Genomic DNA, 72,089 nt, shown 5'->3' with positions numbered 1-72,089 from the left:
GCTCGTATATAGACATATAGACAGTCATTTTGTAGACATTGAAGCATTTGCAGGCAAAGCTGTCTTTGCTTTTACTGTAGAGAGTGAACAGCTTTCAGACTGACGATTATATGAAAATGTAAATTCTGGTGTACTTACAGATCTAATGCTATCAGTTTTCATAGTAAGTCGGTTGACACTACCAGCTAGTTTAGCACACTGAACACACTTCTGTTTTTTGTCTTTTCCTGCATTGGCTACCAGAGTCCATAAGAACATTGTGAATGAGATAAATTCTGAAAAAATACTAAATAATTGTAGAAAATCCATATAAACGGCTAATAAGTAAAGTCAACTTCTAATAACTAGTGTAGAAACTTTTTAGTCAACATAATGGCAGTACGTATGTACAAATCAGGACAAGAACAGCAAACAGGACAGGATGTGCATAATAAGTCCTTTGGCTAGCCAGAAATCATGCCCCCTCCCCCCACGAACCATGAACCTTGCCATTGGTGGGAAGGCTAGCACGCCTCAATGATACAGATAGCCGTACCATAGGTGCAACCACAATGGAGGGGTATCTGTTGAGAGGCCAGACAAACATGTGGTTCCTGAAGAGGGGCAGCACCCTTTTCAGTAGTTGCAGGGGCAACAGTTTAGATGATTGGCTGATCTGGCCTTGTAATGCTAACCAAAACGGCCTTGCTGTTGTGATATTCCAAACGGCTGAAAGCAAGGGGAAACTACAGCCGTAATTTTTCCCAAGGGCATGCAGCTTTACTGTATGATTAAATGATGATGGCATCCTCTTGGGTAAAATATTTTGGAGGTAAAATAGTCCCCCATTCGGATCTCAGGGCGGGGACTACTCAGGAGGACATCATTATCAGGAGAAAGAAAACTGGTGTTCTACGGATCGGAGCATGGAATGTCAGATCACATAATCGGGCAGGTAGGTTGTTGTTGTTGTTGTTGTGGTCTTCAGTCCTGAGACTGGTTTGATGCATCTCTCCATGCTACTCTACCCTGTGCAAGCTTCTTCAGCTCCCAGTACCTACTGCAGACTACATCCTTCTGAATCTGCTTAGTGTATTCATCTCTTGGTCTCCCTCTACGATTTTTACCCTCCACACTGCCCTCCTATACTAAATTGGTGATCCCTCGATGTCTCAGAACATGTCCTACCAACCAATCCCTTCTTCTAGTCAAGTAGTGCAACAAGTTCCTCTTCTCCCCAATTCTATTCAATACCTCCTCATTAGTTATGTGATCTACCCATCTAATCTTCAGCATTCATCTGTAGCAGCAGGTAGGTTAGAAAATTTAAAAAGGGAAATGGATAGGTTGAAGTTAGATATAGTAGGAATTAGTGAAGTTCGGTGGCAGGAGGAACAAGACTTTTGATCAGGTGAATACAGGGTTATAAATGCAAAATCAAAAAGGGTAATGCAGGAGTAGGTTTAATAATGAATAAAAAAGTAGGAGTGCAGGTAAGCTACTACAAACACCATACTGAACACATTATTGTGGCCAAGATAGACACGAGGCCCACACCTACTACAGTAGTACAAGTTTATATGCCAACTAGCTCGGTAGATGATGAAGAAAGTGATGAAATGTATGATGAGATAAAAGAAATAATTCAGGTAGTGAAGGGAGACGAAAATTTCTTTTCACGGGTGGCTGGAATTCAACAGTAGGAAAAGGAAGAGAAGGAAATGTAGTAGGTGAATATGGATTAGGCCTAAGAAATGAAAGAGGAAGCTGCCTGGTAGAATTTTGCACAGAGCATTACTATATCGTAGCTAACACTTGGTTCAAGAATCATGAAAGAAGGTTGTATACATGGAAGAACCCTGGAGATACTAGAAGGTTTCAGATAGATTACATAATGGTAAGACAGAGATTTAGGAACCAGGCTTTAAATTGTAAGACATTTCCAGGGGCCGATGTGGACTCAGACCACAATCTATTGGTTATGAACTGTACATTAAAACTGAAGAAACTGCAAAAAGATGGAAATTTAAGGAGATGGGACCTGGATAAACTGAAAGAACCAGAGGTTGTACAGAGTTTCAGGGAGAGCATAAGGGAACAATTGACAGGAATGGGGAAAAGAAATACGGTAGAAGAAGAGTGGGTAGCTTTGAGCGATGAAATAGTGAAAGCAGCAGAGGATCAAGTAGGTAAAAAGACAAGGGCTAGTAGAAATCCTTGGGTAACAGAAGAGATACTGCATTTAATTGATGAAAGGAGAAAAAACAAAAATTCAGTAAATGAAGCAGGCAAAAAGAAATACAAACGTCTCAAAAATGAGATCGACAGGAAGTGCAAAATGGCTAAGCAGGGATGGCTAGAGGACAAATGTAAGGATGTAGAGGCTTATCTCGTGAGGAGTAAGGTAGATACTGCCTACAGGAAAATTAAAGAGACCTTTGGAGAAAAAAGAACCACTTGCATGAATATCAAGAGCTCAGGTGGAAACCCAGTTCTAAGCAAAACAGGGAAAGCAGAAAGATGGAAGGAGTGATGTTCTTGAGGACAATATTTGGAAAAGGAAGTGGATGTAGGTGAAGATGAAATGGGAGATATGATACTGCATGAAGTGTTTGAAAAAGCATTGAAAGACCTAAGTCGTAACAAGGCCCCAGGAGTAGACAACATTCCATTAGAACTATTGACAGCCTTGGGAGAGCCAGTCCTGACAAAAATCTACCATCTGGTGAGCAAGATGTATGAGACAGGCGAAATACCCTCAGACTTCAAGAAGAATATAATAATTCCAATCCCAAAGAAAGCAGTTGTTGGCAGATGTGAAAATTACTGAACTATCAGTGTAAAAAGTCACAGCTGCAGAATACTAATGCGAATTCTTTACAGACGATTGGAAAAACTGGTAGAAACCGACCTCAGGTAAGATCAGTTTGGATTCCGTAGAAATGTTGGAACATTTGAGGCAATACTGACCCTACAACTTGTCTTAGAAGAAAGATTAAGGAAAGGCAAACCTACGTTTCTAGCATTTGTAGGCTTAGAGAAAGCTTTTGACAGTTGACTGGAATACTCTCTTTCAAATTCTGAAGGTGGCAGGGGTAAAATACAGGGAGCAAAAGGCTATTTACAACTTGTACAGAAAGCGGATGGCAGTTATAAGGGTCGAGGGACATAAAAGAGAAGCAATGGTTGGGAAGGGAGTGGGATAGGGTTGTAGTCTCTCCCTGATGCTATTCAATCTTTATATTGAGCAAGCAGTAAAGGAAACAAAGGAAAAGTTCGGAGTAGGCATTAAAATCCATGGGGAAGAAATAAAAACTTTGAGGTTCACCGATGACATTGTAATTCTGTCAGAGACAGCAAAGGACTTGGATGAGCAGTTGAACGGAATGGACAGTGTCTTGAAAGGAGTGTATAAGATGAACATCAACAAAAGCAAAACAAGGATAATGGAATGTAGTCAAATTAAGTCGGGTGATGCTGAGGGAATTAGATTAGGAAATGAGACACTTAAAGTAGTAAAGGAGTTTTGCTATTTGGGCAGCAAAATAACTGATGATGGTCGAAGTAGAGAGGATATAAAATGTAGACTGGCAATGGGAAGGAAAGCGTTTCTGAAGAAGAGAAATTTGTTAACATCGAGTATTGGTTTAAGTGACAGGAAGCCGTTTCTGAAAGTATTTGTATGGAGTGTAGCCATGTATGGAAGTGAAACATGGACTATAAATAGTTTAGACAAGAAGAGAATAGAAGCTTTCAAAATGTGGTGCTACAGAAGAATGCTGAAGATTAGATGGGTAGATCACATAACTAATGAGGAGGTATTGAATAGAATTGGGGAGAAGAGGAGTTTGGCACAACTTGACTAGAAGAAATGGGATCGGTTGGTAGGACATGTTCTGAGGCATCAAGGGATCACCAATTTAGTAATGGAGGGCAGTGTGGAGGCTAAAAATCGTAGAGGGAGACCAAGATATGAGTACACTAAGCAGATTCAGAAGGATGTAGGCTGCAGTAGGTACTGTGAGATGAAGAAGCTTGAACAGGATAGAGTAGCATGGAGAGCTGCATCAAACCAGTCTCAGGACTGAAGACCACAACAACAAACAACAACAACAACATTGATTTTTCCAGTCTGCATTAAATAGTATCATTATTATTATTTTAAAGAAATCATTCATAGAGCAGCAAATTAGTCTAAAGATGAGGTGCAAAGACTTTTGAATGAATTTTGGGGTGGTGACTGAAATGATCGTAGAAGGGCCACCATTAAAGGTTCTTACCAGAACTGGATTAATAAACTTATGTGACTAGATAAGGAACCGGGCAGTGGATACATAATAAAGGGTTTAGAAAACAAATTTCTGCATAGGGTAGGGGAACTGCTTTTGTCTGCTCCCAGGAGTAATATTGGTGACTTTTTAAAGTAACTGGGAAAATTGGAAATGGATAAATCCGTAACAGAAGACAATGTGAGGAATTTTGAGACTAGAAACCAATGAATGATAGATTACATAGTAAACAGAGTAAGTAGGATAGTTCTCAAGATATAATGAAAATCCCAGCAATAATTGGGTGGTAAATGGTCCATATGGAAGTATAGATGATAGGAGGAATTTCCGTGATAGAAATATGGGGCGCAACAGCTATAGACCCAACCAGGGAAACTGAGGTTTGCGCCAGTTGGACAATATGTAGAAAAGGGTCACTGATAAATGAAAGTAAACAAACTTCAAACAACTCTAATGTAGCTATAGAAGTTGAAGTTAGTGAAAAACTTAAATCATGTCTAATGCTAAGCAAAACAAAGGATCCTATAGAATTAAAGAAAGTAATAAGCAAACACATTGATGAGACAAAAAATGTTTCAACTGTGCAGTGTAAGAAATATTTTGTAAGCAATTTCAGAAAACAATTTATGGTCAAATAGTGAAATCAAGAATAGCTGATCAGCTGGAGATTTGAAAGTTATAACAGTAACCTAGTAGTAGTTCAAATAGTGGTGAAGATAGTTGAATATTAAGTAGTAATGAAGGAGATGAGGTATTTGAATTATTTATTTATGATGATGAAGGGAATATGTTGAGCAGAGGAAGAATAAATGATATAAGTAAACAAAATAATAATAAAACAACAAAAACAATCAATTATTGACAAAATCATTTAATAGGATGATAAAAGATCTACTCACCAAGCTGTGACAAAACACACACGTAAAAGACTACATAAGAAATAGATATGTACTTACATTAATACTTGTTCAATAGATCATGAATACAAAATTTCTTAATGATGTGGAACGTGTCACTTTAACACAAGTTTTCTTTACACAAAATAATATTTTTTTTCAGTTACTTTTTCATATCTAAAACTTCATCTATTGAGTAGAAGGAGTTCTCATTCAAAAATTCTTTTAATTTGTTTTTAAATGGTGGATGGCTATCTGTCAGACTTTTAATGCTATTTTACAAATGACCACAGATTTTCGTGGAAGCTTAATTCACCCCTGTCTGTGTTGAAGTCAGATTTAATCCAGAATAGTGAAGATCATCCTTTCTTCTAGTGTTGCAGCTATGCACTTTGCTGTTTTTTGGGTTATTAATAATAAATTTCATAAGTGAATATATGTATTGTGAAGGTACTGTGAATATCCCGAGTGCCTTAAGTAAATGTCAGCAAGGTGATCTTGGAGGGGCTCCAGCTATTACTCTGATTACATACTTTTGTGCAATGAATATTTTTTCTCTTAGTTATGAATTACCCCAAAATATAATACCTTATGAAAGCAGTGAGTAAAAACAGGCATAATAGACTAATTTACTGATATGTTTATCACCAAAATTTTCAATAACCCTAATAGCTTAAGTAGTTGAACCTAACTGTTTCAGCAGACCATCAATGTGTTCCTTACAATCCAATTTCTCATCAGTGCACACACCCAAAAATTTTGAATATTCTGCCTTAGCAACAGATTTACATAGTGGGTTCCCTGACATTTTGTGTACACACTACATGGCGATTAGTGCCTCCCTGGTTAAGTGTTCTGTTCTTCCTTCCATACATCACTCTTCTCCTCTAACTATTCTATCCATAGATTATAAAGAAATGTAATCATCTTCAACTTTTGCTTATTTCTTATGTAAGTAAAAGTTTACTATTTCAATAATTGGTTTTTTGTCTATCAACAACTGCTGATAGAATAACAAAGGAGGGGTGCAAAAACATTTCAATGCTATTTCAGGTAAATTTCATTAGAAAAATATCCCTGTAGCTGGATTTGGTAAAGTTAAATAAAATTTATGTGAATGATAGCAAAATCTTTTCAGCTTAATGTATGAATCTGAGAATGCAATCAGCCAATAATATAGAGTAGTAAAATAAATTTCTAGTCATTTTGTTTGGTTCAAAATAAAAACAAAATGAGTTTGCAGCAATCAATTGCCAATTTCACACAAAATCATGTCAATGTATTACCCTGCAGGGTAAAGTAAATAATTTTGAGATGATATAAGCAATGGGTCCTACAGTAATGGTTATGAAAAAGGAATTTTTGTCATGAGGAAACCCTTCAGGCAGGAAAAGAACAAGGTATGTGGATGATACTTTCATAGTGTGACCCCACAGAGAAGATAAGTTAATGGAGTTTTTACATCATAAGTCCATTCAGGTGAACATTCAATTTACTATGGAATTAGAGGAAGACGATTGTCTCCCATTGCTGGATGTTTTGGTTAGATAGAAGAGTGACAGGTCACTAGGATATTCTGTTTATCGTATGCGTACTCACACTAATTTGTACTTAACACTCTTCAAACTGCCATCACCCATCCCATACAACGAGTGTGCTTAAAACCCTTCCACACAGAGCTCATACAGTGTCGGAACCAGATACTTTGCCGAAAGAGCTTGCACATTTAAAGACAGTTTTCAGAGGCAATGGATACTCTACATGGCAAGTTGACAGGGCATTCTCATCTAAAACCATGAATTGGGAAGTAGATAAAGAGGAGAATGTGTGATCAAAGTCCCAACCTTTTCTTTCCTTCGTTGGAAATATTTATTTCAAATAGCAATAATCCTAAGTGATTTTCAGGTGATAGTGACTTTCTGCCCATCATCTAAGATTTTGGACTTGCTGGAATAGTGAAGGATAATTTGTTATTGCAGGGGGTGGGAATTTGCAAAATACCTTGCCAGTGTGTGAAGCCTATATAGGACAAACAATATGCACAATGGAAGAACATTCTGTTGCTAACTGAAATGTAATGGAGTTTGACAAAACATTAATTTGGGCCACACCAACATATTTTTGGGACTGCATTACGAAAGAATCCATTGAAATATGCATCCAGAAAAATCTAATGAACCGGACAGTGGCTACCAGTTGGATAATGTGTGGGATTCCATCATTTCTGAGATTTGCTCCAGACGAAGACACCGATGACTGCAGCGAGTGGTAACGCTGAAGACTGCTGATCTTCGCAATTCCACCTGCGAGGGTGCTGCCACTAGGCAGTTTGGTCCACCTGTCACCACGGCTCTGACCCATGCGCTGCAAATACTTTCATATAATGTGGAGTGGAGAACGTCTTCATCAGTCTTTGGCGGCTCACCTGAAGAGGACTGGAAGGTGTCCAGTTAAAATATCATAGAGTGAAGTTTACGATGTCTGGTTGCAATCCTGAAATCTCTTCAGACATATAATTTGCCAGGAAAATTTTAGTTTGCACATCTCAAACACATTTAACATGAGGGCCCAGAGACCCAAGACTATCCACATCAGGTATTGCTGATATATTGCTGTGTGTGCTCTGCAGAAATGCTGAGGGTGGTCAGTGATTGGGCTGCCACTGGCAGCCATCCCAGGTAGATGCAGCTGTGCCATTTGATGTCAGCATAAAGAGGCAGGAAGAGTAAGTCTTAGTGGGCAACCTGCTCTCCAGTGATGCCAGTGAAGGGTGGAGGGCCTCCAGCTGCATCAACATAGAGGTATCCATCTTCAAGGGGGATGGTAACTTTTCCCTCTATCAGTTTACCAATTTATTAAGTTGGTCGTACCTAGCCACCAGCAAGGTTGAACCACCTGAAGATGTGAGACAGTTGCTCCAAGGAAATATTGTGGAATTTGCACAACACGATCCAGCAGCAAACCCATGAAGACTCTTTACAACTCATTAAGTTGTTCACAACTTTGAATAGAGGGCACACTAAATGTAATTTATGCATAATTGCTGATAATATCCACTGAATGAAGTTGTTAATACTTTTTTCGAGCTTCAAAGTATGACAGGCAACTAGACATCTCATATTCTTGTATCTTCTTTTGATTTTTGAAAATTGAACAATCTTAGGACAGGGGATGCTATGGTCCAGGTAGTTTGTGCACAGAAGAGGCTGTTGTTCACATTCGCAATCAGTGTGAGGAGTTCTGCCAGTTTCCACCCATAGATTTTGAAATACAAAGGGGTGATATGTGAGCAAAGCAGAAGTATTGTAAGCGCCTCATGCATAGCTCTGCAGGTAATGAAGAGGTTGAAAGTATGTATGATGAGATAATGAAAATTATTGAATTCAATAGTGGGAAAAGACAGGGAATGAAAAAAATAGGAAAACATGGACTGGGGGAAAGAGATGAAAGTTGCTTAATAGAATTTTGTACAGAATACTATTTCATAATTGTTATCATTAGGTATAAAAATCATGAAAGAAGGTTGTCCACTTGGAAGAGACCTGGAGACATTAGGTTTCAGATAGATTTGTTAATGGTATGACAGCCACCCCCATGAACCATGGACCTTGCCGTTGGTGGGGAGGCTTGCGTGCCCCAGCGATACAGATGGCCGTACTGTAGGTGCACCCACAACGAAGGGGTATCTGTTGAGAGGCCAGACAAACGAGTGGTTCCTGAAGAGGGGCAGCAGCCTTTTCAGTAGTTGCAGGGGCAACAGTATGGATGATTGACTGATCTGGCCTTGTAACACTAACCAAAATTGCCTTGCTGCGCTGGTACTATGAATGGCTGAAAGCAAGGGGAAACTACAGCCATAATTTTTCCCGAGGGCATGCACCTTTACTGTATGGTTGAATGATGATGGCGTCCTCTTGAGTAAAATATTCCAGAGATAACATAGTCCCCCATTCAGATCTCCGGGCGGGGACTACTCAAGAGGATGTCATTATCAGGAGAAAGAAAACTGGAGTTCTACAGATAAGAGTGTGGAATGTCAGATCCCTTAATCGGGCAGGTAGGTTAAAAATTTAAAAAGGGAAATGGATAGGTTAAAGTTAGATATAGTGGGAATTAGTGAAGTTTGGTGGCAGGAGGAACAAGATTTTTGGTCAGGTGAATACAGGTTTATAAATACAAAATCAAAAAGGGGTGATGCAGGAGTAGGTTTAATAATGAATAAAAAAAGTAGGAGTGCAGGTAAGCTACTACAAACAGCATAGTGAATGCATTATTGTGGCCAAGATAGACACGAAGCCCGCACCTACTACAGTAGTACAAGTTTAAATGCCAACTACCTCGGCAGATGATGAAGAAATTGATGAAATGTATGATGAGATAAAAGAAATTATTCAGGTAGTGAAGGGAGACGAAAATTTCTTTTCACGGGTGGCTGGAATTCAACAGTAGGAAAAGGAAGAGAAGGAAATGTAGTAGGTGAATATGGATTAGGGCTAAGAAATGAAAGAGGAAGCCGTGGTTCAAGAATGATAAAAGAAGGTTGTATACATGGAAGAATCCTGGAGATACTAGAAGGTATCAGATAGATTATATAATGGTAAGACAGAGATTTAGGAACCAGGCTTTAAATTGTAAGACATTTCCAGGGGCAGATGTGGACTCTGGCCACAATCTATTGGCTATGAACTGTAGATTAAAACTGAATAAACTGCAAAAAGGTGGGAATTTAAGGAGACGGGACCTGGATAAACTGAAAGAACCAGAGGTTGTACAGAGTTTCAGGGAGAGCATAAGGGAACAATTGACAGGAATGGGGGAAAGAAATTCAGTAGAAGAAGAATGGGTAGGTCTAAGGGATGAAATAGTGAAGGCAACAGAGGATCAAGTAGGTAAAAAGACGAGGGCTAGTAGAAATCCTTGGGTAACAGAAGAAATATTGAATTTAATTGATGAAAGGAGAAAATATAAAACTGCAGTAAATGAAGCAGGCAAACAGGAATACAAACGTCTCAAAAATGTGATCGACAGGAAGTGCAAAATGGCTAAGCAGGGATGGCTAGATGACAAATGTAAGGATGTAGAGGCTTATCTCATGAGGAGTAAGGTAGATACTGCCCACAGGAAGATTAAAGAGAACTTTGGAGAAAAGAGAACCACTTGCATGAATATCAAGAGCTCAGGTGGAAACCCAATTCTAAGCAAAGAAGGGAAAGCAGAAAGATGGAAGGAGTATATAGAGGTCTATACAGGGGCGATGTACTTGAGGACAATATTATGGAAATGGAAGAGGATGTAGATAGATCTGAAACGGGAGATACGATACTGCGTGAAGAGTTTAACAGAGCACTGAAAGACCTGAGGCAAAACATTGCATTAGAACTACTGACGGCCTTGGGGGAGCCAGTCCTGACAAAACTCTACCATCTGGTGAACAAGATGTATGAGACAGGCGAAATACCCTCAGACTTCAAGAAGAATATAATAATTCCAATCCCAAAGAAAGCAGGTGTTGACAGATGTGAAAATTACCAAACTATCAGTTTAATAAGTCACAGCTGCAAAATACTAACACGAATTCTTTACAGACGAATGGAAAAACTGGTAGAAGCCAGCCTCGGGGAAGATCAGTTTGGATTCCGTAGAAATGTTGGAACACGTGAGGCAATACTGACCTTACGACTTATCTTAGAAGAAAGATTAAGGAAAGGCAAGCCTACATTTCTAGCATATGTAGACTTAGAGAAATCTTTTGACAATGTTGACTGGAATACTCTCTTTCAAATTCTAAAGGTGGCAGGGATAAAATACAGGGAGCAAAAGGCTATTTACAATTTGTACATAAACCAAATGGCAGTTATAAGAGTCGAGGGGCATGAAAGGGAAGCAGTGGTTTGGAATGGAGTGAGACAGGGTTGTAGCCTCTCCCCAATGTTATTCAATCTGTATATTGAGCAAGCAGTAAAGGAAACAAAAGAAAAATTCAGAGTAGGTATTAAAATCCATGGAGAAGAAATAAAAACTTTGAGGTTCACTGATGACATTGTAATTCTGTCAGAGACAGCAAAGGACTTGGAAGAGCAGTTGAATGGAGTGGACAGTGTCTTGAAAGGAGGATATAAGATGAACATCAACAAAAGCAAAACGAGGATAATGGAATGTAGTCGAATTAAGTCGGCTGATGCTTAGGGAATTAGATTAGGAAATGAGAACACTTAAAGTAGTAAAGGAGTTTTGCTATTTGGGGAGCAAAATAACTGGTGGTGGTCAAAGTAGAGAAGATATATAGTGTAGACTGGCAATGGCAAGGAAAGCGTTTCTGAAGAAGAGAAATTTGTTAACATCGAGTATTGGTTTAAGTGTCAGAAAGTCGTTTCTGAAAGTATTTGTATGGAGTGTGGCCATGTATGGAAGTGAAACATGGACGATAAATAGTTTGGAAAAGAAGACAATAGAAGCTTTCGAAATGTGGTGCTACAGAAGAATGCTGAAGATTAGATGGGTAGATCACATAACTAATGATGAGGTATTGAATAGAATTGGGGAGAAGAGGAGTTTGTGGCACAACTTGACTAGAAGAAGGGACTGGTTGGTAGGACATGTTCTGAGGCATCAAGGGATCACAAATTTAGCACTGGAGGGAAGTGTGGAGGCTAAAAACCGTAGAGGGAGACCAAGAGGAATACACTAAGCGGATTCTGAAGGATAGAGGTTACAGTAAGTACTGGGAGATGAAGAAGCTTGCACAGGATAGGGTAGCATGGAGTGCTGCATCAAACCAGTCTCAGGACTGAAGACCACAAAAACGACAACAGGACAGAGATTTAGAAACCAGATTAGATACTGCAAAATCATTCCAGGAGTGGATATGGGCTCTGACCATAATTAATTTCTCATGAACTGAACATTACAACTGAACAAATTTCTGATGGAAAGTAAAGAGATAGGTCATAGATAAATTGAAAGGACCAGTGGTTGTTGGGATTTTCAAGGGTAGCAATAAGCAACAACTGACTGAAAAAGGGAAAACAAGTACAACAGAAAACAACAGTAACAGAGCACAAAATGAGTGAAAAGACAATGCCCAGTAGAAACCTTTGAACGACATATCAGATACAAAGCAAGCAAAAGGAAATACAGACATATGAAAAGTGAAGTTCATATAAACAGCAAGGCTACACAATAAATACAAAGCTGTAGAAGCATGAATGATTAAGGGAAAGGTGGATACCTCCTGTAGGAGAATTAAAGAAACCACTGAAGGAAAGACAAGCAACTCTACAAATACCAAGAGCTCAGATGACTAGCCACTACTAAGTAAAAAAGGGGAAGATAGAAGAAATCTATAGAAAGAGCATGCAAAGGAAAGAAATTTGAATTTAATATTATGGAAAGGAAGGAGGAAGTAGATGAAGATGAGATAGGAGATGTAACACAGCAGGAAGAATTTGATAGAGTATTTGAAAAACTTAATTGAAATGGGCACCTGAAGTAGTTGACAGTCTCTCAGAATTATTAAGCTCTATGGGAGGACTTACCATGACAAATCTAACTCACCTGATACGCAAGATGTGCGAGACAATATGAATATTCTAATATTTAAAAAGAATGTAATAATTCCTATTCCAAGGAAGGTAGGTGCTGACATGTATGAATACAACACAGAACCATCTGTTTAATAAACTGTGGTTCAGAATACTGACTCCATTTTTTGACATGTGAATGGAAAGACTTCGGAGAAGATTAGCTTGGCTTCTGGAGAAGTGTAGGGTCACAAAAGGCAGTATCGATAATTGAAACATCATTGCTCAGAGTCTTTATGTGCTCTCACATTGTTTGTGAGATTAGCATGTTAAGCTCAGAAATTACAACAATAATCAAAGGGTTCAAAATGAAGTTTCACTTACCTTATGTCTCGTTGATGTTCTCCGAGTTGAAATTGGTTTGTGTATTTCCCTGATCCTCAGAAATACTGTGTAGAAAATGTTTACTACTCTTTGTTGATTTTGAATAGGAATACTGACTATTAAATTTGTTGCAGATATTCATTTATTCACTGGTGGATTAACTCCCAATGTTAAAATATATTGCACAATTCATAATAATGATGCATAATAATTCTATATAAAGACTACTTGGCAATCATATCTGCTCATTAAGACACCCAAGCAGAGAGTAGCTCTCTGTGTCCAAGCATCCAAAGTTGTAGAAATACTGTTAGTACAATTTATCGACCTTCTTACACAGTTGATTAACAGAAAGCAATATTAAGACTAAAAATGAGTCAGATAGTACTGATTTTCTAGGAGGAATTGTATATCATTGTGGTGCCAGTCAGTTATGGAAATATACTTTCTTTCATTTTCTGCTGTGAATAATACAGATACAGAGGATATAAAATGTAGACTGACACCAACAAGAAAAGTATATCTGAAGAAGAGAAATTTGTTAATGTCAAATATGGATTTAAGTGTCTGAAAGTCTTTTCTGAAGGTGCTTTTCTGCAGTGAGTCATGTATGGAAGTGAAACATGGATGCTAAATAGTTTAAACAAGAAGAGAATAGAGGCTTTTGAAAGGTGGTGCTACTGGGGAACGCTGAAGATTAGATGGGTGGATTGCATAACTAATGAGGAAGTACTGAATAGAACTGGGAAGACAAGAAATTTGTGGTGCAACTTGACTAACAGAAGGGATCGGTTGATAGTAAACATTCTGAGACATCAAGGGATCACCAGTGCTTATTTTTGAACACAATAATAAAAGCAGTTGTAAGAAACCAACAACCTCTTTTTGAGTCAGTTTAATGATGACAGAATATAATCGTTTATTAACATGTACAAGAGAGACTGGCTGGAGCTAGTCTAAGACAATATAAAGGGTATTTGCCCACTAGGGGCCGCTAGCTTTGTGCTGCAAGTGACTGATGCGGTGTCCATGATCAGCAGCCTCTGCTAGAACTGCCTGGAGCTGCTGAGTGTTTACACTTGAGTGAAATGCATGGTGCAGCCTGCAGTGGAGGAGGTGCAGTAAGTTGTGGGTTACCACAGTCGTCCCTCCTTAGTGGTGGTGGGGGGGGGGGGGGGGGGGGGTGAGTGCCCTGTTGCTGACTCCCATGAGACACTCTGACAGTTGACATGTCCATGGTGTCAGATGCATTTTGTCTTGCTCATGAACAGTTTCCAATCCAAACACAAGGGCAGTAATGGTGGAAGTGTGGACATGCACATTGTCTTCTCCCTCCTGGAGAGCAGGTAGAAGACCCCAGCTCCCCATAGATGACAGACATATTAACATTGGACGTGGTGCTGTGGGGCAGGAGCTGGAGAGCCATGGCATTCAGAAGTAACGTAGGAGAGGCCAGCAGGGAGGGGGTGTAGGCACCGACAGCAGGGAAGGTCCTGTCAACATCAGTGGTGGTGTAGGAGGTGCCTGTGTGTGCACCAATGAAGCCCCAATGACTCACATTCCACTCCCCGACTCCTGCAAGACCAGCACCATTGGGCTAACAAGAGCTGAGCTGCATCATCCATTTGTGGGCAGGCCATAGGCAGAGTGGTGGGACACCTTGTCAGGAGAGTGGGTGGTCACATCACAGGCAGCGTGCTGTCCACAGAAAATAGCGATGATGGTGGAAGAGACGCCAGTGCAGCTGGCCACCCCTTCGACACCCTTTTGGTGAGGTTGCCTGCCCTCAGGTGCTAGAGTACTCAGGAGGCACCAAACAACTGAATGGGAGTTGGAGTCTGACAGGTACATATTTTATAAAGGTATGTGGGTCACATAGAGGATGTTACTGAACTGGAGGTTTTTAGAGGGATACTTTGTTGTTTTATTCATGCACATATCAATGTCGCACAGCCCCCTTCCCGCCCTTCCCTGGTGACATGTGACTGGAGGGTGTGAAACAGGAGGGTTGGAAAAATATAAACACCCATGCTGCTTTGGATCATGTTCCATTTTCATTGAATTGTGAGATATGATCCCCGGTGGTTCCACCCAGAGCAAAAATTGCAGTCACAATACACTCCTAAGGGATCAGATCATGTTCACTGGGGCTGCAGCCCCGTTATGTTCTTAGAGGAGGATTAAAACAGATGGGGTCTGTCATGTGTGACAAACATTGTCAAGAACATCATCCTCTTGTGCATCACATTACGAATAGCATTTTTCAACTGTGAAATGTAGGGGAATCAATGCCCCAAGGGAAAGGGTAATTTGCTTGATGCCCTTTATGCCACCTCCTGAGGGCTCTCTGGATCAGTTCTGAACCATGATGTGTCTGAAATGTTTTCCTTTTTCCTCAGCTGTCCATAAGAAAACCACATGATTTCAATAGTGTACATTACAGTTCTGACCTCCATCACACAGGCGTTAAAAGTAAGGATGAAATGTGAGTAAGACGGAATGTGATGACCTTCTCATCATGAGAAACATCCACGATGGCTTTGGCCAGAATTGAGGTAAAATTTGGTGCCAATGTGACATCATTAATCCACCTTATAGCTCTCATGAGCTTCTTAACTGTGCCCTTTTTTTCACATGTGTTGACACAGTGCTGTTTGAAATGGCACCAAGTCCAAGGGTGACATTTCATGGTGCCACCCTTTTGCACCACTACAGAGGAAGGCTGTAGGCACCTTCGAGCCAAATTTCAAACTTATGTAGCACAATGGGAAACAATTCCTAGGTTTCAAAAAAGTTCTACTTTTTTTGGAGAGTGTAAAATGTGATAATTTTTTTGTGTTGCTGGCATTATACCATTTTAATAGCTGAGTAAGTTTTGCATTGAGTTTGGATGGTACTTTAGGTGGCCTGAATGTACGCCCTCAATTAGTCTTGCATCTGCAATGCAGCTCATTGTATCTTGGATGTATGGGAGGTGCATCTTAACATTCAGCATAACTGGCTATGGCTAAACCATGTCTCCACAATAACCTTTCTCCCATGAATACTAGTCACACTAGGTATTTGGGAAGATAGGAGATGAGGTACTGACAAAAGTAAAGCAGTGAGATCAGATAGTGAGTTCTATTGGACAGCTCAGTCAATAGAACACTTGCCCAAAAAAGGCAAAGATTCCAGTTTCAAGTTCTGGTCTCGTTTATAATGTAATTTGAGGCGTTATTGTAGAGCAAACTGAAGCAGCTCAAATTTGGGGCAGCAACAATATATTCACCCAAAGGCAAAGCATCAAAGTAAAAGGCAAGATTTTCCTTTTTACCAGTACCTTTCTATATAGCATTTAAACATGAATTATCTAATATTTGCTAATAGCTGTCATGTAAAAAGTGAAAACATTTCAACATGAATTTGGTGCTGATGCATTTATTGCATAGTTCTAACGGCACATGCTTGCACCAGCAGAGCATTAGTTGGTATCTATTTAAATACTGTAGTGAAACATGGACTGTGGGAAAACCAGAAAAGAAGAAAATCAAAGCATTTGAGATATGGCGTTACAGAAGAATGTTGACAATTAGGTGGATTCATTAGGTAAGGAATGAGTTGGTTTGTAAGAGAATTGGTGAGGAAATGAATATATGGGAAACATTGATGAGAAGAGGGAACACCTATCACAGTGCACAACATATTTATGGTACCTTCAAATTTTTGAATCTCATGCTTGATACAGGGTGACCATGTTAGCTTATGATCAATGTAAAACCCTAAGTACTTCACTGCCATTTTGGCAGAGGATGTGACAGGTCCCAATCATATGTTTCTTACTCTATTAAGTCTGTGTCTGGTATACATGCATATAGATGATTTACGAGGCATTCAGCCGTTCATTAAACATTATCACAGCGTTATTCGTCTGTTGCTAACTGTCAGTAAAACTATCACTATGAGTATAAATACATAAATCATCATCATACTGCAGAATTTCATTTCTTTGATATGAGTCTGGTTGGACCATTTTTTTTTTTTTTAATATGTTCAATGAGTTTGTCCTTGCTGCAGCACGTATTGGAGTTTTCTGTCTTCCATATGTCCATCTTTGAATTTAGGTCTAATGTAAATAGATTGAACATCAATGGTGACAGCACCACGCCTTACAGTAATCATTTACTTGTTCTTCTTTGCCATACTGTTTCATTGTACATTGAAATGATCAGGCTGCTGTTGCTCAAGAAGCAGTGTAGCTTGTGGAGGAATAACAATTGGATGTCGTGATTTTGCAACTTATTCATCAATACAGGACACTATCATATGCATGTCTGATGTTCATATACACTTAAGCAAATACTGGTCGTCACTGAATGTGAGTTCTACATCAGTGACTACTGGTACCAGCATTTTATTTATGTCTTTACCCTTTCTAAACCCAGCTTTTCACAGGGGCAGTATTCTGCGATTCACGATCCATCATTCTAATTTGCAATACTTTGGAACAAAAGCAAACTGGTACTTTAAATTTATAATAATGTTGTTCTACTAAGAACCGATGGAAAATTCTGTTAACATTCTAATTTGTGTTTAATCACTCATTCCAACATCTTATTCACAAGTGATAGAATTCGTCCTTTCTCCAGCATGTATTCGAGCATTCTGTCTATTGTATGTTCGACTTTGTCTTGTTCTGCTGTATCTGCAGCAAAAATGCATAAAATATTCTCTAAAAGGGTTTTCGTTAGCATCTATATGTTCCCCATCATTCTTTTATTCTCTTGATCTTATTCCTTAGAACAGTCACGGAAGAGCCCGTGGACATGCTATTATGTAAACTCTTCCAGCTTTCCCTCTTTTCATTTTTGTACAGGCACTTTGTCTTTGCCTGTATGTGGTTTAAATTAAGAAAATTCCCTTCTGTGGTTTGTCGCTTGTAGGTTTTGATTGCTTCTATCCTCTGCTTAGTTGCCACCTCACATTCTTTGTATACCAGAATGGAGGTGGCCTAGCAGAGGCATAAAAGGGCGTATTTTGTGGAACTGAGGTTTCAGCTGCCTTTCAATATTATGTACTAGTTTGTCATACACTTCCTCAAGGCTTTCAGCTTCTCTGCCAGCACTTTCTCACCACTTTTCTCGGGTATTCTGACATTGTATCAGTATCAGTATGTGGTCAGACCTGAGTATTTTGTGGGACTGAGGTTGCAGCTGCCCTTTCAGTATTATGTACTAGTTTGTCGTACACTTCCTCAAGGCTTTCAGCTTTTCTGCCAGCACTTTCTCACCACTTTTCTCGGGTATTCTGACATTTTATCAGTATCAGCATGTGGTCAGACCTGAGTGGATCTTGTAGCACCTCCCGGCTAATACATAGTGCAAAATTAGCTGATGCGAAGCTGATATCTACAGCACCACTTTTTTGGTCAGGTCTGTTAATTCTAATGCATTTTACATCATTTAGCACAACTAGTCTATCCATCTGGATTGTTTCTGTGGTTTTTCTTCCAGCTTTGCCTTCAACATTTGAGTCCCAAATGAAGTAATGGCCATTCATGTCCCCAACTATTACCTTTGAACGGTCAGTAGCATTCACTATTTCTCTTATTTTGTCTTGTTGTGTACTTGTTAGGAGCACCATAAAGCAATGAGATTCACATGTCCATCCCTGGTGCAGACAGATGGCACTGCTTTTGTAGTTATCGATCCAATATTTTCTCATCATACTATATGCTTATAACACAATTTCCAATTGTATCCATGTTTCTGAAATGGCACATACATTATTAATGTATTTTGTCATTAGTATGAATGAATGCTGTAAGTGCAGTCATGATTAGATCTTTTATAATACTGTGCTGTGCTGGTACTGTATCTGCATCATTGGCTTGACTTGCCATAACACTAGTAATATTTTCAGGATGTTGTTAGGAAATTTATCATTAATTTGTTTTCTTTCAGATGTCCTTGTGTGTTTGGGGCAGTTAGGAATGGCTGCTGATTGGAGTCACATCATACTGGTTTGGTACCCACAATTTCTTATAGATGCCATACTGTGCACATCTGGAAATTCACTGTCTTATGTCTTTCTAAACACGGGTAGTGCTGAGGCTGTTGCTTCATGTAATATGAGGGAATCTGAATACCTGCTGGCAAAGCAGTGGTGAATGATAAAGAAGCATATGCTGGCTAAGACAATGGGACTTCCTGGTGAACATACATATCTGCAAGTGGTAATTTTTCAGTTGTGTAGTGTTAAGAATATTTCGGCAGGTTGTATGTGTGGTAACACTACGAAGACCTTGTGGGCATGTAGGTTTACTGCACATGCTGCTGCCACATTTGTGTAAGTTTTACCCCCATGCCTCTCAATAGAATGCCTGTTAAGTTCTGCCTTCAAATGCCATGGTTTGTTTGATATGTTCCTCCCAACGAACTCAGTGCAGCAATGTTCATTCGAGTTGTGACCAATGTATATAGATTCTGGAAATCGATTTGTCACAGTTCACACTGTCATACACCTGAACAGTGCACACATCTTTGCTGGCAATAGCATTGTTTGCTGCCACAGCCATAGTGAAAATATCTATAAGACTGCATAACCCACCTGACATACAGCTCTGCAGGGTGGGGAACTTCATGATGTACACACAATCAAGTAACCTCTAAGGCATAAAATTATTATACGTTGATGTGTCTATGATATTCTCATTCTCTTCACTCTTCTTATGGTACCTTCTGACTAACAAAATTTTAATCCCAAACAATATTACCCTTTAAATGTTTCTTCCTCACTTCTTGGTAGAACAATATACTAATAAATGAAAAGTACTATATTGCGTGTGTTCTACAGGAACATACATGATACAGTGCACCTCATTTATTAGTATGACTCTTTTAATAAATCTTGTTACAATAGGTCCATCAAGATATTTTGAATGATTCCCTGTCTTGTACTCATATATTAGAGAATGTACACCTCCAGAGTATTCATTGAAAAATTTGGACTTGGTACTAGATAGTTCATAGTTAAGACAAGCAAACTTCAATTCTGACTATATTATTCCCAGCAGGAGCTACATTGTTCACACTAGCTTCCAACCAATGCAGATGTTTGCCAGCTGACATTGGATGCAACCTTTTAGCATTCCTGTCCTTGCTTTCCATAAAGACACTGTTTGGCCCCTATCATATGGTTCTACCAATTCCACTGTTGCTGTGTGTTTACAATTGCTTCTTGTGTTGCTGTTGGAGTAGTACTGGAGGTACAGTTGATATGTTCTGCAACCTATTACTTGGGCTCACACATTCTAATTGCTTGGTCTGTCCTTCCACCTCCATCGGAGGTATTCTTGTATTTCTGTCTTCCTCAGCTGGATCAACGTTTTGGAGTGGCATGTTCTCTTCATTCACAATTACTGAAGCACCTGCAAATGTTGGCACTGGTACCTGAAGGCCCCCAGATGGCAAAACTTGTTTTTAAATAGAGTATTCTCCTGATGAAGTCAATGTGAGATAGAACAATGCAGGCATGAATACATCATGCCCACCTTCCCCATAATTGCCACAGGCCATAGTGGCTCAATTCTGAACTGCTGTCTTACTAGACCTCAAGCTTCCTTGTAACACAATCATTCACTTCATTGTCTCAGAGCAGACTGTCTTTTTAGCCTTCGTACATGTATCTGTGTGAAGTTGTTGATGATTATAAGCAATATTATCAATGTTGTTTTTGCAATTGAGATTCTTTACTGATTGGCATGACATGTATGCAGTAAGTAAGGCATATGATATTCAACTCCCTAATAACATAACAACAAGACAAATGATGCTAAATTTAAAACATCGGCCAATAAATTCATAACAGCAGCTGAAAACATGAGGACAAAAATAACAAACAAAAACAGATCTACTGGACTTTCCCCAGCATATATCGATTTTGGTAAATCAGCTGCTACATATCTCAAAAGATCATCAGGTCACTGAAAAGCAGTAAATCTTCAGTTTGTTAGTATTTCAAACCAAATTATTAAAATTTTGTGGTGGCTTGGTAGCAACCCCCTTCAGCTACCTATGGAACCAGTTGACAAAATAAGGTGTACTTACAAAAACAATGAAATGTGTAATAGTGAGACACATCTACAAACCTGGAGATAAATAAGTGACCTCTAACTATACAGCCATCTGTCTCCATCCCATGTCCTCAAATTGTTTTTGAGAGGATAGTTTGCAACAGAATATTAAATACCTTTCTGACAATAGCTTTTCTTCCATTTTGAATGCACTGTTGAATTCCAAATGCAGTTGAACAAAACAATTATCATGTTAGATGTCTCTTCTTTCCCACCAGAAAAGAACACTTTAAGAACCTGGACACTGCTGTTGACATAGATTATGTACAAAAAATGGAACATACTAGAAGAGCTTACTACAGACTTTGCATCCTGCTGATAGATTTTGGCACAAAATGGGGATGGACAACATGGTAAATACCAAGTGGAAAAATGTATGAAATACTGTTAGCAAATACTGAAGTGGAATAATTATTACTTCACTGCAATGTAATGTTAACAAATTGGAATATGTTCAGAACCAAGCTGATCACCCCCTTCCTCAGCCAATTAAAATTGTCAATCAGAGATTGGAATGTCTGAAATTGCTTTCAAAATGTACAAGAAGCTCACAACCCTATCAGACTTAAAGTATCTTCACCATTCTTCAATTTATGGCCAGATACTATGAGCACAAGAAGGTATTGTCCAAAACGTAACAGCAGAAAGAAAAAAACTACAATATAATGCAAAGTATGTAAGCTTCTGTCTCCAACCAACCCACTTTGAGCTATACCACATTGATTTATATCTAATACAATGAATTAGCAGAAATTTATCCAGTTACTCCAGTTTCTGCACCAGAAATCATTGTCCCTTGATGTCTAGGAAATGATGGATTACATGTTTACACTGATGTGTCCCAAAGACAGAAAACTGCAAGAACTGGTGCCTGAACACACTACATATTTTACACCAGGGAATGATTATACACATTTTGATGCAATAATAACTACACTGACACAGTTTACTTGCAAATTATCATCATCATTTACTGACACAGAATTCATAAGTGTCTCAAAAGCAGCCATATTAGTGATCTCAAATTATACAGCACCTCCAGTCTGTGGTGATATACTTCACTGCAAGGAATAAATGGAAAACTCCATGATGCAGACAAAAAAGTCTGGTAGCAATGAATACCATTGTGGTGTGGAAATGCAGGGAATGCATTGGCAGATGTAATGGTAAACTTAATACAATTTCATATACAAGAGCTGTTGTCATTATTCAGTAGCTCACCTGGAGCTATAAATGTAAAATAAATTTTGGAAAGACACTCAACTATCTAAAATCCCAGAATAGCCCTGAGAAGAAACAGATGTGATACATTCAAGCATAACAGGATGTGGTTGCCTCAGCAGCCATCTTCACTATTTGATACTCCTGCCAGACCAAAGTGGATGATATACTGTAACACCTATGGATGCCAACTGTCTAACTATTTGTCTATCACTCACAACTGAAAATTTCATGAACATATAATGCTAAACAAGGGAAAAAATTATAAATTTGCAATATTATTGTCTGATACTCTCACATAAATGTAAGTTTGCATCCTACTGTCAAGTTTATTTAGTACTTCCAAAGTTTATTGTTGCTTATTTGTCAATTTGAGGTTAATTATATATCAATTCTGTTGCATTAAATAAATAACCCAGATATCTGCTGAGTTTGCTCATATCACCAGCAAACACTGAAGTCTTAGAAATACATTGTCTCTGTTATACCATCTGCATAGGTTATCTGTAAATCTGCCCCTCTGTTTTGTCGTGAGAGTAAAACTCCCGTCTTACTAATTGCATTCCATTATTTCCTTCTTTCTGTACAATGACCTTTATCCAACCAACACAAGGCTGGAACTTCAATGCTATGTTTCCAGTTTTTTGGAGAAGCAACCATACTCATATATACACACTATCTATTATGATGGGGTCACTGCTCTCAAAGGCATTTTAAAGCTACAGCCAGTTCCTCTTCCCCAGGAGGAATCTACGTACCCCTTCTGTCTGCATCTAGTGTAATCACATGGTCAAAGTGACATTGTTTTTCAGTACTTTTGCATTGTGTATCTGAGGCAAGGCTTGGGAACTAGCCTCGCATTCACGTAGCTGAATGTGAAATAAAAACCACATCCAGCCTGGCCTGCACACTGGTCCCTGTCATTAATCCATGTCACAAATTTGACTGGGGGCCAGAGCATCTCCCCGTGTCCTGGAAGAGGGTGTCCAGAGCATCTCCCCATGTCCTGGAAGAGGGTGTTTTAATCCACTCAGCTACACACAAGGGTAATCGTGTTTGCTTATTTTTAATGTGAAAATGTAATACATTTCTAAATAAATAAACACATACATTCTCATGTCAAAATTTCAAAATAAATAAACAAGAAGATTCTCATGTCAAACATTTATTTGCATTACAAAGTGCAGTGCAAGAGTCATTAATTTTCTAAAAATAATGTGTAATTAATATTCATTATTACAATAAAATCAGCCTTTATCCAACAATAAAGATAGTATAATTGTTCCTACAAATATTCCTCTTAAGCCCAGTGAGACTGCAGTTTAACTGTTTTTACACACTGGAAATTTAAAACACTTGCTTAAAAACCAAATATTTTATTTAAAGCCATAAAAATATATCCAGCAACAATAACTATGGTGTCAATCAACATTAAAAACATATTAAAACAAAATAATGTTCCTGTTTGATTACAAATTTAAAATTCACTGAATTAGGTAACCTAAGTCTTGCAAGCCAACATAAGACAATGCAAGGTATTGCTACTCACAAAGTATCAGTTTCATTTCAGCACAAAATAGATACCCCATAAAAAAAAAAGACAAACAGAGATGATTTACCACACTATTTAAGCTGCAAACAGAAATGGATGTAGAAGGGGTTTTTTCGTTAAAAAAATTATATATATTTATCATTTAATCTTGTTTGTTTTGGCAGACTTTCACAAAGAACAATACTTTGACATGCAGCACATCTGAGTGTGTTTTTTTGTGCTTATTTTAATCAACAACAACAACTGCAAATGATTCTGCACTCTTTCCTGTCAGTCATTGCAATAATTAAATATTTTTGAGAATTATTTTGCTGTGTGAGAAACAGTGAAATTCAGCCTTAATACTCTTATTTTTTGTCACATACTTTATTATTTCTTATGACTAGCAAACATTTTGTGTAACTGTTGATAAGTCTGCAAATTAGCAGAACTATCATTTGACATACGAAGTTTCCAGTACACAAAGAAAATCAATTTATTTTTGCAAGTGACCTAAGAAAATGCTTATGGTGAGACTTTGTCTTCAGCTAATATCTATGAACCAACACAAGACAAGTGACAAAGTATCATCTGAAATATATATTTCACTTTACACAATAGCAAAGAGAAATTTATTTTGTTCTTTTGAGTGTAACATGTTTTCTGATGCTGATATCAGTGTTAAGTCAACAGTAACCACACAGCTGCAAAATCTGCTCTATTAATCTGAGCAAGGCCAGTTGATTTTCAGCAAAGAGTGATAAATGAAGGACATGCAACTTAAAGTGAACTATGCTGCAAATGTGGATGAACTCATGATACAATGTTAAGGCACAAGTTGACTTAAAAATTGTCAAACAACAATGCAGAGCTCAGCTCAATTTAATCTGCAGCAGATAAACCTTAATACTAAATAACAAACTGTTTCTACACAGTGAATAAAATATAAATTTATTAATCCATTGTAAATGACAATTAAATACAACAGTTCTCCTATGTCAGAAATTATAATGCTGTAATAGTACTAAAAGTTTTTTCTCTGTTTTTCTAAAGAACACATTTGTTCTCCAGAAATTATCTCAGTTTTTCTGCTGAGGTGATTATTGTGAAGACAGTAATAATAAATACTGAAATGTTTGATTGGTAAAATATAAATTAGTTATAATGAAAAACACAGTTACACCAAGAGGCAGGTAGTGGTAACATGGTCTTATTTTTCTAATAAATTATGAATTTCAATGCACTTGCAAACTCTTTACTGCAATTTTGTTGGGTGTAAACCGAAAAAAATATAAAACTTTATACTTCATGCAGGATAGACTGAATATTAAACAGATTATTCTGAGCTGAGTCTCCCACTAATATTATTATCTTGCAGCCCATCACAATGCTCACATTTTGAATCTCAGTCATGATTCTAATTTTCCTATTGTTTAAGCTGTTTTTCACATCTGGTACACACCCAAAAATACACATCACATAGACTGCATTTCCAATTGTGTTGGTATCCATCTTCACAGGAAGAAGCACCCTAATTTTTTACAACTTTAGAAAAAGAATGAAAAACATTCACTCAAATCATTCTTTTCAGAATTTCAACAGACAGAAACTCTGTAATTTCAATATAATTGTCATAAATAACCTTTCAAGACTGATGTTATGGGCAACAAACTGCAATTAATTTCAAGTGTAAAATGTGTTCAGAAACACATTAATTTGATAATAGAAGTAGCTCCCAGTATTTACACACTCTATTGTGCAGCACACGAATTTACAAATAGTGTCCTCATCAATCACATCATGCAACATTTTTATGTTTTCTTTTTCCTATATAGTGTCATAATTAAAATTGTTTGTGTATATTATAAAATAGTTTCCATGAAATCTGTCATCATTATGTACAAAATATCATTGATTTCAGCAGATAGCACTTTTCACAATAGCTTATGGTATTGTTTTATGAGGTAGACATTGAAGACCACTGAATAATTTGGTCATTTATTTCTGAATTTGAGATGTGCAGATAACAAAACAATAACCAACATACTTTTATGTTGGGTAACTGCTACAATAAGTAATATACCTCAAACTCTATAGTCACTATAACACTCATCTATAAACTCAGTCTTTTAACATAAAATTGTGATACATAATCAATCACCCTTATTTTTGATCAATTGTAATCTTAAAATCAGGTATTAAAGCAAAAGAAATGTATAGACCACTTTAAGTAAGAAATTCGATCCAAATGTAAAGAGAAATTACAGTTCAAAAACTTCAATAGTAACAGTGTGATGTGATGCAAATGTACTTTGGTCTTTTTTCCTTAGCTCAACCATTATATTGATACTGATTCATTATTTAATATCAATTCTGCATACTTGTCATTACACCAAAAGAACTATGAAAACAAAACAAACATCTGTTAACACTTTTCTTGTAGTGGCCATTTCCGCAGCAGCTGTATATAAATTGCAGTTGTTTCAAAGAAAATGCCTTTTGCATGCTGCACATCAAAATTTTTATTTTTATTTATGTCCCCGTATGTGTTTTGCCTTGTTTACAAGGCATCTCCTGTGGGTGTCAGGTAACTTCTAATTCACTGCATCTAAGCAAACTGCCAGATGAGAAAAAGTGTCTGGGTGTATAAATAAAAATAAAAATTTTGATGTGCAGCATGCAAAAGGCATTTTCTTTGAAACAACTGCAATTTATAAACATCTGTTAGCACACAACATATCACATAATGCTGCCCTTTTTCTTTGACTGATCTAATTTGTTTTAAATTTCCTGTGTATTGACAAAGAAGGTGTCGATTTATGGAAGAAATGAAGCACTTTGTCTTTCATTGAAATATAATCCCACAGCATCAATAAGGGCCAAAATTAAAAACAAATGACACTTTAAATTTAAAGTCAGATTCTTATTGGTCCACTGTTATCCAAAACAGGGATAAATAAAAAATTCTTTGTAATATTATAGTAAGACAACATGACTTTTCCATTGTAAAAATTACCAGTAAGCTAACAGAGGGTGAAGTGTATGCCTGGTCACAAAAAAACCATCAAATGCAATTTGATGGCAAGAAAAATACCACGGGAAAATATTTTAGTGTGTCTACTTGTGATAAGTAAATAATTAAAAGTGAAAGATCTCCAAGCATAAGCATGAAACTTTCACAATCAATCTGTAAAGAAATTTTATAATGAGTGACTAATAATATTCTCCACTCATAAGGGAAATTTCTCTCAAGTGGATACATTTTCTGCTAAGGCCAGCTCTTGCTTACAAATAATAAATATTCTTCCTTGCCTGGAACTGTACCATGCATATGAAAAGAGTAATTACTTATTTTTTAAACAAATATTGTGTCTTCATTATCATTTATTTGTAACTTGGGATTTGTACTTATCCAGTAACTTTGCAAGTTTCTATTGTATGCAGCGAAGGAATGTTTGAACTGTTTACCAGAAATAGTATTATTGGTTAACATTTGAAGGCACATTAAACTTTTGCAGGTATAACTCATCACGTGTAAACTCTCTTAGCTTTAACATTCTAATTCCATTTAATTTTTGTATGACAGTTGTAACTGCTTAAGTCCAACAGAGTGCAAGTCAATTGTGAATAGTATAGCCTTTGTCAGTAAGTTTCAGCTGCCAGATATAAGCAATTAATGGTGAATGATTTTTCTATAAAATGCAAGTAATGACAGAAAAATAAAATTCAGTGTGCACATGAGAGGACCTATTAGCATACAGTGAATAAACTACCTTTTCTCGCTATTCATAGGTGACTTCTAACAAGGAATAATAAATTCTTATTGACTGAGTGCAGCAAAATCTCCGCAAACACAACAAAGCCTCTTTCTACAACTTCTGGTGCTGAATTCCCCTTTCCTTTTTGGAAGAAACGAAATGAAGAGCAGGTGAAGGTTTGTATAATTATGTGCTCAAAAGAAAGGGGCTCTTGTTTCAAGATTACTTTTTCTTTTACTTGTATCCACAAACCTCATCTTGCATTTCAAGTTGGTAAATTGTCCTTTATCTAGCTGTATGTAGTCTTAAGTATCAGTCTGACTCAGACCTCAGTATCAACTGCCTTCAATCATGAAGTAATGAGTCACAAGTGACAACACATAATAATGTGAATAGTATTTGGTTCACGCATTCATTCATAGCAGTTTTACGCTTTTCTGCAAGCACTATGAAGCAACAGTTGTATAGTACATCTGTCAGATCAATAAATAGAAAAGACATGTGATAAAGCATGAGACTGACCTCTACAATGTGATTTATCTCTCTTTCAAATCAAATACTTTCTAACCTGTTGAAGACAATTGCTTTTCACACAGAAGGGCCCATAAAAAGGCAACACATTTATACGAACAGAAAATATAATAAAGCTGTCACAATCATATTTTCAAATAAAATTGCACTGTTTATCCTGAAAGTATGCTACCTTCCTATGGATGAAATTCAGTCTAATCAGTTAGGTGCTAAATGAGCACACAATTTATAAAAATTCTTAGTTGTAAAGAATGAGCAAAACTATATAGATCTTTGTAATACACATGTATGATTTCTCATCTTTCACACTGCCAAAAAACTGTTGTTGTATCTCATATACATTTCCAGATGATGGAAGGAATAAAGATAAAAACTCATCATATATTTGATGCACTGAGCAGTCAATCTGTATATAAACAAGACTAAAACAATGATATGATGTTTTACTCTGTTTTCTCTCTTATCGGCCTATGTGCACCTTTCCCCATTTTCCTTCTTACTTTTCTTGTACACAAATATTACCACCTCTCACTAACGCACTCCAGACATTTGTAGCACCCTGTATCAGAAGCTCAGCAACTTTTTCAGTCTTGTTTCTGTGCATGTTAGTTGTTCAACATCTCGCCTACATCATGAGTTGTTGCCATTACATGTCCCATTATTTATATTCCAACTAGAACTTTCCATTATCTTATTATTACGATCTTATTTAGAAAATTGGCAAGTTTTGCAACAGAAACTTGCTACCTTTATAATTTATTCCATGAAAATTTGCCTAATTTGTAAATGTGTACTTGAATTACTATCTGAAAAATATACATAGAAATAGAATAGAAAACATCTGAGATGCAGTGTACAGTGAACAGCCCAACTACTAGGTTCCAGCAAGTTAAGGTAATGATTTTCTTGATGGGAAACAAATAATCTGAAGGGGCATTAGGATCACCAAGCTGTTCCCCATGACAGTTCTATAGAACAAAAGCTAAGTGATATACACTGTTGATTCTAATGTGGCAAGGAACTTGCACGTACTCAGCCAAATTTCCTAGATCTTTTGTCATTAGTGTATCATATTTTTTCCCTTATATATTCAATAGACTGTATGGAGAAATTTATGAATAACCACTAAAACTGTTTTATCTTATGGTTCCATGATGTAACAGTTAGCACTCTGATCTCTGATTTTATATCAGTATTAAAAAATGGAAGTCCATCCAAATAGGTCTGGAATTATGGTTCCATGTAGTAATGGTTAGCACTTTGATCTCTGATTTTATATAAGTATTAAAAAACTAAACTAAACTCTGTCCAAATAGGTCTGGAAGGCCCATGTCATCCTCAGCCTATAGGCATCACTGGATGCGAATATGGAGGGGCTCTCCCAGCCATTGTCATATTTCAATACTGGAGCCACCACTTTTCAATCAAGTAGCTCCTCAGTTATCTTCACATGACTATTACTGACAAAAAAGATAATGATGATGAAGTGTGATCTTAAACTACATAGATGGACATGAAATTTTGTCTAATTAGAATGCATCAGCTTGGTCTATAGTTCACCAGTTTGATATGTGATTTTTGTCTTATTTTACTGGCCTAAGTCCTCAGTAAACTAAAAGTCACTATTTTTTCCTTTGTGTGAGTTAAAGAGTTGTTCCCCTGTGTCTTTGTAACCACATCGTCTTTTAACATATAGTTCACTAGCATGTCAGTATGTCTTAAACAAAATTTCTATATAAACATCTAATTAGCAGCCAGGCACTGTGAAGAAGAATCAGACAAACATATCTACCTTCAACAACTCAGAAAGTAGCATGAAAGAAAGGACAATAGTGCACACATTTAGTTAACAACCATATAAATCTCTTTCTGCAAATGTGAACATTGGAAACAGATGCCCAAAACAAAGCACTTCAAAGGAGGGCATTTTCTTCTGCATAAATTTTGTCCAATGAAAATATGTTGAAACCAATTAAGACCATGATAAAGTCACAAAGACCACAATGCTGAAAGGTCAAACTGTCATCCTAAGCTAACATCATTGGATATAGTATGGAGGAGAACAAGTTTAGTGCACTGTTTTGCCAATTGTTTTCAGCTTTGTACGCCACAGTGTAACTAGTTCGTATTCGAGTAGCTTCTCTGTTGGCCTCACAAGAGTGTGTCCACTACATTCCTGCCCTCGTAACAAGAATAAATCCATGGCAGTATGAGGAACTGAAACTGAGTGGCTGTGAAGACACTATGATTGCTCAGGTAAAGAGGTGGACGAGATAAAGTTATACAAAAACTATAATTATGAAATTAGTGAAAAATAATGAAAATGAAGATAAACTAACAGCAAGGAAAGAACAGATTCATTTTTAGTGTACAAGATATTGTGGAAAGACTGGTCACCTAAAAAGTTTCAGTTAAATGAAATGTCAGTACAGATTACAAGTTAAGGAGGAACAGTTGCAAACAAAATATTCCATAAGCAGAAATTAAATTACCAAAGTGCACTCAACATTTGACTTAAGCAGTCAACAGTTAATATTTTAATTACTGTCTTGGAACCCAAGCCAACATGTCAAGCAGTAACCTGTATATTGTAAATTACATGTGCAAACAGGCTTAAATTTTAAGAATCAGTTTATCACACACAATTTTTAAAAGTCTTTACATTAACACAATTCAAGCAAATCTGAAGGATCTAAAACTCTGCCATTACATCCCCGAAGTGCATGTTTGCACAGTTCTAGAATAAATGTGAAAGTGACATGAGAGATTATGTAAAGAAATTGGAAATTGTAAACATTAGATATATTTCAGTCTTCTCTCTGTGTGTTTTGAATAGTGGCTGCAGAATTATAACATTTTCTGACAACAATGTCATTTAACACATCTTTAAATAAGAAGATTTTGTACAAAATAATAGTAATAATTAAAACATATATATTGAGTCTCTCTCTGTTAATATAATATTAATTCAATTTATTTCCTACATTATACACTTTAAAGAATTTGCAGTAACAGAAACATCAACTTTGTGTGCCATGATCCAGTTTTGATCTACTGTTAAATATAGTCCTATAAAAATTGCAAGTCCTCTAATCAACAAAACAAGTAACATTTATACAAAAGAAGCTTGGTATTGCTGTGAGAGGTATATCTGTGAAAATAAGGACCTAACAATGAAAGTGCTTTTCACTGACTAGAGTCTGGTCATCCCAGAAATCTGCTTGATTATTATTAACTTTTGCACTTCACAGAACAAACTTGTATTCTGTTAGCGGACAGATTAAAGCAAATATATAGATTTCAACTCAGAAGGATTACAAATTGTGTCTGAAACACTGAGATTAGATTTTTAGACAAAATGTGAAATTGTAACAACTAGAAATTTCTTGTTAAGATAAACAATAAAATTACTTATTTTGGAAATTATGGGATGGTAACAATTACATATTTTACTTTACAAATAGGTCCCACTCATAATCATCATTGCTGCAAAGATATAAAGTTTGTATGCTCTGTGGAACTGATATTTCTGTGGATACATTTACTCTGATGTCTCAGCACACTTCAAAACCATTGCATATGAAAATGCCAAGCAGATTTCATGGGATAACTGAATATAAGACAAGCATGCTATCAGTCTGTTCTCTGTTTTACGTACGTCAGGAAATGCAAGTGGTACTGTGTAGCTCAGGTTCAAATCTTTTGTCTGTTGAGCATTCACAATACTCAGTCTAGATAAATCACAGCAATTCAATAAAATATTTAATGCTAAAAACAATACACAAAGAAATACAAGATTCACAGAGGAGTAATACTGTTCTGTTCTGCAGTATGAGAACCATCTAAAAAGTAATCAAAGCCCAAAAAAGGGACATTTTCATTAAAGTTCTGACAAATCTTAATGATCATTGTAACAACAAGCAAACACAAACTCTAGCACAAATTAAATTATTGAAATATATGCTGGACATTAAGTTCTTTTTTTCTTTAACAAGTGCTTTTGCTCATGTGAACTGTATCAAACTGCATCTTGGAACAAGTAGTACTCCTCTGAAAAATGCCCATGATATTAGTTCAGTCGGTCATACAATCCTACAATAAGTAAGTATTGATCTTACAACTAAAACTTGCGTATCCTTTGCTAAATAATGCATTATAAAAACTAACTGGTTAACTTACCACTGTATTCAAATAGGCACTCAGCACACTGTATTTTGCTAATGCAACTGAATACCTACAAAGTGTGTTAGCTGTTTCTCATATAATATGTCCAAAACCAATTTACAGAAAATTATATCAACATTTCCAATAATTTCCCAATATTCTACAGCAAAAGTGTATAAGTTTTAAATAAGAAGTTCATAAATTTTAATGTTGTTCTACCCAAACCATCAATATGCTACAGAATTCACAGGATTTCTGGAATAAATGAAGAATCAGGTAATACACAGTTATAAATAGAGTTAAACTTTCTCATCATAACAAAATCAAGTAAACTACACACAGTGATTGGTTACTAGTTACAGTTACTACTTTATTCTAAACTTCACTGTGCTGTCAGTCTTGCTAAACAAAATTATTTTTACAATGGTTTTACCCTATCACTGACACATACTTGGCAACTCAATTACTAATAGCATCAATATTAAACAGATACCCAATAACAGTAAGTTATTTACACAAGCATTTCATTTTAAGCTGGTAAGCTATACTGTCTCATATGTTGCTATTATTCAGGGAGACCACAAAGTACAAGTACATTACAACATTAGAGGACATTACACAACTGTATTTATTCAGTCATTTAACTTTTTGAATGTACTCAAAGAACAGCTATTTAAATTATTCTACATAAATAAGTCTTTAATCCTCATACCTTTCAGCAAAAGAAAAAAAAAAACAGAAACAAAAAATAAAAATATATGATTCAGTCTCATTATTACACTTCTGCTCCAGTATGCAAACTGTTACAGCTGTGTGATATTGGCGAAAGTTTTGACATTAGATACCACCTGAGTGTATCACAGTCACATGTCCAACAGCCTTTCATTAAAACCTAATTGTAAAATATAAATTATGTGAATCTATGTCAGTCTTATGATTATGCTTCCTTTAAACGAATGGAAACATTTTATATTGTGACAGTTTCTGACACAAAAAGTCTTCCCTTATCTGGTCCCTCCTGATGACAAAAAGTTAAGTTTATGGCAGAATTGAAATTCATATCATGAACACATAGTGTACAATAATTGCTAATGATCAAACAGCCATTCAAATTCCCTGTTGCTGGTGACTGGGTTCACACTCTTCTGCTTGCTTAATCTCTTAAGTAACAGACTTACTGTTTTACATGGATGCACTATCAAAATGAACACAAGACTGGTTAAAACACAATGCAGAAAGAAAATTTAAGCTTACCAGCTATTTAGAGAGTAGGTGATGAGCACTAAAAGTTCCAGTAAAGTATGTCTGGGTAGTTCAGATGGCACAGCACAGTACATAAAATGTAAGAGTGCTAACAAGCTATACTTCTACAATCTGTCAGAAGGATTGATCAGTTTTAATCTACAAAATCAGATAGTGAGCTACATCATATTAATAATTCTGTGGATGTCTTGTTTCATATGGTGCAAACTACAAATATGGGGTCAAAACCTATTTTGATAACCAACAAGATGTTATGAATGAAAGTGCTTTTGTAACTTAAGAAATGAGTGTGCAAAGATGAAGACAAGTCTTTAATGACATAAAAACAGATTTCATTACGATTATGGAAAATAAATCAATTTCAAGGAAAGTGATAAGTAAAGTAACACGTTTAACCCTTCTCATGAATATTTGTAAACAGTGCCTACTGCAATTTCCTGCATGAATGAAACAATGTGCACACATTTTTAACTTGGTGTACCACAAATATCAAAACATTTATTGCGTTCTATTACACAATACCACAGTTAGTGAATACAATAATAATTGATTAATATGTAGTCACTGTGAGACTGAAACAACTGGTAGAGAACTTCATGGACTTCCACAGTTTCACTAAATATATGCAAAAAACAGACAGAAACTCTGTAGCATGCTCACTAATATTGGAAAAGTTAACCGATATTGAAACTATGAATATAACAATGCAAATCAGTCTCACGTTCATGCTAAAGAGGAAGAAAAGCAGCCAATAACAGAAAGATTCAATATGCCAACAAACAACCTACACTTGTGCACAGGAAGAGAAACAGGTGAAAAATGAGAAGCAATTACTGTAACATTTGTAACACCATAGCATTTCAGCATTTCAAGAGAATTATGGTAGCACTCTAAAGGGCTATGATCCAGTCACCAGTACTCTAGTAAATATTTTGGCCTACTGATATAACTTTAGTACCTACAACAGAAAGCAAATTACATTTGCATTATCTGAACGATGAAAAAATCTTATTGATAACAAGGTGGACACAGTACAGAAAACATCAATCCTCTAGTTCTTTAAACGTTTACCAACTCTTAGTTACAATTTTACTTTAAAAAACATTTTCATGATTTATGGTTGTAACAATTAATCAGAATAGAATCTGACAGTGCGAACATACCACATCCAAGTAGCAAATGAATCTAGAAAGTTTGGCCAGGTTCCCTGCTTATAAATCACTGATTTTTTTCTGCTAGAATAATTGTGAATAAAGAAAAGAATTCACTGTAACAACTTGCGGAAAATTACTTGCAACATCTCTTTCCTCTGCTCAATATTACACAATATTGTCCTAAAAAGATTTTAAACTTGCGTCCTTCATTAATCCTTAAATAGCTACTGTCTTTCATACCAACTGCTACAGTTTTCTCCATGCATAAAATATTGTTCTCACTATCAAAACTTTTAGATGTAATTGGCTGGATAGTAACACAAATATTATATACACGCTCTGCCATGTACTTGACAGTGGTTTGCAGAGTACGTATTTAGATGTAGATTGTGTATGAATCAGAACCAATTCTAGGTGTCACATAGAATGATACCAGTTTAAAAAAAAATTATTATTATTATTATTATTTTACAACAAATTTTGAAGTTTGTCATCCATGTAAGACAAGAAAGTCTTAAATATTTGAGTACAAATAGTGAAATGCGTGAATGACACCTGTAATGTTGGATGTTTCACTTCACAAATTAAAACAGTATTTACTAGCTTTTGTGCAAGAATGGCGAAGTTTCAGTACATTACATTCACTTGTTCTCTTTTTCCAAAAATGGTTATGAGCTTATACTTTATTCTGTGCAGAAATCAGTCTACTTTGATATGCAAAAGGAAATATTTTGAAAGAAATTTGTTTTATAGCATGTCAAACTTTTTTTACTTGTTTGAGGATGGTTCACACTGTCATATCTACTACCAAAATAAAAGAGGGAGAGAGTGAGAGAGAGAGAGAGAGAGAGAGAGAGAGAGAGAAAGGGGAAAAAACCTACTTCCTAAGAAGCAGCTTACTGATGGGTACATACTGAAAGACAACAGATTCACAAGTTATCAGAACTTTGTTCATTTTAAAAGAGTTACAAAGTAAGGGTTCTTTAAAGAATTCAGTAGGAAACTTACCCAGAACAACATAAACTAGAAAGACATGACATGGCATGGGAAGTTGGAAAGCAGCACAGTAATGAAAAAATAACAATATACAAAACAATGAAACTTGAGAAATACTGAAATAAGAAGAGTGAGCAGTTAAATAGTATAAGATTAGGGAACAAAAAACTAAAAGATATGCCTAATAGAGACAAAGATAGATTGGTCTTGATGAGAGAATAAAAAAAAATGTAGCAAAGTAGTGAAGAAGAAACAGTGTAAACAGAAGGAATGAAGAGACAAGAAAGGAGTGAAAGAGAAGACCGCAAGGAGTGAAATATGAATACATATAGTCTTTTAATAAGATTCATTTACTGTGTCCTTTCTCTGTTTATTTTTCCAGATGGAGGGACTCCAGGTTCTGAAAACTCAAGAGTCTCTTCCCTTTCTGTTTGTCTCTGTCACTCTGTTGTCATCTAGGAATACTATATTTCTCCTCTTTTTCTCACTCCATCTTTACTTGGATGTGTTTTGATTTTTGATCACTCCCTCCAATTATCCACATTATAAAACATAACATTATATGTAAAAGTCATAAAGTTACTATAAAACAACTATATAAATGACAATGATGACTGACAGCTTAGGGCAATCAACAAGGTTGACAGTGCCTACATAAACTACTATAACATGCTCACAACAAACTGTGATTATTTCCATAGCAGGTTTCTCCATACTTGCCCAACAGATAATTAAATGGTAGTTACACCAATAACAAAAAGAAAACAATGACTGATATTCTGAAGATTATCAGTGATGTATGACAATCCTGATAAGGCACATAGAGTTTGATCGACATCGCAATCAGATATGATATTTCAACAACAGAATGAATACTAAGTGAACAATAATAATTGCTCTATTCTAATTATCCTCAGTGCTTTGAAAATATAACAACACAAACTCTGCAAGTAAAGCAGCAATTACTGAGTCATGAATCTTAATATAAGTAAGTAAGACTTTCTATGTGAAGTGATTACTTACTGTTGAGATACTCAAATGTGGTGTAATTGTGTCTATGTATATAAAAATACTGAAGTTGGAATATTTAAAAATATTGCACATTGTTTCTTAAACTTTCTTGTCTTGATGAAAAGCAGGTTTATCGTAATCTATGTACACACATATATATATATGTGTGTGTTATGACCTACAAGACACTTGGCCATAAAATATTTCTATAGTTTAAAGAATCTGTCATTAAAATCCTATACAGATTTGATTAAAGTTTACTCTAGTCAGAAAGCAAAGTTACATCTTTTATAAATATATTTCTACATTAAACTTTGTTTACTGACCACAGAGAGGAAATTACTCTTTTCCTTGGCTATTGCAGTTTAACATTACATAGATGTTCTTAATAACTATAATGTTATCTGACCACAAAAAAGTAAATCTTATAGTATAATGCCCATTTTATCACATGTGTGTCAAACACGAATAAAATCACATTCACAATTACATCACACTAATCTGATGGCAAGCAAAATCACAAAAATTATGTTATATAACAAAAAAGAAAATGATTTCATTCTTAATGTGTGCTTGTAAATAATTGCTGCTTCACTCGTCACCTACAAAGAAAGGAATAATGCCACTAAAATTCCAAAAAATATTATTTTGAAGTTTACTTCTTAGTTGTCCTTCAAATGTAGACTCTGATACAATTCAACATAAATAATATTGCACAAAGATAATAAATGCATGAACAGTTTACTACAACCATATAATCAGTACGTGTGTTAAATGAAGTTGTAACAACAAATTAAAAATCTGGTATTCTACTTAACTACAGCAGTCTTCAGAGTATGACAGTCTCGTGGCATTGTGTAAACACTTGCCGAGGTACTGTATATCAGTCTGCAGCTGAAGTGCCTTCAAGGCTGTTGTGTTGGATCTGTGGCTGGTGTTGCTGATGTTGATGTTGCTGCTGTTGCATTGAAGGCAAAGGCTGATCATCATCCTTCCTTCCGGCCAATGGGACTATTACTCGAGTTGCTGACAATCCATCTTTGTTACGAGTACCCGCTACCGACAGATCTTCAACTCTGTCCTCATCTGCTACTGGTGTGGAAACTGTACCAGGCTGAGAACCGTCACCTGGTGGGCTTGGTGTTGCACTATCATGGCTACCATATTTTGGGCTGTGCCCAAGCCCAGGACTGGGGGAGCGTCCATTCTCACCTGGACTTGATGATCCTCCTCCAGACCCAGGGCCACCAGCTGAGGCTGCTACTGCTGCAGCTGCAGCAGCTGCTACTGCAACTTCACGTTCTCCAATTTCACGTTTCATGCCATCAAGTGCATGCTGCAGGAAAAGTGGTTCCATTGTTGGTACCTGGTCATCACCTTCTGATGTTCCACCTCCTCCAAAAACAGCACTGGAACCTCCATTTCCTCCATAGGGGAAATATCCTCCAGGACTGACATTGGAACCTCTCTTGTTGAAAGGTCGACTTGTTGTAATACCCATTTTCTTCACCTTGTCATAAAGTGTGCGTGAAGGAACACCATATTTGCGGGCAGCTTGTAATGCACTCATACCTGTCCGTACTGCCTCAATAGCTGACATTATATCATTCCGTGTGTACTGTTTATAGCGTTTCCATTCTGGTTTCTGCGTAGGGACGTATGTTGCTATTCCAGATGATACAGCTGTGTTACACATATTTTCTGTCAGAAGGATGAAGAAAAATACTTCAACTAGAGTTATTTAATATCAGCTACAAGTAACACAATATGAACAAATTAAATTGTGAAAATGGTGATATGCCTTAATCATCATAGAGTGAGTCTTATGAGAACAAATTAAATACAAATACATTTATATGAGACATTGTGAACAGCAGAACAAAATGGATATAAAAGCCACTGAACACTTTAGTTCATATTTTTAAAGTAATTTGCTATAAACTGCAATTGTTAAATTCATTTTTAAAGTGCAACTTTACACTAAATCATATACAGTACGTACTCTGTACAAAACTGAAGGCTCTACCCTGTTACTAATAAAAAGTAAATAAACAAAAAGACAGACAGTAACAGTCAAATATCAAACTACAGTTAATGGAAGCAGGACAGAAGAACATGGGTGTAAACTGAAAATCAATGTGAGCTAAACCATATGTTGCAGATTGGAATAAGAGGAAACAAACTACATAAAACCTCTAAAACTGTAATTCTAACTAGTGGCATCATGCTAATAACCTTACTCTGTTATCTGCATTTCAGCTTATGCACTGAACATTTGGTGTTAATTTTCATTTTAATATGCCTATGGCTACTTGTGTTCATTAAGGGTGACACAAAAGAAACACAACATATTAACTCGACAAGCAAAAGCTGTAACACTGTCTGTTTTCTGAGAGTCGGTATGCCTGTGTGTCCATGCCACAAAATTTCCAGTGGTCAGAAGAAAAAACAGCTGGAGTATATGGTGTGGAGTTTCACTAAGATGAAATTTAGTAAATTATTACCACAAGAGTTGCACTGGACACTAAGAACAAGTACAATTTATGCAGCAGTAGTATTGCAACCACCCCATGTCCAATCTCTCCCACTCTCTTTAGTATATTTCTTTGAGTTCACAATTTGTATTCAGATCTGGTGACATGATAGGTGACCATGGCTGAACAACAAACACTACTGATGCACTATTTTGCCTCCTCTCTAAGAGGATGCACTATTTTGCCTCATTTAATGGCACATCGACAGTCAGTTGTTCTCTAGTGCAGAATCACACAGAGTGAGCTGTAACAAAATGATTCAATCCCTCCGTTTCAGTCTACCGTCTTCTGAAATCCCCACTGAGTCTTTCAGAATTCCCAGAATGTTTTGTGGTCCCCTATCTTCGTAACAGTAGTTTCTCCAAGAATTCCAGTTTCTCCAGACAATTTGCCTCACTGTTACACTGCCTTGATAGTTGAAAGTAAATTCACTTACATCCAGGTGATGATGTTACAAATTTTCAGGGATGATGTAGAAGGGGAAATGTATTGCTATATCAATAAAAGCAGTCTTGACTGCATATAAGTTACTTATTTCATTCTGTGATTGATTTCAATCTCTTATAGGATCATCATCGGACCCTTTTACTCCTTGGCAATAGCAGGATGGCGGCTCGGAGTGAGCCACTCTGAAGAGGCATGAAGAACATTGCTCTAATTCATAAAGGTAAGGAATGCTGGTCCGGAAACAACCAAGTTAAGCAGAAATGTAACAACAGTATGAAAAGAAAAGTTGCCACTCAGCATACAGCAGAGATGCTGAGTTGCAGATAGGCACAACAAAAAGACTGTAACAATAGAAGCTTTCGGCCATCAAGGCCTTTGTCAAAAATGTAAAACACATCTCTTCTACTGAGGCCTGCCCATAACTCTTTAAGATATGCATTTTACAGCCTGGACTTTTTTCCTTGTTTTGTTCCACACTATATCCTCCAAAAATATGGGAACCAAAGAGCTTGTAGTAAAAGCGATATGTTTCACAGCATCAAAGATGAAAAAGATCATAGTTCTTGCGGTAAGCATTTTTGAGCGCATGCTTACTAGACATTTTTTCTTGTTTTGGTCCATACAGCCACCTCTGAAAGTTGCCCATCATCCAATCTTAGCAACAACACCACCAGAACATTTATTCCTCTGGCAGAGGTATCAGAACTACTTCCACTTACAACTTTTGACTCTATTGCCTCCAGACCAGGGTCCCATACCACAAACTGATACATTTACTTTCTCCATCACCCCTGAAATTTGTATCATCATCACCCTGTATATTTGTACACTGTCTACATTTCATTATGCATATCCTAATCTATGACAAATCAATAACTCAGGAAAATTTTAGAAACATATGCTTGATGGCAAATACATTTAGAAGTTCAGACCTGCTGGACTCGTAAAAAGAACCCTCATCTTAATGCACTTGCTTTTGGCATAAGAAGAACATACTCAATCAATGCATCCAAGAGCATATGAGTTAAATTCTGTAAAGTAATACAAAACATTAACATGGTTGCCACAAGTTTCCATAAGTGAAATTCCCTAATTTCCATACAAGTTTTAACATTTTTCCCTGACAGATTTTGAGATTTCAAGGGTGAATACAGACTTCACAAAAATGTAACTTCTGTATTTCTAAACATGTGAGCAAAAATCTCAAGTACTAACATCAACATCTTTTGTAATGAACTGTTTTTAGGTGGAGAAAGCAAGCCAAACTACTGATGTTATTTTATTTCACTAAAACTAAACACATTTGGTGACAAAAATGTGCATTTCACTGGAGTTGCAAGACAGGTTTAAAACACCTTCACTGATCTCAAAAAAACCTCAGGAAAAAATAGGCCTCTTGAAATAAGTGTATAAGGCAGGGAAAAGTTGTGTAAACAAACACTATAGGTGTCCACCAATAAAATGTTGATTCTACTATGTTCGTTATTGTCAGGTATTATCCAATATATTATGTCTATTATTTTAGAGGTATTGTGTGTCAGGTTGCTTAGCTGAGTGGTAACATGTTTGCCTACCACGCAGAGGGTGCAGGTTCAAATCCCAGCCAGGTTGAAGATTTTCTCTGCTCGTGGATTGAGTGTTCTGTTGTCCTCATCATCACTTCATGATCACCAACTCACAGGTCACCCAAAGTAATATCACCTGAATGAGGACTTGCAACTCAACACCCGAACTTCCCTGGATGTGGCCTCCCAGCCATCAATGCCACATGATCATTTCATTCTACAGGTATTGTGTGATTTTTCTTTCGAGAAATATGTGAGTACATAGTGTACAAACAGCCAATGGCTGCCACAAGTTTTTTCTTCTTATCGCCCATACTTTCTAATATATGACCTATCTTCAAAGTGCCAAAACATACTAGAATAAATAAAATGTCTAAAACACTGCGCTGTACAATGTACTTGTGGAGAGAGAGTTGCAATTTCTGAAATACATCACCCACTGGCCTCTGGCCAGCTGAGGAGCGTGCAGTCCTGGGTCCATGGATAAACCATAAAAATCTGCTGCATTATGCCACACACAAACAGAGCCAGCCTTTGGGCAGCTCGGTGAAACTAGATCTGAAAGGCACAGCAATGGGAAACAATGAGCTTCAGATCGGCAGGCCCAATCTGTCAGAGATACCCACAAAAATGGCCGGCGGTTTTGGCCCATCACTGAGGGTCCACTATTGTGGCCATCTATTCACATGTTGCAGAAACCATGTTGATGAAATTTGACTGTGGTGATCAATCCATGCAACAGATAACTTTTGCGACTACTCTCAGAATCAATACGAGGGGGGACCCAAAAGTAACCGGAATAGTAATGCTGCACATCGTGTACTTCTAGTAGCAGGTTGCGCCAGCAGAGGGTTGTAGTACGAGCTCTGCTGAGTCATTCTGCCACGTGGCGTCACCCAACAGTGCAGCAGTTCTTTGAGTGTGCGTACAGTGCAGACGCGACATGAGTAAACACAAACAACGTGTGGCAGTGAAGTTTTGTTTCTTGCTCAGCAAGAACACAGCAGAAACTGTTGCGATGATTCAGACAGCCTACAAAGACTATGCTCTTAGTAAAACGCAAGTGTACAAATGGTTTTCTCAGTTTAAAAAGGGAGAAATGATGGTTGAAGATCAGCCCCGTTCCTGTCAACATTCAACTGCTCGAAGCGAAGACAACATCGACAAAATCCGTGATCTCATCAGTGAAGATCAACGCAGGACAATCGATCAACTCGAGAACTTGTCCACGTTGTCCTGGAGCTCAATTCAGTGCATCTTGACCATCGATATGGGGATGCGAAGAGTGGCAGAAAAATTCGTGTCGAAGCTTCTTACCGGAGATCAAAGGGATCGTCGCGTTCAAGCCTGTCTCGAAATGAAGGACGTGCTCAAAGATGATCCACATTTTTTCAACAAAATCATTACAGTCATGGTGCTATGGGTACGATACAGAAAGTAAACAACAGTCATCACAATGGAAGTCACCTCGACCAAAAAAAGCTCGACAAGTGAAATCAAATGCGAAAACGATGTTGATCTGTTTTTTTGACATCAAAGGGATCGTACACTCTGAATTTGTCTCTGAAAACGAGACAGTAAGCCAAAAATTCTATTTGGAGGTTATGAAACAGCTTTGCAGAAGTTTGTCGCGAAAACGTCCGGCTTTGTGGGATTCTAGCATGTGGTTCCCGCATCACGACAACGCTCCCGCGCACACAGCTCTCAGCATTCGCCAGTTTTTGGCCTCAACGAAGATGACTACCTTAACCCATGCTCCCTATTCACCAGATTTAGCACTCTCGGACTTCTTCCTATTCCCGAGGATGAAAAGAGACTTGAGAGGGAAGCGTTTTGCAGATGTGGAAGACGTAAAATGCAATGTCATGAATGTGCTAGCAGGTATCAATGAGGACAAATTAAAAAGGTGCTTCGAACACTGGAATGAATGTTTGCACAAGTGTATTAATGCTAATGGAGAATACTTCAAAGGACATTAAGGTTGTATTTGAAAGCAATAAAGTATATTCTTTCCAGAAAGAAATTCCGGTTATTTTTGGGTCCCCCCTCGTATTAATGACTTCTTGTGAAGATGATTGCTCAGCCACAGACAGGCACAAAGAAAAGGCAATCACACTCTCACAACTAAATTTTCAGCCATAGCTTTTGTCAGAAAACAAGAGCACACAAACTTTCACAAAATAACTCAGACAGAACTCATGCACACATGACCATGATCTCCAGCCAATGCATCAACAGTCTCTGAGAATCAGATCCAGACAAAACCACTCCTCACGCCTCCCTTCCTCTCATTGTCAACTGCTAGTCTAGCAGCAAGAAGTGGTAACAGCACTGACTGCAAGCTAAAGGGAATGGTAGGAAGGGGAGAAGCAGTAAGAATGAGGAAGTAGGGAAACAGTGCATGTACACAGCTGCACCCAGCCAGGAACGATGCATGACTTCTCTGTAAACAAATCATTTCTTCTACTGAGACAAAAATGAGATGTTTCCAGTGGTTTTTTTTTTTTTTTTTTTTTTTTTTTTTTTTTTTTTTTTTTTTTTTCCCTGACACTTTTGACATTCCCTGATTTCTAGAACTTGTGACAATCCTGATTAATGAAAAACCTTGGTCTCTTAGCTATTGATTTTACTCAGAAATGTTGATCATTCAGTAGAATTCTGTTGTAGAGGCGGCATATTTGCTTGTTTCATTTCAAACATGAAACTCAAAATATTTGTCACAAATTGGTAAATTACAATGACTGTGAAGAGACAGAAAGTTTTTTTTTCTTGGAGACTTAGTTAAAATAAAAATCCCAGATACTTATCCTAGAACAAAGTCAGTGGTTCTGAGCCACAAAGAGGAAGCAGCTATGGATGGCTAAATGTGGTGAAACACTAAATCAAAGTCATATCTGGCTGATGTGCACAGAAAAAGGAAAAATCTGAAACTGGAACTACACATACTTAAAAGACTGCTGTTCACAGGTATCTCCCACTAATTCAAATCACAAAAGGTAAGAACATTAATAGATGAGCATTAATGGATTAATATTACTTTACAACAGACTGTGTCCATTCAACTTACCTCTCATGTCATTAGGGAAAGTCTGCGAAAGCATCATTTTATTGTTCTGTAAAAAAAAAAAAAAATGTATGTATATATATAATTATTTATCACAATACAGTCACAAAAAATCAGTATTTTTACTAACATAAGAACTATAAATGGGTGGAGAAGCTAGAAATACACATACCTTCTCACTGATATCTTCATCCATGTTAGATATATCAGTATAAGGTGACCTTTCCTCTTCAACGGACTGTTCTGCCTTCACAATTTGCTGAAATAGAAAACTGCATATTTAATTTTCTATTTCACAGTCTAAATTGAGGATGGAATCATTTTATAATTAAAACAGCTGCTCATTATATAAGATCCTTATTAATAACTATAGGTCTAAGACTAATTATCAACAGATTAGCTTTCCTTTCTCGTCATTACACTTAATACACACATGAATCAATATATCATATAATAAAATGTCCTTAAAATTATGCCTTGACTGTTTATACATAAAAAAAAAGTTTTGTATCACCCTGGTTCCCAGAACTCGGGAAGACAGATGTTGACTGTGGATATTGTATCGCAGACACAGTCCCTTTGACAGTTCAGAGATGTCACTAACCCCGCCCAAAGATGTAAACAACCTTGCATGAACAGCACCTATTAGAAGGAGGGGGTCCGACAACCGATCAGTTCCAGTCATTCCACTAGGAAGTAGATAGGAAGCAGATACACAGCTCAGGTGGTCTGTAATTCAACCATGCCTAGACAGTCAATACCACGGTTCGATCGTGTCCGCATTGTTACTTCGTGCCAGGAAGGGCTCTCAACAAGGGAAGTGTCCCAGCATCTCACAGTGAACCAAAACAATGTTATTCGGACATGGTGGAGATACAGAGACACAGGAACTGTCGATGACATGCCTTGCTCAGGCCAGCCATGGGTCACCACTGTACTACTGCAGTGGATGACTGCTACCTATATACACTCCTAGAAATGGAAAAAAAAAACACATTGACACCGGTGTGTCAGACCCACCATACTTGCTCCGGACACTGCGAGAGGGCTGTACAAGCAATGATCATACGCACGGCACAGCGGACACACCAGGAACCGCGCTGTTGGCCGTCGAATGGCGCTAGCTGCGCAGCATTTGTGCACCGCCGCCGTCAGTGTCAGCCAGTTTGCCGTGGCATACGGAGCTCCATCGCAGTCTTTAACACTGGTAGAATGCCGCGACAGTGTGGACGTGAACCGTATGTGCAGTTGACGGACTTTGAGCAAGGGCGTATAGTGGGCATGCGGGAGGCCGGGTGGACGTACCGCCGAATTGCTCAACACCTGGGGCGTGAGGTCTCCATAGTACATCGATGTTGTCGCCAGTGGTCGGCGGAAGGTGCACGTGCCCGTCGACCTGGGACCGGACCGCAGCGACGCATGGATGCACGCCAAGACCGTAGGATCCTACGCAGTGCCGTAGGGGACCGCCCCGCCACTTCCCAGCAAATTAGGGACACTGTTGCTCCTGGGGTATCGGCGAGGACCATTCGCAACCGTCTCCATGAAGCTGGGCTACGGTCCCGCACACCGTTAGGCCGTCTTCCGCTCACGCCCCAACATCGTGCAGCCCGCCTCCAGTGGTGTCGCGACAGGCGTGAATGGAGGGACGAATGGAGACGTGTCGTCTTCAGCGATGAGAGTCGCTTCTGCCTTGGTGCCACTGATGGTCGTATGCGTGTTTGGCGTCGTGCAGGTGAGCGCCACAATCAGGACTGCATACGACCGAGGCACACAGGGCCAACACCCGGCATCATGGTGTGGGGAGCGATCTCCTACACTGGCCGTACACCACTGGTGATCGTCGAGGGGACACTGAATAGTGCACGGTACATCCAAACCGTCATCGAACCCATCGTTCTACCATTCCTAGACCGGCAAGGGAACTTGCTGTTCCAACAGGACAATGCACGTCCGCATGTATCCCGTGCCACCCAACGTGCTCTAGAAGGTGTAAGTCAACTACCCTGGCCAGCAAGATCTCCGGATCTGCCCCCCATTGAGTATGTTTGGGACTGGATGAAGCGTCGTCTCACGCGGTCTGCACATCCAGCACGAACGCTGGTCCAACTGAGGCGCCAGGTGGAAATGGCATGGCAAGCCGTTCCACAGGACTACATCCAGCATCTCTACGATCGTCTCCATGGGAGAATAGCAGCCTGCATTGCTGCGAAAGGTGGATATACACTGTACTAGTGCCGACATTGTGCATGCTCTGTTGCCTGTGTCTATGTGCCTGTGGTTCTGTCAGTGTGATCATGTGATGTATCTGACCCCAGGAATGTGTCAATAAAGTTTACCCTTCCTGGGACAATGAATTCACGGTGTTCTTATTTCAATTTCCAGGAGTGTATTATGGCTTGGAGGAACCTTGACAGCAAATGCCACCATGTTGAATAATGCTTTTCATGCAGTCACAGGGCATCATGTTACAACTCAAACTGTGCACAATAGGCTGCATGATGTGCAACTTCAGTCCCGACGTCCATGGCGAGGTCCATCTTTGCAACCATGACAGCATGCAGCGCAGTACAGATGGGCCCAACAAAACGCTGACTGGACCACTCAGGATTGGCATCATGCTCTCTTCACTGATGAGTGTCGCATATGCCTTCAACCAGACAGTTGTCAGAGATGTGTTTGGCGGCAACCCGGTCAGGCTGAACACCTTAGACACACTGTTCAGCGAGTGCAGCAAGGTGGAGGTTCCCAGCTGCTTTGGAGTGGCATTATGTGGGACCAACATACACCGCTGATGGTCACGGAAGGCGCCGTAATGGCTGTACGACACGTGAATGCCATCCTACAACTGATAGTGCAACCCTATTGGCAGCATAGTGGTGGGGCATTCGTCTTCATGGATGACAATTCATGCCTCCATTGTGCACATCTTGTGAATGACTTCCTTCAGGATAATGATATCACTCGACTAGAGTGGTCAGCATGTTCTCCAGATGTGAACCCTATCGGACATGCATAGGATAGATTGAAAAGGGCTGTTTATGGACGGCGTGACCCACCAACCACTCTGAGGGCTCTATGCTGAATTGCCATTGTGGAGTGGGACAATCTGGACCAACAATGCCTTGATGGATAGTATGCCATGATGAATACAGGTATGCATCAATGTAAAATGGCTTGCTACTGGGTATTAGACTACTGGTGTGTACAACAATCTGGACCTCCACCTCTGAAGGTCTCGCTGTGTGGTGGTACAACATGCAATGTGTGGTTTTCATGAGCAATAAAAAGGATGGAAATGATGTTTATGTTGATCTCTATTCCAATTTTTTATACAGGTTCCAGAACTCTCGGAACTAAGATGATGCAAAATCTTTTTTGATGTGTGTATAAATGCTATTTACTGTATATACTATATACAGGGTGAATCAAAATTTGTGCACTCAGATGGTACAGTGTGATTCCTTGTGTACTAACAGTAAAAAAAAAGTCTATAACCAAATTTCACTCTGTGTATATTTTCAGTAGAAAATGGATACCAAAGAATGCTAATCTGGCAATCACATGTATGACAAATATCTTTAACAATAGTATGGACCGTGCTGCCCAGTTAGTGTAGTGTGTTGAGTTTAATATTTTTATTTTTTTTTAATTTTGACCAATGTTTCTTAAGCAATATGTATCTCACAATTGTTATTATTATTTTTTTTCAAAATTGAACATAACAATCACATGTCAGAAATATCAATAAAGAGTAATGATAAGTTAAAAATAAATTACTTATCGTAGTGGTGAGCATGGACTCAAGACAATGCCACAGTGTGATTAGCATGGTTGCAGGAAAACTACCAAGGAAAAAAGGAGCAGAGTAGACTAACAGAAGAGGTGTGGAGTTGGTTTCTTTTGCTCTGAGGGAAGGGGTACAACTGAAGAGAAGGAAAGCAATCCCAACAATGTACTGAAGATTGAAGGACTCTTTTGCATGGAAGGGAACACGGCAAACATTTAAAGACATAATATGTCTTTAAAAGAGGAATAATAGAAACAATTGATCTCTTATTTCTGTATTAATATTAAACAATTACAAGTGTTTTGTTGAAACCTGCTGTACAACATTCAAGAAGCCAAATACCATACCCTGTAGTCTAAGATCAGAAAATAAAAAAAAATTAAGGCTAGAATTTGAAACAAACCCTTGAATTCAAGAATTGTAATGCAAAAATGTACCCAGCACACTAACTGGGCAGAACAGGTACTCAGTATTGAATGACAACACTTGTACTTGTGACTACAGTATTCTCAAGTTGCCTTTCTTTGATATTCAGTTTCTACAAAAAAAATATGCACAGGGCAACATTTTGTTAGTGTCATTTGTGTACTGTTAGTATTCAAAGAATCACACTTGGTATCTGAGTGCACGAATTTTGGTTCATCCTTTATATACAGGGTACATCATAACTAATGGCATACACACATACAGTTTAAAGTACATGACAATACAAATAAGGAAGTCTCAGTAAACAAAGATTCACACGTAACCTGTTTGTGAAATAATTGTGGCTTCATGATTCCAAAGGATTCCAAGAGTTGAACATTTACAAGAGTGCACCAATGCCTCCGAGAAAGTGAGAGCTTTGCACGTGCTGCAGGAGCAGGAGGGGTGCACTAATTACATCTGTGCTTGAAGATGTAGTGCTGGAAACAGTCAACTTGCCACACAAATTCCTGGAATTAGCCACAAGAGTGTTTGGAGAATACCACATTGCTGTGCAATGTACTTGTACCACCTCCAATAAGTACTGTGTACGTTCCGTCAGCATACGCAGCAACAAGCTGTAGGCAACCCTACTTTGTTAACATCATTCTATATACATGTTAAGCAGGGTTCACTCATGGTGCTGTGTTTGATTACCACAACTCTCATATTTGAAGTCATCTGTGCTCCAACCCACATGCTGTGCATGAGTCTTCCTATCCGTGACTTCTCTCATTGTATGTGATCATCATCTTGGGCTGTAAATGCTACCAAACAAACTCAAAGTCAAGAATTACTCACTGTTTCTGTGGCATCATCTTATAGGACAGTTTGAGGGTGTTCCCTCAGAGCAATGACAGAGGATGTGGTACATACATGATGGAGTACCAGCACATTTTGCTGCTATAGTGAGATGACATCTAACATGTCAGTATGGCCAAAGATAGATTGGGCATGCCCTCCAAGATCACCTGATCTGAACCCCAATGATATCTATGTTTTGGGCCACATTAAAGGTGTAGTGTATGCCATCCAGTTAACACAGTTGAAGAAATAGAGCAGAGATTTGTCAATGCTTGTCAGGAACTTTAAAATGATACAGGCATGTTTAAAAGGATTTGAAACTCACTGTATTGATAGGTATAGGCCTGCATCCAAGTAAAAGGATGACAATTTGAGCACCTCCTTTAACTATGAGTACAGTCATGTAATTGTTGTCGAGTTCATTCAAAACACCTGTACTTCTATCAAAGTATCTCTAATAACATTTCTTGATGTTGTACAGCATTGTTCCATTTTCCTCAACGGGATTATGTTTACACAGAATCAAGTCAATTGTGGCTGATACCAACAAAGTCACAAATTGTTCATTATGGACCTAAGTTTACTGAGACTACTTTGCTACCAGTATTGTGTACTTTCGACACATGCTGTATAAACCTCTAGACACAGTGTCCTGTCTAGGTTTCAGATCGGAATTTCATGGTATGGTCTAGTCTCTGACAGGTTGCTGGCAAACACACAGCAGGAGACTGTAAATCTACATATATTCAAAAATGAAATAAAACAGACCTTAAGGGCCACTCCTATAATTTCTCAGAACACCTGGACTTGCAGATGTAAATTACAGTTATCACTGATGCTCATAATAAACAATTTTAAGTCTTCAAGTAAATGGACTGCTGGTAATGTTCTCCGAGATTAGTAAAGTTACAAAAATGCTTCATATGAAGAAGTAAACAAGTAAAAGAAGAGCAATTGCTTTATTCAGAGTGGCTACTTTCCTATTAGTAAATGTAATATCTTGATTTACAGAATAAGAAAACTAATCTAGAAATTCTTCCAATAGTTAAAAATTTGAGTGGATTAGTGTTAGTTGTAATTGTTTGATAGTATACATTACAGAAGCAGCCTACAGTAACTCCATGTTCCTGTTCATTAGGCTCTGTCCATATCACTGAAAGCTCTCCTTCACAGTAGGATTTTCAGCACACTATGCGTAAATGAATCAATGGCACACTTCACAGCAACAGTTTGTTAAACATTTGTTTCCTGGAGAAGCATAGAACCCAAGCTCATTGGATGTATGAGGGTTGTTCAAAAAGTAAGATGACTTTTCAAATTGTGCGGGCAATGTACATTTGATTATTGATTTTTTTTTTTTTTTTTTTTTTTTTTTTTTTTTTGGTAGACCTGTCCGAACATATATTCACAGTTTCAAGTGTACATCATACTTTGTTTGTTTTTGACAGATAGAAATGTTAGATGTATTTTAGTGTGTGACTTTTGATTATCATAAAAAATGGAGCAAAGAATAAACATCAAACTTTGTGTGAATATTGGAATCAAGAGCTCTAAAACACTTACAAGCTCTTCCAAGATGACCAACAAGAGGCCAATGACGAACCTTGCTCTGGACACCCCAGCACATCAACATCATTCAGGAGCTCTTGAATGATGTCAAGGATGATCCTGATTTGCTCAAAAGGGTCTTAACTGGTGACAAAACATGGGTTTACACTTATGACATTGAAACCAAAACCCTTTAATCCCAATGGAAGCATCCCCGAGAGCCAAGACGAAAAAAGCATGCCAAGTTTAATCAAACGTCAAAATTTTGCTCACTGTTTTTTTTTTTTTTCAATTACTGTGGCATAGTGCATCATGAATATTTGCCTCGGGGTTGTATGGTCAATAAGGAGTATTATCTTGACGTTATGTTCTGTTTGTGAGAAGCAATATACAAAATTCGTCCAGAATTGTGGAAAAACAATTCATGGCTTTTGCATCACGGCAATACACCTGCTCATTCATCGTTACTTGTGAGAGATTTTTTGGTCAAAAACAACACGACAAATCATGCCTCAGCCACCATATCCACTAGAGTTTGCCCCCTGTGACTTTTTCCTGTTCCCAAAACTGAACAGACCTATGAAAGCACAAAGATTTTTCAATGAAAAATGCACCACTGGAAGTACTCAAGGCAGTACCAGAAATTGCTTATGAGAAATGCTTCTGGGATTGGAAGAAGCATTGGCACAAGTTTATTGTATCTGAGAAGAAAACATGAGTATTGATGAATAAATAAACATTTTTCATAAAACATAAGTCACCTTACTTTTTGAAGACACCTCATATGTGTAATATCTACTTTTGCCAATCACAAAGTAACAATAAAAATGATGCAGAATAAGAAATTCACTGTCACATGAAAATCTATCAGCCCTGCAAACTGAAAGAGGCATTACTCGGTAAGTTAATAAAATTCACAAAAAATTATATTTTCAAAAAGGAAAGACTATGCCCATATGGCGAAGTCCTTTCTTAGACTAAAAAAAAGTGTGTGATGCCATTATGGAGAGAAGTCTTTAGAATTATCTTGCTGAAATTAACAACTGGCACAGGGTTCACTTGACCGTTCCATGATGTAGACATTGCTCATTTTTGTCTACATTCTCTACTTCATACATTTTCATCCTACTTATCATGAAACCTGGAGCTAAGATGACTCACTATTTAAAAGCCTACACTTAGTTGTCATTGTTTTTACTCAGTGATCTGCATTTGATGGATGAAACAATTGTAGGATATGTCAATTATTCAATTTAATTACATGACACTCATGTGTGTGTGTGCATCTAGGCATGACAACTAGGCACACGTTAATATGTATGCATGCCCATCTGTCTTGATTTTTTTTTACCAGCTTTTTTTTTCTCCTCCTCATTGTTACTTGGCTTTGCGACACTGCACTTGTTTGATAACTTTTTAAAAATTATTTAATAGATCTTGATTGTTAAAATAGTTTATTTTAAACTTTGCTATTGTAATTTTGGTCTTTAGCAAATATCAAAAGGAACGCTCCTTATTGACCATACGACCCTGAGGCAAAAATTCATGATGCACTACACCACAGTAATTGAAAAAACAGTGAGCAAAATTTTGACGTTTGATTGAACTTGGCGTGCTTTTTTCGTCTTGGCACTCTGGGATGCTTCCATTGGGATTAAAGGGCTTTGGTTTCAATGTCATAAGCGTAAACCCATGTTTTGTCGCCAGTTAAGACCCTTTTGAGCAAATCAGGATCATCCTTGACATCATTCAAGAGCTCCTGAATGATATTCATGTGCTGGTTCTTCTGATCAAAATTGAGGAGTTTTGGAAGAAACTTTGCCGACACACATCTCATGCCCAAACATCGTATTTTAGCACAGGTCAAATCATAAAATTTTCACAATTATTCACTTAACTGCAGTAATGGATTTTAAAAATAAATAATTCTTACAGGGGCAATAAAGACGAATTTTAAGAAGTTTTATTTGCTTCTTGGACCTTTAAAATGCTAACTTTCACAGTTTACAGAGCTGCTCCTCTCTACAGGTTTTCCCTCCATCAAGAGGATGAATTCTGAAACACTCTATCATTACTGCTTCCTGTGTTTCCATACGGTTTTGTGTATGTTTAGATAACATTTGAAATAAATATTATGAACAAACACTGCATTATTTTAAGTATTATAACATTAAACATATTTCTGAGAAGGCAGTACACAAGTCTTATTACGCCTAAGAATAAGAGACAAATGCAGACAAACCCTGTCAGTATCAATATCTGATCCATTGGAATTCACGCGTTCATGGCTGTCAGGTTGACATACGAGAGACATTGGCTGCTGGGAAGAGTCAGCCTGGCCCTGTCCCTGTCCGAGCACAGTGCGAAGTATGGGTGTGTCTCGACTCAGCAAGAGGCTCTGGAGTTTCTTGCGTTTCAGTGGAGACATGTCTGAAGCCGCATCGTAGCAGCCTCCAAGAACACCAGCTGCTGCTGCATGTGGGTGACTCGGTGGGGGAATCGGTGCCGGATGGTGAGGCAAGGGCAGACCCGGAACTGCCCACACTGGCAGTGACAAGCGTCCCCCACCTCCTCCGGCACCAGTTCGTTCTCCGACTGGGGATTTACCATACAGATTGTAAGGTCCGGAGCGATCGAAGCCTGCAGTCGCTCCTGAAGTTGCCCCCGTAGGGTTTGTCGGAGAAACACTGCTGTGTGGAGCCGCCGCAGGTGTCGTGGTACCAGGTGGGGAGTGAGCGGGCCCCACATCATCAGGACGACGATCGTGGCTGTGGCCATGTACGTGGCCATGTCGTCCAGCAAGAGGGCCATTTTCTTCGACGAGACCCTTGACCTTGAGTGCCTCAGCTACTTTTAGCAAGGCAGCCAAGTGATCTTGTGCAACATTCACTTCACCTCGGTACATGTACTCGAGTATCGCCTTCATCTCACCATACTTGACGTCCTTGAGCACTACGACTGGGTGCTGGCACGGCACTTCAGAAAACAAGGATTGAAAGTAGGTAGAACACGCAGCCAACACCATTTTGTGGCATTTGACTGAAGTTCCACCCTCACATGCTAGAGTAACATCTGTGAAAGCTTCACTGCGGAGGAGATCATCAAAAACAGCCAGCAAATTTGCTCGATGGTTGTTCCAACGTAGACAGTACTGTTGAGATGTGCTCCCCATTGTGGACGGACCCGTTGCTACCTCAGGGACGACGCAATGATTTCTGGAACAAAAGTTATATGTTCTTAAGACCAAATACCAATTTCAAATTTCAGAAGATGGATAAGAATATCACAGGAGGATTTCAGTACAAAAGTTGTTTAACTGTCTACAAACAACGAGATACTGTTTACAATTATATTAAATTAATGCAGCAGAAACAACTGACTTGTGTGTAGTAAAGTTCATTAATATCAACAGATTTACTCTAATACTCTCATTTTACCTATGAGTATTTAGAACATGAGGTCCTCTCTTACATCTAAACATGTAAATTTTATTAGTTTATCATACATAGAATATAATGGGAATGTGACTAACACGTAACAAAAATGGAAATGAAATTTTTAGATGTATAACAAAACTAACATTAACACAGAATAACAAAATAATGCACTGTCAGTTCCAATAATGGAATACAGCATCAGTTGGTACTCTGAACCCAACAAGACATTTTATTTACAGACAGTAAGTCATGACAGTTACTTCCCATGTATGGTGCTGTGCACCCTAGAGCAGACACTGACAGAAAATAGGTGACATGTCCAGAAAAAAGTGATGTCTGAGACAACGAAGGTCAAATATGAATAAAGCCGTTGTTGGATGTGATCCAGCACCTGAATCATCTGCCAATGTATCAAATAATACAGTACAAGATGGCAAATTGAGACAGAGGAATTATTTCCCACACCAAGAATTTTCCCTGAAAATTCTCACATAACACAATGTAACATCAAAATTGAGACTCAGAATGAGCTAAGACAATGCTGAAGAATTTACCATATAGCATGGACAGCACCCAAACTGCTTGGAGAACTTAAATATTGACATCTTTGCTTAAAACAGGAAGCACCAAAGGACAGTCAGAAGCTCTAATAATGGCTGCACAGTATCAGACCTTATGGATGAAGAACTACGAAAAAGTAATAACAAAAATCATTAAAGACGATAGCTCTTGACTTTTTGGAATACACTTGGACCAGAAACAACACATAACTTCAGGGTGACCTATATTGGCGAAGAATGACTGCTATAAGAAGCACAATAATGCATGCTCATATCTTCACTGACAAACATGAAATGCAGAAACTGATGTCAGCACCATCATTAATGGTGACCTGATATCAATACCACAGAACTTTAAAGAGAGTTTTGTCTCAAATCCCAGGATGTAAAAAATACAGTGAGATACAAGAAATAGCACAATTCTGAACCATTAATATCAAAAATACAAAATGGTGAAAGCACTTAAGTCATCAAGCCCCAGGAAGCTGCAAGCAACCTGCAGCAGACTTAGCAAACAGTATCATCTCTGTCGTGAAAAATGAAAATAATGATAAACACACAACAATACTGACACCAATGTCACTGTTATTAGGATAACAGTAATACCATAAAGAAAACACAACCTAATAAAAACAATAAGCTTTCATTTCAATCACATGCATGTAGCAGTATAAATAGTGGCAGAAAAAGCATCACATGCTTTAAAATGATGAACTGTTGTATGAGAAAGAAAGGCTGGTGATGGCAACTGATTAAGAAGTTAGATGACAGTAGAAAGTGTTTCAGCTTCATATTTTGAGTGTGAGTGACCTTGGTTCATACATGAATCATAGGGTAGTTTCTGCACTGCTGAACAGAAGCAACAGAGATTGAGAATTTTTCCATTTCATATGCTGCTATGGTCATGATATCAGATCTTGTGCCGAACTTATCACAAATTGAGGGATATATCCCAGAAGAATTGCCTGGATGCATCTGCCCTCCAAACTACCAAATGACAAGATCTCCATAGCTTAAACAGATGACCCTGCAGGTATCACAAAATCATTCATGATCAGTTCAAGCCAACCACATTTTTCACTGTACAGCTTGTTTAATTACATTATAATAGTCAAGATTCAGCATATCAAATTGAACCACATGTCATTATTTCATTTATGGCGGAAATGTGTCTCATAATGTTTATGAGATTCAAGAGGAAAATGCAGTTTTCAAACACCTGGTTTTCAACGTTTTTTTCTGTTGAATCAAGGTGTTTATTCAAGTACACACACATTTTTTCATGGTTTTTTTGTGTTTATGAAGTGTCATCTACAAAGCTGGAAAGAATCTATTAATTAAAAATATTTCCTTACAACCAATAAATAAAAATGGGGTAAGCCAATCACTCACCTCTCAGCCTGAGCAAACATTCACGAACACATGATGCAGGTGTGTTTGGGTGTCTATGTATGTGAGAAAAAGTGGAAGTAGCCAGTAGTCTCTGTGCTGTTATTTGTTTCTATGCACCAGCATGAATCAGCTACAAGTCGTGGTTGCCTGTCTTCATTATTATGATTTGCATTTTGAAATTTCTTGTAACACTTCTTCACATTCAGTTTTACATTCCTAAGTAGCCACTGAGAAAGTTTTTATTTTTGAAGAGAGAGAGAGAGAGAGAGAGAGAGAGAGAGAGAGAGAGAGAATCAGTTTCTCTGTATGTGGTCAAGAGAGAAAAAGAGGTGACAAATTGGAAGCACAGCAATTTACTTAGCACAGCAAATAATTATGGGTGGAAGAAAACAATTTAATTTTTTAGTTATCTTCAGATTGGGCACATAATTATTCTTGCTGTATTGTTTTTACATGTTGTATGACAAAAGTTGAATTTTTGAAACATTTCTGAATGGGGCATACCCAAATGAAAAGAGCATGTCTCAGTTCCAACATTCCCAAATCTAAGATACTATTTTTGAATATAAAACCAAGAATGATTTATGATATGAAATAAATATGATCCTGGCAATAACTTTAGATCACACTTTGAACTCATCATAAAATCTCAGTAGGAAGTAAGAAGCAAAAAAGTTTTTTGAAAAAAATGCCTTCTTGTACATAAAAGGGTTAAATCCTGGGATAATTCAGCTGAATGTCCACAAGTTAAACAATGTAAATAGCACTTACAGATTTGATGCAAGAAGAAGTAAAAGAATTTAACTTAGTCTGTGGCTGAATAAGGTTCTATAACACCATGTTACACAATCCACCTATTTTTTTTTTTAATATTATTATTTTCTATCCACATTAAAATGGTGTAATATTTGAGTTTTAGTCTCTTTCAATTTTGGTAATTTACCCTTCAGAGGGTGTAATGCCAGTGACGTTCACACAACTAGATCATTACAAATCAGTTTATGTAATCAAAAGGTCTCATTATGTCAGGAAATTTTGATTTTTCTTCTGTGAATAAGACATACTGTGTCTTCTATCTCTTGTATACTTATTATTAAGTAAAACAAAATTCTTTCCAGCCTCAGGTGCCACAAGTGGTGTCATAACATGTTTCACTTACTTAGAAAGATGACATCAGATGACCCGAACATGTTACGTACTAACTTGTCAACAGTACACCTACAGCACTGTACACACCCTTTTGACAACTTACTATACAATGTATTCCAATCACCTGATCTAATTTACATCTGCACTCTGCAACCCACTATCAAGTGTGTAACAGAGGACACTTCCTTCCTTTCGACATATAGTTTCATCTCATTCCTTTTACTTATAGGGCACAGGCAGAATGACTACTTCACTGCTCTGTGCGCGCTGCAATTAGGGTAATTTTATTTTCACAGTTCCTATGGGAATGATATGTAGGAGGCTGTAGTATACTTCTGAATTCCTCACCTACTATTGGTTCTTGAAACTCATGACAAGTCCATATCTGCTGGTTCACATTTTTCAGTGTTTTCATGACATTCTGAAATGATTACAAAAATGATTCACGTTCTGCGACTATGCTTTGATGTCAGATATTTGCGTCATAGAAATTTGTGCCAAACTGGGACTTGAACCTGGACTTCCCACTTATCGTGAGCTGTCATCTCGACCCGTGTCCATTCGTGCCTTCCTTCTATATACAGGTTTATTACAAATGATTGAAGCGATTTCACAGCTCTACAATAACTTTATTATTTAAGATATTTTCACAATGCTTTGCACACACATACAAAAACTCAAAAAGTTTTTTTAGGCATTCACAAATGTTCGATATGTGCCCCTTTAGTGATTCGGCAGACATCAAGCCGATAATCAAGTTCCTCCCACACTCGGCGCAGCATGTCCCCATCAATGAGTTCGAAAGCATCGTTGATGTGAGCTCGCAGTTCTGGCACGTTTCTTGGTAGAGGAGGTTTAAACACTGAATCTTTCACATAACCCCACGGAAAGAAATCGCATGGGGTTAAGTCGGGAGAGCGTGGAGGCCATGACATGAATTGCTGATCATGATCTCCACCACAACCGATCCGTCGGTTTTCCAATCTCCTGTTTAAGAAATGCCGAACATCATGATGGAAGTGCGATGGAGCACCATCCTGTTGAAAGATGAAGTCGGCACTGTCGGTCTCCAGTTGTGGGATGAGCCAATTTTCCAATGTCCAGATACATGTGTCCTATAACGTTTTTTTTCGCAGAAGAAAAAGGGGCCGTAAACTTTAAACCGTGAGATTGCACAAAACACGTTAACTTTTGGTGAATTGCGAATTTGCTGCACGAATGCGTGAGGATTTTCTACCGCCCAGATTCGCACATTGTATCTGTTCACTTCACCATTAAGAAAAAATGTTGCTTCATCACTGAAAACAAGTTTCGCACTGAATGCATCCTCTTCCATGAGCTGTTGCAACCGCGCCGAAAATTCAAAGCGTTTGACTTTGTCATCGGGTGTCAGGGCTTGTAGCAATTGTAAACGGTAAGGCTTCTGCTTTAGCCTTTTCCGTTTTTCCGTAAGATTTTCCAAACCGTCGGCTGTGGTATGTTTAGCTCCCTGCATGCTTTATTCGTCGAATTCCGCAGGCTACACGTGAAACTTGCCCACACGTGTTCAACCGTTTCTTCGCTCACTGCAGGCCGACCCATTTATTTCCCCTTACAGAGGCATCCAGAAGCTTTAAACTGTGCATACCATCGCCGAATGGAGTTAGCATTTGGTAGATCTGTGTTAAACTTCGTCCTGAAGTGTCGTTGCACTGTTATGACTGACTGATGTGAGTGCATTTCAAGCACGACATACGCTTTCTCGGCTCCTGTTGCCATTTTGTCTCACTGCGCTCTCGAGCGCTCTGGCGGCAGAAACCTGAAGTGCGGCTTCAGCCGAACAAAACTTTATGCGTTTTTCTACGTATCTGTAGTGTGTCGTGACCATATGTCAATGAATGGAGCTACAGTGAATTTATGAAATCGCTTCAATCATTTGTAATAGCCCTGTATATGTGCAATATCCCCTATTAGCCCTATCTGAAGATAGGTGACATCAGTGTTTAGTGAGAAATCTCTTTTTATAGACTGCCTACATTTATCCAGTGAACAGAACTCTGTCACCTGCTTTACATTGATTGAGTCTATGTGATCATTCAGTTTCATGTCACCCAAGTTTTTACACCAAGCAATTTGCATTAGCTAATTGATTCCAATTTTGATTCATAAATACAACAGTCAGAGGAAGTTATTACATGTAGGTATTTGGGTTAGTTGGTTGATTCCAATTGTAACTCACTGAAACTAGTCAGAGGAAGTTATTATGACAGATATTTGGATTAGCTGATTGATTCCAATTGTCACTCATTGATACTGCAGTCAGAGGATACCATGTCTCTGCATTTTTTGAAGGGAAATGTTTTACATTTCTGATTTTAAGCAAGCTGTCAATCTGACTACATATTTGCACAACTTTTTTCAGGTTGATGTCTAGATTGTTTACGTGAAGGGCATTCAATAATTAATGCAACACTTTTTTTTCTGAAATCAGGTTGGTTTTATTCAGGATTCCATTACACCATATTATTTCCCAATCTTTTGGCTCCAAACCCTAAGCTTAACATAATCTCCATTCAATGTGACGGCCTTATGCCACCTTAGTGGGAGGGGCTGTATGCCCATATGGTACCACTCTGCTGGTTGATGCCAGAGCCAATGTCCTGCTGCCTCAGTAACATCCTTATCATCCATGTATTGTCCAACCCCGGTAGCTGAGTGGTCAGCGCGACAGACTGTCAATCCTATGGGCCCGGGTTCGATTCCCGGCTGGGTCAGAGATTTTCTCCGCTCAGGGACTGGGTGTTGTGTTCTCCAAATCATCATCATTTCATCCCCATCGACGGGCAAATCGAAAGACTTGCATCAGGCGAGCTGTCTACCCGACGGAAGGCCCTCGTCACACACCATCATTATTATTATCCATGTATTGCTTTCTGTGGAGTGCATCCTTCACTGGGTCAAACAGACAAAAGTCAAAAAGCTATAGGGTGCACAAGAAAGAAAAGTCCGATGAAGTTTTGTGAGCTTCTCTCAGATGCACAGACTCATGTGAGGCCTCGCTTTGTCATGGAAGAGGAGAAGTTTGTTTGAATTTTTTGGTGACAAAGACAATGAAGTTTTTTCTTCAGTTTCCTGAGGTTAGCACAATACACTTCAGATTTGATTGGTGCACCACGAGGGAGGACATCAAACAGAACAACCCCTTCAGAGTCCCTGACGACCGTCACAATGAATTCACCAGCTGAGGGTGCAGCTTTGAACTTTTTCTTCGGTGGAGAGGTGGTGTGGCAGGATGAAGCGGAAATATTCCATGTAGTTCCACAACAAATTCCACATTTTTTTCAACCTAAACTGGCCAAGAAAAAAATGTGTTGCATTGCTTATTGAATGCCCCTTGCACATTATATTATTAATCCAGTAGCAGATTTCATTTGATATACAATGTTACTTCCATTATTAAGTAATGGTAAGGTACAGAGCCAAATGCTTTTCAGAAGTCATCCACTGGATTGCCCAGATGCACAGTTTTTAGGCTGCCATGTAAGAAAGTTGGAGTCAGATTTTGCACTATCAGTGTTTTTAGAATCCATGCTAGTTGGCATGGAGGATATCATTCTGTTTAAGTTACTTCATTGTGTTTAAGCGCAGGATATATAAGAGGCAGTTAAATGAAAATGAGACAGATAGAAAAAATTAAATAAACTGTTTATTATTTCAAAAGTACTTGTCATAACTGTTAATAAATTTATCCCAATGTGAGACAAGATGGTCAGTGCCTTCATGGAAATTGTTTGCAGTTGCCCGCAGAACCATATTGTATCCAGGCAACGCACCTCTTCGTTCAAAGTAAGTCTACGGCCAATAATGTATTTCTTCAGGGCTCCAAAAATATGGAAAACGGATGTGGAGGGATCGCAGTTGTATGGAGGATGTGTGAGAGCTTCCCAGCGAATCTTCTGCAGTCTACTCAAAACAAACCTGGCAACACGTGGGCGTCCTCCGTACAGTCCTGATCTCTTCCCCTACGATTTTCATATTTTTGGAGCCCTGACGAATGACATTTGTGGATATCGATTTGCTTTGCATGTGGGCACAGTCAGGTTTCTCTAGGCAACTACAAACATTTTTCTATGAAGGCATTGACCATCTTGTCTCACAGTGGGATAAATTTACTAACAGTTAAGACAATTACTTTTAAAAGAATAAACAGTTTACTTGTTTTCCATTTGGATCATTTTCAATATTTGTGAGCCCAAGGCTGGAAAGATAAAATACAATAATTTTGTTTACAAGACAATCATACTGTTACCCTTACAAAGTTTCCCTAAGCTATAGTTTTAATACCAAAATTAATCAGTGAATCAATTTTCCAGTGATATAGTAGTCTTATTTGGACATATATAATCTCATATTTGAAAAATTGTAACCTGAATGACTTTTCAACATTAGCTACATTAAGGAATCTCACCAAATTCTGTCACAGCTTAAATCCTCTGCTGAAATTATGGGGCATTCAGCCTGTTTCTAGAAACACAGTATATGCTTCTTCCTGACATCTAGACAGACAACATCTGCATTACCTTGCAATAGTCACTAATTATGCTAGCCTAGTGTTACAAAACATGCAAGCATTTCCTTTTCCATTATGTATGAATCATAAGTCTGCTGGAGAAATAATCATTGTTTCTTGCAAGAGACTTTTGTGCTTGTCACCCATGTATGTAATAACAATCCATTATTTTTGTAACTCTTATAAACAGGAAAACATACATACTGCATGTGTTTCATGGTCATCAAACAAATCTTGGACATTTCCAGCCGCTGAGAGTGGGAGGTTGCATCTAGTCAGATACAACCTCTTACTACTAACAAAGGCTGTGCCACAGAATAAACATGGTCACTAGTCAATTTCCTTCTCAGTGTGATCACAGTACCCACTGAAAAGCACCACATGACTGCCCGAAGCATCACAGAATATTAAGCAAGCTTCTTAGTTGGAAGAAGGCAATTGAGATTGTACATTTCATTCAGTGTTCTTCATAAGAAAACACATCCTACAGGAGCAGCATTTTTAAACATGATATCCATCTCATTTTGTCTAAGTGTTGCATATGATGATAGCATTTTTGGTATGTAACTATAGTAAAAAAAGCAGCACAGGATGCCAGGATACAATGGTGTGTCATGGTTCTTACAGAAATCCCCAGCCAATTTGTCTTATGCTATTCTTCCACACAGTAGATTCTTTTCTATACTTAGTATCTATGCACTGATGAGATGAATAATTTACACACAGTCAGCATTATGGCTAATGTAATCAGGACACATCATTGGTAGAGATGATTTATTATTCCCTTTCACTGATAACATTTTGTGGTGTATCAAAAGTGCACTTGTCACATTAAGGTTTTGTTGTTTTTGTTCACTATGTAAATGACTGAAAGATACTGTGAGTAACCAGTGCCAGTTTAGTATATTTCCAAGACGAAGTATCAGAGGGAATTACAAGTCAGATATTCACTTTTACTATAACTTCTTTAGCTCTTAGCAAGTATCATGTGGCTCAAATATCTGGTTAAGTTCAAAAATGTTCAAATGTGTGTGAATTCTTATGGGACTTAACCACTAAGATCATCAGTCCCTAAGCTTACCCACTACTTAACCTAAATTATTTTAAGGACAAACACACACACCCATGCCCGAGGGAGGACTCGAACCTCCACCGGGACCAGCCGCACAGTCCATGACTGCAGCGCCTTAGACCGCTCGGCTAATCCCGTGCGGCTCCAGTTAAGTCTCAAAAGGCAAGGTCAAAGATGTATATTTTCACTTGACTATAAGTTATGAGCAGGAATGGGAAGAAAAGAGGCATGAATAAATAGCAGCACATTAAAAGTTTTTATTGCACATTCTTGGAGTAATCAAGTCTTGCGTTAAAAAAGTTTGTATTTGGTATCATGTCTATGGACGTCACAGTGTCTTTTTGTTGTGCCTATATGTGACTCACCATCTCCACTATATGGCGAGTAGCAACTCTCCTTCTCATAATATTGTTACATTCCATCCTGGGTTTTCCATTGTTTGATGTCACAATTTAGTTACCAAAAGAGTGCTGTCATACTAACAGGAACGTGACCAGTCATTTTATGCACTGGTGTCAGGCTGCAAATCCTAAATGGTTTGAAGAGGCCTCTAAAGATCACTGCCACATTTCATTTCTTCAACATAATACCTTTGGCAGTTCTTATGACATATTTCTATAGCATTATTCCATAGGACAGTTCCTTAGGCAAAACATGTAATTTATGGCTTGGTTAGCTGCTCAACATGATTCCTAGATATTGTTGTACTTTCAGATAGTGAGGAATTTTGTATGCAGGGTATAATTAGTTTTTTGCTGATTAATTCTTATTTCAGGAATCTATAGATTATTAATCATGGTCAAGAATTGTTTTTGTATCCTAAAGAATTAGAAAATTTGCCACAAAGCACCCACATACGTGGATCATTACTGTTTCAGATCTATACCACATGTTAGATTTTGGCCCCTTACTTGGGATATTTGTGTCACTGACAGGGAAAACTACTTGTGCCGTCTTGTTTCCTGATGTTGGTAAAACCACAAACGTGAAATATGAAAAGCGATAACCAAACACTGATGTACTGTTTATCTAAGATCCTTCTTTATGAATCTAGGGTTACACCCCACCCCCTCTCACCAAGATATGTATTTTACTTTTACATCACATCACAGAATACCAGCACTATGTGCTTTTTAGCTCACTTGTGCAGGATATGAAAAGAAATTTTGTGTAAAGGAGCTCTACAATATTTTTGAAAAGAACATGACAGGAAGGGGAGGAGTCAATATTCAATATTCGGATGTTAACTGCTTAATCCACTCAGAAAGCTCTGTGTGTTAAACTGTTGCTTCCTGAACAGGGAGGCACTGGCCCGGGATTGAACCCCCCTGGAGGATTAACAATGAGAGTTCGTGTGCTGGGCAGATTGGATGTGGCTTTTATGTGGTTTCTCATGTCTCAGGTGAATACAGCACTCGTACTCAAGTCCTGCCTCAGTTAAATGATTCACAAACATTTAGAAAAGTTTGGCTCACTTTCACATGAATTACATCACATGCAGACAGTTCAGATACAAATATTTCATCCCAGGAGATAACCAGGTGGTGGGGCATCTGGTCACCTGTTATATTTAATCATGCCAAGCCTGTTAATAACAATGTCGATGTGGATCAAAGGTGCGCAAGAAGCAGAATGTTAATTGCTTGGCTCCAGTGATTTACAATGTTATCCCTGTAGCATACTGCATTCTATCACAGTCTTAAAAATAGTAAAATAAAAAATAATAAAGTAAATCTGCCAATAATTGTAATACCTTACTTCATACACCACTACAATCCAAAAAGAAATGATGATTTTAATGGCTTTTGTGTTTTTTGCTGCAGCTTCTTTTGGAACTGAGTTTTCATGAAAGCCAGTGGTTTGGATGGCATACTTGATTTGTCTGAACTGCTGTTTCCTCCACTACCATGTGTATGAAATATATGCTAACTTTGACTTTAACAATCACTAATTTACAATTCTTGCCATACTTCTTGTAGTGTAAAACTGTTATTGAGTTTCTGCAATTTTTTTTTTTTTTTTAGTATGATGGTATGTTGAAATGTAAGTATCCAAATTTTTAATGTGAAAACTTTTAAAGATTTTAGATTTTTAAATAACACAAACTTTTTTAACATTTTACATCACACTGTTCTTGAAGTCTACATATTTATTTCTCAATATAATCTCCCTGATGACAAACACATTTCTCCCAATGAGAGACAAGTTTGCTGATACATTCACTGTAGAATGCTTGACTTTGTTGATGCAGCCACAACCTCACTGCTGCTTTCAGTGCTTCATCACTATGAAAGTGAAGTTCTCTGGAGTTTTCTTTAAGTTTTGGAAACAGATGACAATCGTATGGGGCCAAGCCAGGAATGTATGAGGAGGATGATCGCTGACAGTGAATCCTAGGTGTCAAAGTGTTGCACAAGTTGCAGTGCTCATGCATGGTCTTGCAGTGTCAAGACGAAGGAGAGAGTGCTCCACTTGTGGATGAACTCTTCAAATTCATGCTTTCAGCTTTCTGAGGGCTTCTCAGACACTGACATAGTACACTACACACCATCAAGTTACATGCTACAGGTCAGTGCTTTCTAGCGGCAGAGGGCTGTGGCTTGCATCAGCGAAGCAGGAAAGTCAACCGAGTAAATATGCATGATATATAATACCTCAACCAATATTGAGAACACAATGAAAAGTTAAGAGGCAGTACTTTTCAGCATGCCCTCGTAAAAGTTGTCTCGTTGTGGTATAAAGCAATATCATATTTTATCCACTCGTTCCTCTTTTTTACATTTGGTCTGAATCCAAGTAGTGAATAAATTAACAAAATTTTAACACGTTAGAAGGTATAAAAAATGATAGTTAAATGATGTGTAGTAAACAACAGATTTGCTTTCATTGTTCATAAAAGTGTGCAAATAACAGTTTCATACCTCTCTTTCGGAGTATGTGTAGCGAAGTATATGGAAACAGTGATAGTTTGTTATATCATTTGAAGTGTGTTTCTTTTTTGTTGCAATCAATCTACAACTCTCTCATTCCTATCAGACTTAACAAACATAACTGAGGAGTCCAGAATGAGATTTTCACTCTGCAGCAGAGTGTGCGCTGATATGAAACTTCCTGGCAGGAAGTTTCATAACTGAGGAGTCATTTCGAAAAATTAACAAAATTAAAAAGAACATGTAGCTACATAACATGTTATACAATTTATTGTACTCTGAATACTATAACTTAATCTTTTTCTCATATGATAAATTACAGCAACTTGTAAAAAGCTGATACAATTATTATCAGGTATGGTTGATTTCTCATTATTGCCACTCAGGAACTGAAACAACACATATCATCCACATAAGAAACTTTATCAATTAACCTTTCTTACATTAAGACAAACAAATTATAAAGCTGCAGTAAGCATGATCTAACAGTGGGATAAAGCATGAGCATATGTATTATAAGACTTTGCGAATTTTTAGCCATTATCATTTTTTGATCTTGAGAACCAAACTGTTCAACAGCAGACAGGCACATTTAAAAGCAGGCGGTTGAATGGTATTTCCACAGTGACCACTGTCATCTCCAGGTGCTATGGCCCCACTGACAACACCTGGAGATGACAGTGTGTGTGAGTTCTGTGTGAGAATGTGTGTGTTTCTTCCTCTAGTGAAAGACTTTGTCCAACAGCTAAATACGAGAGAGGTGCTGAATTTACATTAGAAACTATGCTGCGTATCAAAAATATACCATCTATTTCATGGACTGGGTAGTTTATTTTAGTGTATGCGAAGACAAAAGCAACAAAGCACAGGTGCATTGATTCAGATTGAAATGAACATCACTCCTGAGGAAAGAACCATGGCCATAATTCCTTTGCTATGGTAATGTGATAGGAAAGTGGCAGACTTGTACAGCTGAAGAAGGCTTTCAATAACAACAATAATCAAAAATAAATGTATGGGAGTGAAAGACAACTGGAAACCCCAATAACAGAAAACATTACACTCAAAATTAAGCACTGGAACAGATGACAGAATGAAGCACTTTACACACTCTTACCAAATGACTGGAAAGTTGGTGCAATATGTATTGGAATGTATTACCTGTGTCATAAATAACATTGAATGTAGTGGGTATGCAACAATGACAGTGCAGAGCAGTGGTTCCCAATCTGGCAGTAATTACCACTCAGGGATAAAATTATATTTTTGAGGGGCAAAAAGAAGGTCTGTTTGTGTTTCAGTCACAAAACTAAAGTATTGTTAAAAGATCACTAATTTAATCACTATTTCATAAGATGTTAATACTGATTACGTAAGTTATGAAAAATTACGCCTCCACCCCCCTCCCTCCCACACACACACACACACACACACACACACACACACACACACACACACACGTGACACAATGAGGCGCAGGTGTTCAGCTTGTGAAAAGAATATACGTATGATGTTTTCCTCGCATATATGTCAAATATGCTTAAAAACCTCATGAAAATGCCTTTTCTGAGTTGTAGCTAGTTCCTGCAAACTACAAGAAATTGCTTCATTACTCACTTTGCAACAGGTAAATGAACTAATTGACAATGCAACACAACAGAACTATGTAATGACTACTACACTGCTGTACAACTGCACAATATTATTATTATTTTATTATTATTAATGCCAGTTACGATGTTTGTACACAAAGCACTGACACACTCAAATCTTCTAATTTCCATATGTTCAGAAGTAAAGAGTTCAGCAATCAAGTGATTCACAAAAAATACATATAGTGCACACATTTTAACTTGTTGATTTTAAATGGAGGTTCAGGGCATGGGTGGCAGGGCACATGTGGTGCACAGGAAGCACTTTAAAACTAGTTTCCTTTTCTGAGAAGGTGCTGCATGTAGTACTTGTGACACACAGAAAATTGCTTCATAATTCTATAAAAAATTATTAGGAACAAGCAATACTACTTGTCTCATTGACTCTGTAGCTTATTGTTTAACGAAGCACTTGCAAAAACTAAATATTATTTATCTACTGTCATTTTAAAAAGAAAAATCTTTGAAGAAAATTCTTCGTCACAAAAGTTTCATTTATAATATCTGACTGCACTGAGGGGTAATGGTCTCAGAAAGACTGGCAATCACTGGTGTTGAGGGAGGGAACCACGAGATTGCACCAAATTTTTTTTACAAGAATAATAAGATTAACTAAAAATAATTAATAGAGGTGAAAGCACTTTGTGTAAATTCATACCACATCTGTCAAACAAAGCAGCACCATTCACTAAACTGTTATTAAAGGAAAAGTGACGACTATATTAATTATTCATAGTGATGTATGTCACAAGATACAAATAGAGTGTGACTTGGGAAAAAGCTGCACCACATAACACAACTGTTTGTTCCGACAGTAAGAATATACATGTCATGAATTAAATTCATATTGTAAAATTTGTTAGAAAAATCGGCTACAATGAGTATCTAATCAATGACGTGTAAACAATGTCAGAGCGTTAGGACCACGGTGACTGTTTGTTCTCAAACTTACTAAGTTACATTTCACAAAATATGATTTCGATGGTCTCACTCACATAGGCCTTTCGTGAAAAAGGCAAAGATACAAATAGCAATTAATCTTCTGAAATCATACAAACCAGGGCGAGTTTCAAATAGCACAAAAAGACCATGCAACAAACGTTCTTAAGCTTGTGTGTCCTGACGAACTACGAAATAAAAATTTTAATCAACAACTTGTTCAGAATAAGCTGAATTCGGCCAGTATTAGAGTATTCTCTTCATAAAATACAGTGTCGTTGAGTGGTTGACAGGTCTGAAGAAAATAATCTAAATCTACTAACGCTGTTATGTTCTCCTCTGTACTCGACACATTTTGATAATAAAAGGGGCTCTAAAACCGACTGTATTTGGAACGCGTCTCTTTTTCTCTCCCTCTCTTTCAGGAACATTAATTCAGACTTCTGGTAGGCTGCTATGCGTGTGGAGATCCTTTTCAAATTGAGTGAAACATGGAATTGACGTCTAGTATTGTCTTTTTGCATCAAAATTTAGAAAAATCAAATAAATAACTTGATCTCTGAAATGATTATATATCAAGATAACCGCAACGAGAAAGAACTAATTTGTCCTTGCAGGAAAAGATGTCGCACTACAGTTCCCGAAAAATTAGGTAATGTTGCAATAAACTGTTCACTTGGGTTCTGTTTACATAGCTATCTTACATCGTTTTCTTGCAACTGCATAGGAAAAGAGCTAGCAAGGCAAACACTTGAAACAGACGTGGCGTACACTTGGTAAACTTGGAAGAGACGACGAACTGCTTAGAAAAAATTACGCGTCAAGTGAAATTAAACGAATCCAGGAATCATACCTAAAACTACGACGTATTTGAGCTACGTCATAGCTCTTAACTGTAGCGAAAACATCACACACAAAGTAAAAAGTGTAGACTTCAGTTTCCTTCTCGAGGTTTGTCACCGAAATGGGTAAGCGCTGCTTGCAAGGAGATGATAGAATGCATAAATGAGCACCGTTCCGTAAGCAATATTAACCCTTCTACACACGATTGCAGTTGCGGCGTGTTTCATCATTTCGTAACTTCGCATTTGAAATGGCGGTGTGGGCACGCAGAAGTACTGTTGTAAGACAGCGCCACCGCCCGAACAGCAGCGCCACTCCGCCGCCGTTTCGCGATTTCTGCGACGCCGTCGCTGATTGGCACACGCGAAATGGCGAGTGCGAATCCCGCTTCGCACGGGTATTCCCCTTCGCAGAAACGTCACCGTTGTCGCGGCCGCTATTGGACCCTCCCACTTGTCTTCGCAGACGACGTGAGCACTTCGAACCGAGTATTTTTGCCTTCGCGGAATCGTTTCTCTGCAGAACAACGTTAACAATCACATCAAAGGCGCAAAGCAGATACACCTGACAGTCGAGTAAGAGCAGTTGGGTGGGTTTTGTCAACTACACACTGAAGAGTGCTGATTTTTCCTTACCTTCCCACGTCGGCTGCTGTAAACCGACCAGCCCAACCTAATCACTCCTGCCTTCCCTTCTCTTCTGCAGGCTGGTCAACAACCTTCACTAGTTACCCTCTCGCGGCGGCAGTGCTGCCATCTTTACCGCACGTTCGCAACTACTAACTACGACTGCGGTCCTGGAAATGGGGCGGGTCGTACGAAAGGAGTGGGGATGGATTGTGGTACAGCGGTGTAGGCAGCAGTGCTCGCTGTCGGCTGCCACGTAGATGCAACAGAGCAAACGTCGCAGTACGGTTACTAAATTACGCGCAATTTGTCCGTGTGGAGTCGCAGAGCCGATTCTTTGTTTGCGTGACGCATATAGCCGACGCACCGTCGCACAAAATAATCACACGACTTGCATCTTGCGAACACAGTAGTTTCAGCCACAAATATACGCCATATGGGAACGATCTGTTAAAACGTATTTGTTAACTACGTTTGAGGCAACACAGGAGAGAAGGGGGAAGGCAACAATGTGTTTGCTGAAGACAAATTTCTTAGCACGTTACACGAAATACCAGTGAACACGGCGCAAAATATTACCTGTTTTTTGCGAGAAAAGGTAATGTGCTATTTTTGGTTTAGTTACTATGTTTTGACTTCAACCGCGTACATTCGCACTGTGTAGTTCACAATCCCACGTCAGATTCTTAGGGAATATGTCGAAAAGTACAGCAATTTGGAAGCGATCTGCAAACGACAAAAATTCGACGATTTTGGAGGTTACCTATTTGTTCCACCGCTATAGTGTAATTGGCTTAAAGCACAAACTAAATTAAATGATGGCCAACATGAAAAGCGCGTGTACAACACATATGAGTTGTAGTTTTATTATTGTATACGAGGAAAGCACATTTTCGGATACAAGTAAGTTATCAGTTAGTTTTACTCTGTATTCGTAAACGACATTACTTTCTAGCACATTAAAAAACAGAGCCTTTAATTGATAAAAGAAAATGTACATTTGGAATCCATGAAAATTGTGGAGTTGTCATAGATATTCACTGTACTTTGTGTGTAATAAATATCCCTTCTCTAGAGCAATAATTAAATTACTGTTGTTTTTGGTGGCTTCACTGCACTGAAAACACAGCGAAGGCAAAACAGAAGGTCGTTCATTTTCGCTGTTCGTCACACATGCTGCAACTGTTTCCTGGCACAAGTGTGCAACAGTGCCACATAACGCCTAGATTTTCGTATTGTCGTCATACCCAATTCCAAAGTTTGACGCATGTTGTATAACGTCGATGGCGTTTTGACTGAAGGGGTCGACGGAAAAAACGTCCTTCCTCAGTTTAGTTAGGATTACTCTGATCACTTTCTTTTTTTTTTTTTTGCGTGCACCACAGGTTGATAACAAGCAGTTCCCTACGTAGAGCTGAAAGCTCTGTCTGCCCTACAAACTGCTTCTTCCTATTCTATTATGTTCTTGTCTTCGAATGCAAAACCTAAGGACATCACACACATCCATGCCCGAGGCTAATAACTCAAAACACACTCTTGTGGATTAGAACTTTCTTCTGTAGACTCCTTCGAGTGTCGCCTGTCATCATTACTTTCTGACACATCAAGGAATCGTAAATTTGGTAATAAAGAGAAATGTGTGTGTGTGTGGGGGGGGGGGGGGGGGAGGTAACAACTGCAAGGGGATGCGAAGGTCTGACCTCAGCAAGTAGATTACAGTAGATGTCGGTTGCAATGGTTACCAAGAAATGAAGAGGCTTGCACAAGAAAAGCTAGCATCGAGAGTTGTGTCAAAACAGTCTTCCGACTGACGATCACAACACAAAAACACTTGTGCAACTACTGGCGGATATGCAGCTGTTTGTAAAAGTCCATTCAACGTCCTGCAACGAGATGTAACCGAGGAGAAAGAT

The 72,089-nt window shown here is 38.0% G+C and overlaps 1 protein-coding gene across 1 annotated transcript; it reads right to left on the bottom strand.

Annotated features, from left to right (window-relative positions):
* Positions 1-20,273: 20,273 nt before the first annotated feature.
* LOC126095588 (uncharacterized) lies at positions 20,274-54,199 on the bottom strand. Its single transcript, XM_049910362.1, has 5 exons — positions 53,270-54,199; positions 44,593-44,679; positions 44,424-44,469; positions 37,829-38,493; positions 20,274-20,498 (listed from the first exon to the last, which is right to left on the bottom strand). The coding sequence occupies exons 1-5, from the start codon at positions 54,197-54,199 to the stop codon at positions 20,274-20,276; spliced, it is 1,953 nt and encodes a 650-aa protein (XP_049766319.1).
* Positions 54,200-72,089: the final 17,890 nt, after the last annotated feature.

The sequence above is a fragment of the Schistocerca cancellata genome, chromosome 8 (genome assembly GCF_023864275.1).
Source record: "Schistocerca cancellata isolate TAMUIC-IGC-003103 chromosome 8, iqSchCanc2.1, whole genome shotgun sequence".
NCBI classification, from domain to species: domain Eukaryota; kingdom Metazoa; phylum Arthropoda; class Insecta; order Orthoptera; family Acrididae; genus Schistocerca; species Schistocerca cancellata.
Note: the sequence above shows the minus strand (reverse complement) of the source record. Positions and strands in the feature narration are given on the sequence as shown.

Coding starts and splice junctions, on each gene's coding strand:
- LOC126095588 (XM_049910362.1), bottom strand. CDS start 54,199: ATGGGGAGCACATCTCAACAGTACTGTCTACGTTGGAACAACCATCGA. Junction 44,680..53,269: donor CAGATATTGATACTGACAGG/GTTTGTCTGCAT, acceptor TTTCTATTTCAG/CAAATTGTGAAGGCAGAACA. Junction 44,470..44,592: donor ATGAAGATATCAGTGAGAAG/GTATGTGTATTT, acceptor TTTTTTTTACAG/AACAATAAAATGATGCTTTC.